This window comes from Triticum aestivum, chromosome 1A, assembly GCF_018294505.1.
Source record: "Triticum aestivum cultivar Chinese Spring chromosome 1A, IWGSC CS RefSeq v2.1, whole genome shotgun sequence".
Lineage (NCBI taxonomy): Eukaryota > Viridiplantae > Streptophyta > Magnoliopsida > Poales > Poaceae > Triticum > Triticum aestivum.
In genome coordinates this window covers 494,790,941-494,862,420 of record NC_057794.1, presented here as the reverse complement: position 1 = coordinate 494,862,420, position 71,480 = coordinate 494,790,941, and the positions used below count along the sequence as shown (strand labels likewise).

The 71,480-nt window shown below is 44.2% G+C and overlaps 4 protein-coding genes across 15 annotated transcripts; 2 read left to right on the top strand and 2 right to left on the bottom strand.

Annotated features, from left to right (window-relative positions):
• Nucleotides 1-34,360: 34,360 nt before the first annotated feature.
• LOC123059940 (uncharacterized) lies at nt 34,361-38,936 on the bottom strand. Of its 11 annotated transcripts, none has more exons than XR_006427663.1 (7): nt 38,642-38,936; nt 38,335-38,489; nt 38,004-38,058; nt 37,378-37,452; nt 36,027-36,554; nt 35,147-35,430; nt 34,361-34,948 (listed from the first exon to the last, which is right to left on the bottom strand). XR_006427663.1 is itself a non-coding variant. In XM_044482503.1 (4 exons), the coding sequence occupies exons 2-4, from the start codon at nt 38,432-38,434 to the stop codon at nt 36,475-36,477; spliced, it is 255 nt and encodes an 84-aa protein (XP_044338438.1). In that variant the 5' UTR covers nt 38,435-38,489; nt 38,642-38,936; the 3' UTR covers nt 36,256-36,474. The 11 variants fall into 11 exon arrangements, 2 of the variants coding, with proteins under 2 accessions (XP_044338438.1, XP_044338431.1); XR_006427672.1 differs by having other exon boundaries at nt 34,363-34,948; nt 36,027-36,537; XR_006427665.1 differs by lacking the exon at nt 38,004-38,058 and having other exon boundaries at nt 34,373-34,948; nt 36,027-36,225; nt 36,319-36,554.
• Nucleotides 38,937-43,150: 4,214 nt separating this feature from the next.
• Nucleotides 43,151-47,190, top strand: LOC123157934 (uncharacterized). Of its 2 annotated transcripts, XM_044576133.1 has the most exons (5): nt 43,156-43,463; nt 43,553-43,744; nt 44,745-44,972; nt 45,068-45,258; nt 46,338-47,190. In XM_044576133.1, the coding sequence occupies exons 1-5, from the start codon at nt 43,229-43,231 to the stop codon at nt 46,881-46,883; spliced, it is 1,392 nt and encodes a 463-aa protein (XP_044432068.1). In that variant the 5' UTR covers nt 43,156-43,228; the 3' UTR covers nt 46,884-47,190. The 2 variants fall into 2 exon arrangements, with proteins under 2 accessions (XP_044432114.1, XP_044432068.1); XM_044576179.1 differs by lacking the exon at nt 43,553-43,744 and having other exon boundaries at nt 43,151-43,463.
• Nucleotides 47,191-53,358: 6,168 nt separating this feature from the next.
• LOC123157869 (uncharacterized) lies at nt 53,359-56,131 on the top strand. The gene is made up of 4 exons (XM_044576069.1): nt 53,359-53,632; nt 53,730-53,957; nt 54,053-54,243; nt 55,643-56,131. The coding sequence occupies exons 1-4, from the start codon at nt 53,449-53,451 to the stop codon at nt 55,862-55,864; spliced, it is 825 nt and encodes a 274-aa protein (XP_044432004.1). The 5' UTR covers nt 53,359-53,448; the 3' UTR covers nt 55,865-56,131.
• Nucleotides 56,132-59,943: 3,812 nt separating this feature from the next.
• LOC123157772 (uncharacterized) lies at nt 59,944-60,859 on the bottom strand. Its single transcript, XM_044576002.1, has one exon. It carries the CDS (start codon nt 60,741-60,743, stop codon nt 60,210-60,212), a length of 534 nt encoding a protein of 177 aa, XP_044431937.1. The 5' UTR covers nt 60,744-60,859; the 3' UTR covers nt 59,944-60,209.
• Between the last annotated feature and the right edge of the window lie 10,621 nt (nt 60,860-71,480).

Here is a 71,480-nt window from a genome sequence, read left to right as displayed (position 1 = left end):
AACAACCGGCAAGTCATTCAAGAGCCGGCAAAGCCAATCTGCTTCAACCGTAGCTGTATCTAGTGCTGTGAGTTCTGCTTCCATTGTTGACCTCGTTAAGATGGTCTGCTTGCAAGACTTCCAAGAAACAGCGCCACCTCCATGAGTGAATACATAACCGCTCGTGGCCTTTATCTCATCAGCATCTGAGATCCAGTTTGAGTCACTATACCCTTCAAGCACCTTTGGATGCCCGGTGTAGTGAATTCCATAATTTGCAGTGCCTTTCAAATAACGCAAAACTCTTTCTAGAGCTTTCCAATGCACATCTCCTGGTTTTGAAACAAACCGACTCAGTTTGCTAACAGCAAAAGAGATGTCAGGTCTTGTAGCACTGGCTAAGTACATAAGCGAGCCAATAACCTGAGAATACTTCAATTGGTCTCTAGCAATTCTTCGATTCTTTCGAAGCAACACACTAGCATCATATGGTGTTGTAGAGGGCTTGCAATCACTATAGCCAAAGCGACTCAAGATCTTTTCCACATAGTGAGATTGAAGCAATGTAATCCCACCATCATCGTCTCTCAACAACTTGATGTTCAGAATGACATCAGCCACTCATAAATCCTTCATCTCAAAACAACGAGATAGGAAATCCTTGACCTCCTTAATAACATTCAGATTGGTTCCGAAAATCAGTATGTCATCAACATACAAGCACAGGATAACTCCCTCGCCCCCACCATGGCGATAGTACACACATTTGTCAGCTTCGTTCACAACAAAGCCTGCAGCTGTTAAAGTTCTTTCAAACTTCTCACGCCACTGTTTGGGTGCTTGCTTAAGTCCGTACAAAGACTTCAGCAACTTGCACACTTTCCCTTCCTGACCATCTAGTACAAACCCATCTGGTTGTTCCATATAAATTTCCTCGTCCAACTCTCCATTTAGGAAAGCAGTCTTAACATCCATTTGATGAACAAGAAGACCATGCGAGGCAGCTAGTGAAAGTAGAACTCGAATAGTGGTCAGTCGAGCCACGGGTGAGTAAGTATCGAAGAAGTCTTCACCTTCCTTTTGGGTATAACCCTTAGCCACGAGCCGAGTCTTGTACTTTTCAATAGTACCATCAGGCCTAAGCTTCTTCTTGAATACCCATTTGCATCCTATAGGTTTGCACCCATAAGGACAATCAGTTATCTCCCAAGTTTCATTTGCCAAGATGGAATCCATCTCGCTACGAACCGCTTCCTTCCAGTAGTCAGCATCTTCAAATGCATAGGCCTCTGAAATAGAACTGGGAGTGTCATCTATGAGGTACACAAGAAAATCATCACCAAAGGACTTTGCATTCCTCTGTCTCTTGCTCCTAATAGAAACTTCATTGTTCTCCTCCACAGGACATTCAAAGTGTTCCATCGAAATTGTAGGTTCGGTAATTGTAACTGGTTCCTGATTCGATGAACTAGGCATCTCCTGATTAGATGAGGTAGCCATATCCTTCATGGGAAAGATATCTTCAAAGAAAGTCGCATCATTCGACTCCATGATCGTACCGACATGCATGTCAGGTACCTCAGATTTTACAACCAAGAATCTATAGCCAATGCTATGAAAAGCATATCCCAGGAAAACACAATCCACAGTCTTTGGTCCAAGTTTCCGCTTCTTTGGAATTGGAATGTTGACTTTTGCCAAACAACCCCATGTTCGCAGATAAGAGAGTTTTAACCTTTTCTTCTCCCATTCCTCGAATGGAGTTATCTCTTTGTTCTTTGCGGGAACTCGGTTTAGGACATGACATGCAGTCAATATTGCCTCCCCCCACCATGCCTTGGAGAGACCCGAAGTGTCTAACATGGCGTTAACCAAATCTGTTAGAGTACGGTTCTTCCTTTCGGCCACCCCATTTGACTGAGGTGAATAGGGAGGCGTCCTCTCATGGATTATACCATGTTCCGCACAAAAAGCATCAAATTCATTGGAAAAATACTCTCCACCACGGTCGGACCTAAGCCTCTTGATTTTTCGATCAAGTTGGTTTTCCACTTCAGCTTTATAGATCTTGAAAAAGTTCAAAGCCTCATCCTTAGATTTCAGAAGATACATACGGCAGTATCTAGTGGAGTCATCAATTAATGTCATGAAATATTTCTTTCCACCTTTTGTCAAAACACCATTCATTTCACATAGATCTGAATGTATGAGCTCTAGCGGTGCAAGATTTCTCGTTTCCGCAGTCGTGTGAGACTTACGAGGTTGCTTAGCTTGCACACACACTTGACACTTAGATCCCTTGACAGTAGTGAAACTAGGGATTAAGTTCAACTTCGCTAGTCGCGACATGCAACCAAAGTTAACATTACAAAGTCGTGAATGCCACACATTGGATTCACTATTGTTGCAAATATGATTAACAACTTTATTGCAAATGTCTGATAAGGATAAACGAAACAGGCATCCTGACTCATAGCCTTTACCAACAAAGGTTCCATACTTGGATATTACAAATTTATTCGACTCAAAGACAAGCTTGTAGCCATCTCTACACAGAAGAGATCCGCTAACAAGATTTTTATTGACGGAGGGGACATAATGCACGTTCTTCAGCCGCACAATCTTCCCCGAAGTAAACTTCAGATCGACCGTGCCAACACCATGAACAGAAGCACTTGAACTGTTGCCCATTAGCACGGTTGAAGTTCCTGCGGTCTGATAAGACGAAAACATGAAAATATCACCGCATACATGCACATTAGCACCCGTGTCAATCAACCAGTCAGGAGAATGACATACTGAAAGAATAGTGGGAAATATACCATACCCAGCATCCTTCATGTCAGTGTCTCCAATGACAACATTAGTGGTCTTGCCGCCTTTCCCAGGATGACGCTTGTCAAAATGATTAGGGCAACTAGGAGCCCAATGATCAGGATCCCCACACACATGACAAGCACCTTTCTTCTTGCCATTCTTCTTCTTGAAGTTCGTGTGTTGCACAGCCTTGTTCTTCCCATCAAATTTTTCTTTACCATCAAACTTGCCCTTGTTCTTGAACTTGTGGGGCTGGAAGTTCTGCTTCTGTACCACGTTGGCACTAGATCCTCCCTCAATACCTTGACCACGTGTGTCCTTTGCTCTCGCCTTTTCTTCCACATCAAGAGTGCCAATGAGATCCGGGACGGAAAACTCCTGCCTCTTATGCTTCAGCACGGTAGCAAAGTTCCTCCATGAAGGAGGAAGCTTAGTGATGATACCTCCGGCAACAAACTTGTCCGGTAGCATACAACTGAAGTGTTCAAGTTCTCTAGCAAATGACTGTATCTCATGAGCTTGCTCAACCACGGAGCGCTCTTCAGTCATCCTGTAATCATAGAATTGCTCCATGATGTACAGCTCAGTGCTAGCATCCGAGACCCCAAACTTAGCCTCGAGTGCATCCCACATATCTTTTCCATTATCAATTGATGCATAAGCATCAACTATGTTCTCACCAAGAACACTCAAGAGAGCAGCCTTAAACAGAGTATCCATTTTCTGAAAAGCTTGTGCCTGTTGAGCATCAAGCTCTCCTTCAGGTTTGCCGAGAGTGGCGTCATAGCAACTCATGGTTTGAAACCATAAGACTGCTCTCATGCGCCACCTCTTATAGTGGATACCCTCAAACATAGGAGGTCTCATGGAAGCAGCAAAACCAATTGGGGTAAATTGCCTATAATAAGGTTTTTGGATTGTTGGAAATATGAGCAATTTACCAAATGATTTTATTAACAAAAATACTAGATAAAGCATGAGTAATATAATAGAGATAAAACAAGCCATGCTTTCTGACGGAGAGAAGGTAAATAGCTTCTGCATATAGGCAGAACCTTTAACAGGAAAGACAACAACACGTACGGGACAGCAGCGCGACCGGATCGTCCGTGATACGCCGCAAGACGGGATGGGGAAGAACGTAGCAGCAGCGCAGTGCTCAGGATCTTGTGGCGAGAGTTCTCATGCTCGTACAAGTGAGGAAAGAACCTTCCTTATAAGGAGGTCCAACTCCCACTAAACTAGCAATGTGGGACTAAACTTTAGTAGTATTCTTTGTCTTGCACAAATGGGCTAAGTGGGCCTCTAGAATTTATTAGGAATTTCTGAAATAGTTATTGGGCTGCCCAAAATAGACTAAATTCCAGCAAGGACTAGATGAAGATGTTGGCAGGGTCGCTGGACCTAGTGGTGGGGGGGGGGGGGGATGACAATGGCGTTGGAGAGGATGGTGGAGACGGCAGCGGAGGCGGCTGAGTATTAGTTTGGCTTGTTGGAGAATAAGACGGGGATGGTGGCGGTGAAGGTGAACCATTACCTTGATCTGGTGAAGGCCCAGATCCATCAGGCGATGGTGTCTCTTCATCATCACACTTTTCTGGTGGTCTGTGACCCTTGTTAGTAGGATCATCATCGTCCTTTGGATTCGGACCTCGACCAGGCTTGGAGCAATGTGGATTTTTCACTGGGCCTACACCTTTTGATTCATGATCACCACTGTCACCATTCCCGACCGGAGACCCCTTGTCATCGGCTTGGGATACATGGGCAACAAGGACAAGAATCAGGAGTGGAAGAACTAAAGAGAGCAGCGGTCTCATCGTAGGTAGGATGAAAACGCTAGACGTAAACACCAACGACTAAGAGAGATGTTTTTGTTGGCTTACGGGTCTGTGCAGAATGGACAGCATCGCTGGCCATTTATAGTGGTGGTAACCTTGGTAATGCGCCTACATTTCACTAGATCCGAGTCGCAGAAGCTTCTCACACTGCCATGCACCGACCTGTGTTTGTTAATTCGATCTTAGGTCAGCTCGTCGCCTGTTGTTTCCTGTCAAATATGAAAAAGGGAAAACGAATCTTCAGAAGTAAAAAAAACCACAGTACATACAATCCACTGCGTTTCTCTGCTAAATTTCGTTGACATTTTACACATAATACGTGCACGGCTCTCCGCGCACAGCATCTTCGCCTACTTAGATCAAAGGCCATGCATGCATGCGTGCATGGAATTGACAATTAATGACACATGGGTTGATCCGAAGAAGCAGACCTTGGCAGATTTCGACGTGGGCAGATTCCAAATTGAGCAGGCAAAAATGCCAGGTGCCCCAGCCGAGTTAAGTAGCATCAGATCACAGCACTGCTGGATGCGATCGAGTTGACCTTAGAATTAGTTAGCTTAGCCGTGTTAGATCTGCAGCAGCACACATCAAATGGACGACATATTTATCTAGTTATGAGCTTGCATGGGCACAGAAACAGAGGAAGGCTGTCCGGCCGATCGAGTCGCATCCCTACTGTGAAACTTCCAGGATCCAGTTGATCTGACGTTGTCAGCAACGATACCAAGATTCCCAGATCGTACGTGCGGGCAGTAGAATCAAAATAATGAACTCTGACATAAAAAATTATCTGAGACAGGTGCATATACATATATACGTATAATGTACCAGGAGGCAAGATGTATCTCAAGTTACATTTTTGGAAACTATGTTCTCATGTTCTAAAAAGGGAAGATTCCTGCCCCCGCGCGGCTCCTTCCCCGGGGCGACATGGGCGGTGACCCCCGCCCCTCCCGCAGCCTCCCCTCACCAGCCCCTCTCCCCCTCGCCGTCGCCGGTGACCTCCGGCAGGCAAAGGCTGCGCAGGGCCGGCGGCGGCGGGGTGCTCTCTGGCTGCTGCTTGCTCGGGAGGAGGGGATCTCGCGTGCGGGTGGCGGCTGTCCGGCGTTCGGCTCCGCGGCAGCGTCCTTGCTCGTGGCGGAGGCGGTCTTCGGCGTGCGGCGCGGCGTCTGGTCGCGGTGGTGGGCGCACCGTCGCGGTGCGCGAGGTCGCGGTCGTCGGGCCTGATCGGTCCTGATCCGATCTGGGATCCGCGAGCGGCGGCTGGCGTGGACGGTGGAGGGAGGCTCGGCTCCTCTGTTGCACGTCCTGGAGGCCTCCTGCAGCGTGCCAGCGTCTTCTCCGGCTAGGTGCCGTGGTGGTTCAGGCTAGGGCTTCGGCCGGTCGGCTGCCGATCTGGTAGCTCGTCCGGCGAGTTGGGGTGGGGTGGCGGCCCTCCCTCCCTGCTCGGGGCTCTTCTGTAGCGCTGCAATAGCAGTGGGTTGCTGGATCTGGCCTGTTTCAGTCGTGTTTGGCTCGTCGGTGTCTGGCTGGCGGCGAGGATTGTGGTGGCTCCTGCTTGGTTATGGAGCGATGGCTTCATGGGAGGTGAGAGGGTCAGCGGAGGTGCTATGCGTGGGGGTGTGGGTGGGGGTGTTGCTTCGGGCGAAAGCTTGCCGCGCTCTTGCTGGCCGACGGCGTCGGCGTCTATGGACGTCGTTTCACCTTCTTGGAGGCGCCGCCGTGGAATCCATCCTTCACGCACCCTTGGATCCAGTTCTTCGGGCAAAAGCCTAAGACCCAGTTGGGTCGGGCGACGGCGTTGGCATCGTCGCTTCCCTCTTTGGGGCGTTGCCTGGAAGAACTTTGGATCCCGTTTGCACGCTCCATGGGCTGGACGTTCGCGACATTGTGGTCGGCAGGTGTCCGTCCGGCGATGTGATTGCTCCGCGCGGCTTCTTGTGTGGCAATGATGGTGGCTTCGAGCGGAGCTGGCTTGCTGATGGGTCTTGGTAGTCGGTCTCTTCCGGCGTGTTCGAGGGGTCGCCGCTCTGGCGCTGGCTTGGCGCAAGCCCAACGCTCTTCTCCTGCAATGTTCATCGACAGAGTCGGAGCCGCCTGGTCGCCGGCGTGTGTGGCTGACTGTTTGGCATCGACCGGCGCAGGCCTCGACGCTTGTTTGTGGTGAGGGCTTCTTCGATGGTCGTCGATGGTGGAGTCGAAGTCGCCCTCGCAGAGGTGTGATGACGATGACGCTAGGTTGCAACCTCGACGACGCTTTTCTCCCAGGCGGTGTGTGCGCGTTCTTGTGTGGGTTGTCAGGTCACCCTGTGTGCCTTGTTTTTGCGGGCGTGTTGTAACGGTTTTCGCTTGGTTTTCCATTAATTAATCGTGCTATTCTCTTCTATCTTTTTTAATGAATCGGGCTCTAAGAGACCGCGTTTTAAAAAAACATTTTCGGAAACTGTTACTGCACCAGATCGGCTCGGTTGCTTTGTCAGCATCCCTAGCGAAACAACTCGATCCCCTTGGTTCTCATTCCAGTACCGATCCGCGTTTCTTCTCATCGGTGCAAAAGCTAGACCTAGGTACCTCCACATTCGACAGAGTGGAACCTCAATCATTCGAGATGCCTTTCGGCAAAGAATAGGTGTGAAGAGGGTCAGTCATATTCATAGGAGAAGCGGGCAGCACAGAGCAGGAAGAGACATGCATGCAGTTTACTTTTCTAGAATCACGGTACACAGGAGCGCCATACAAAAAGAAGCCAGCCGCCTAGAAAGTAGAAACTGCAGGCATCCCGCCCGCCAGTAAACCTAAACTGCCCTGGAACGGATAGTAGATGAATATGACTTCATTTGTATCGACAGACATTGATGATCGGGCTACTTCTCTGATGCTCTGCCTCAGTCTTGTGTGTACATTAGTACATATGTTCCTCCGCGATCGACTTGCAGCGTGTGACGACTACCCAATTTCTCTAGGCACTAAATTTAGTAAAGAGTTTTTCTTAAAAAAAAGTAAAGAGTTAATCACATTATTTATTTATTTTTGTGAAAATGATCAAATCTATTATCAAAGTTCACCAGAAGTACAAAGCATGTCACACATAATAAAAATTATATTGAGATTCTGAGACCACCGAACGACCACTTCCGTCGTCAGATTGAGCCGCTATCGCCGCCACCCTACCAAAGCCGGCTTGACCTTATCAATGACAGCGGGGAAGTCTTCGTGCACATGTCAGTAAGGACCAACGCCCTAGAGCCGTCGCCGTCGCTGTTAAACCCTCGAATTGATCAGAAGCTTTGATATCAAATCTTGCCACATGGCAAGAAACCCTAATCTATTATTGTGTACTCCGGTTCGATAATATTACTTTGAATTTAGCTTTTTCTACAAATCAAGCTTCGTAAACTTTGATTCAGTTAGTCGAAGTTTAACAAAAAAAATTCTATTAGAGCTTATTTTGTATAGAACACCTACTATTTTGTTGCATAACACAACATACTGGTGTAACCCATTGCAGTAAGTTCTAATCCACCATTTGACTATATTAACATGATTCCTCATGAGTGGACTACGCTTGTAGGTGCACAAACGGCAAAGAAAAACCTATGGCATTAGCCGGCCAAGAAAAAATATTAATATTCACAATTTTAGTTGTCTGTTACAATTTTTTGTTTAAAACTTAACATTTAAAAGAAATCAGTAAATCGTAAATGTAGCAAGTACTGATTTGAGAACATTTTGGCTTATTTTGACATGTTTCGAAGATATTGGCAGTTTACTGGCAGAATATTTTTTGTCAAAAATCAATACTTTAAGAAAATAAAAAAAACAGAAAATAATATATGAACGAAGTATTCATCAGGAAAAAGTCTGACTCATTACTAGATTTCTTTTAGTTCAAGCCGACTAACTTGGCATGTTAGAGACTATGTGAACATAATCAATTATGGATTAGATGTAGCTGCAACAGATTACACCAATATATGATGTTCTCTGCAGCAAACCCAAAAAGTAGGTGTTCTGTGCAAATTTGACCCTGGTTTGTGCAATTTCCTGAGGCCGCGAGGATAAAAAAACATTGGGCTCTCTCAATGCTGGCCTGCAGTTTATTGAGAAGATTGAGCAAATATTGATGATGTGGACTAAGGGAGAAAAAGGTCCCGATTGAAGCCCATCTTCTGCGCCAACTAAACCAGACTTGTCGATGCCCTTGAAAAAGATGGCTCCTGGCGAAAGTGCTCTGAATCTGAATCTGAATCTTTTTGGCAACAAACATTGATGTCTTTTTCACATGGGTGCAACATTTTTCGTGACAAAATGACATTCATGCAGGTCTCGGCAAAAAAAAAATTGATGCTCCAAAATGCTTCTTGAAACAGTTTTTTTGGATCATGATTTTGTCTTTTCTGTGGAGGCCTCCACAAATGTCATTTCATCATGAAAATTGGCACGCATATGAAACACACATCGATGTTTGTTGCCAAATAAATCATATCTTTTTTTATTTTTTAATATGTTTTGATTTTACTGTAGCAAAGAGTGCATGTGAACTCAAGTTCACATACTCCATGTCCGGCACCTGGCCTGTTTAGTGCGAATATATGTTTGGAAACCTCGTCCCTATATGAATCCACTGATATGTTTTAGTTGAGATATAACACATATTAGTTTAGTCAAATAGACAATCTAGAAGCTTGATGTCTACTACGCAACCTTTTTCTTGTAGACGTTGTTGGGCCTCCAAGCGCAGAGGTTTGTAGGACAGTAGCAAATTTTCCTCAAATGGATGACCTAAGGTTTATCAATCCGTGGGAGGCATAGGATGAAGATGGTCTCTCTCAAGCAACCCTGCAACCAAATAACAAAGAGTCTCTTGTGTCCTCAACACACCCAATACAATGGTAAATTGTATAGGTGCACTAGTTCGGCGAAGAGATGGTGATACAAGTGCAATATGGATGGTAGATAAAGGTAATTTTAATCTGAAAATATAAAAACAGCAAGGTAGTCAGTGGTAAAAGTGAGCGTAAACGGTATTGCAATGCTAGGAAACAAGGCCTAGGGTTCATACTTTCACTAATGCAAGTGCTCTCAACAATAATAACATAACTGGATCATATAACTATCCCTCAACATGCAACAAAGAGTCACTCCAAGGTCGCTAATAGCGGAGAACAAACGAAGAGATTATGGTAGGGTATGAAACCACCTCAAAGTTATCCTTTCTGATCGATCTATTCAAGAGTCAGTAGTAAAATAACATGAAGCTATTCTTTCCGTTCAATCTATCCTAGAGTTCGTACTAGAATAACACCTTAAGACACAAATCAACCAAAACCCTAATGTCACCTAGATACTTCAATGTCACCTCAAGTATCCGTGGGTATGATTATACGATATGCATCACACAATCCCAGATTCATCTATTCAACCAACACATAGAATCTCAAATAGTGCCCCAAAGTTTCTACCGGAGAGTTAAGACGAAAACGTGTGCCAACCCCTATGCATAGATTCCCAAGTTCAGGGAACCCGCAAGTTGATCACCAAAACATACATCAAGTAGATCACATGATATCCCATTGTCACCACAGATAAGCACATGCAAGACATACATCAAGTGTTCTCAAATCCTTAAAGACTCAATCTGATAAGATAACTTCAAAGGGAAAACTCAATCCATTACAAGAGAGGAGAGGGGGAGAAATACCATAAGATCCAACTATAATAACAAAGATCGTGATACATCAAGATCGTACCACCTCAAGAACACGAGAGAGAAAGATCAAACACATAGCTACTGGTACATGATATGTCTCCAACGTATCTATAATTTATGAAGTATTCATGCTATTATATTATCTGTTTTGGATGTTTATGGGCTTTATTAAAAACTTTTATATTATTTTTGGGACTAACCTATTAACCAAGAGCCTAGTGCCAGTTCATGTTTTTCCCTTGTTTCAGTGTTTTGTAGAAAAGGAATATCAAACGGAGTCCAAACGGAATGAAACCTTCGGGAGAGTTATTTTTGGAACGGAAGCAATCCAGGAGACTTGGAGTACACGTCAGGGAATCAATGACGAGAGCACGATGCAGGGGGGCGCGCCTACCCCCCCCCCCCAGGCGCACCCTCCACCATCGTGGGCCCCTCGTGGCTCTCCTGACCGACTTATTTCGCCTATATATATCTCCATGTACCCTAAAACCATCGAGGAGCAGAATAGATCGGGAGTTCCGCCGCCAGAAGCCTCCGTAGCGACAGAAAACCAATCGGGACCCTGTTCCGGCACCTTGCCGGAGGGGGGATCCATCACCGGTGGCCATCTTCATCATCCCGGCGCTCTCCATGACGAGGAGGGAGTAGTCCACCCTCGGGGCTGAGGGTATGTACCAGTAGCTATGTGTTTGATCTCTCTCTCTCATGTTCTTGAGGTGATACGATCTTGATGTATCGCGAGCTTTACTACTATAGTTGGATCTTATGATGTTTCTCCCCCTCTACTTTCTTGTAATGGATTGAGTTTTCTCTTTGAAGTTATCTTATCGGATTGAGTCTTTAAGGATTTGAGAACACTTGATGTATGTCTTGCGTGGGATACCCGTGGTGACAATGGGGTATTCTATTGATTCACTTGATTTATGTTTTGGTGATCAACTTGCGGGTTCCACCCATGAACCTATGCATAGGGATTGGCACACGTTTTCGTCTTGACTCTCTGGTAGAAACTTTGGGGCACTCTTTGGGGTTCTATGTGTTGGTTGAATAGACGAATCTGAGATTGTGTGATGCATATCGTATAATCATACCCATGGATACTTGAGGTGACATTAGAGTATCTAGGTGACATTAGGGTTTTGGTTGATTTGTATCTTAAGGTGTTATTCTAGTACGAACTCTTGAATAGATCGATCCGAAAGAATAACTTTGAGGTGGTTTCGTACCCTACCATAATCTCTTCATTTGTTCTCCGATATTAGTGACTTTGGAGTGACTCTTTGTTGCATGTTGAGGGATAGTTATATGATCTAATTGTGTTATTATTGTTGAGAGAACTTGCACTAGTGAAAGTATGAGCCCTAGGCCTTGTTTCCTAGCATTGTAATACCATTTTCGCTCACTTTTATCATTAGTTACCTTGCTATTTTTATATTTCCAGATTACAAAAACCTATATCTACCATCCATATTGCACTTGTATCACCATCTCTTCGCCGAACTAGTGCACCTATACAATTTACCATTGTATTGGGTGTTTTGGGGACACGAGAGACTCTTTCTTATTTGGTTGCAGGGTTGCTTGAGAGAGACCATCTTCATTGTACGCCTCCCACGGATTGAAAAACCTTAAGTCATCCACTTGAGGGAAATTTGCTACTATCCTACAAACCTCTGCACTTGGAGGCCCAACAACGTCTACAAGAAGAAGGTTGTGTAGTAGACATCAAGCTCTTTTCTGGCGCTGTTGCCGGGGATGTGAGTGCTTGAAGGTATATCTTTAGATCTTGCAATCGAATCTTTTTGTTTCTTGTTTTATCACTAGTTTAGTCTATAAAAGAAAACTACAAAAATGGAATTAAGGGTACCTCATATGCTTCATCTATTTAATATCTTTCATGAGAATAAGGATTCCAATAATTGTGCTCAATTTCTAGAGGAAGAATGCATTAGAATGTTTGGCACTAAATATTTGAATGATGAGCATGATTGCAATGTTGTTAGTACGAATTCCTTGAATATCCATGATGCTAATGATATGCAAAGCCACAAGCTTGGGGAAGCTATGTTTGATGAAAATGGTATTTTTTTGTCCCCCAAGTTTTGATGAGTAAATTTATTATGATGATAGCATGCCTCCTATCTATGATGATTATAATTATGAAAGTGGATTTAGAGAGGTCATGACTTTATTTAGTGATGAATCCACTATTTCGGAAGAGGTTCCAATTGATTATGAGAATAAAGTTGCTATCTATAATGATTATTGTGATGACATGTATGCTATAAATAATAATTATAACCATGAAACGTGTCATCATGATTTTAGTTTTCAATTGGATTATGCCTCACATGATAATTATTTTGTTGAGTTTGCTCCCACTATCATTCATGAGAAGAATTTTGCTTATGTGGAGAGTAGTAAATTTTCTATGCTTGTAGATCATGAAAAGAATGCTTTAGGTGCTGGTTATATAGTTGAATTCATTCATGATGCTACTGAAAATTATTATGAGGGAGGAACATATGCTTGTAGGAATTGCAATAATATCAAGTTTCCTCTTTATGTGCTTAAAATCTTGAAGTTATGCTTGTGTTTGCCCTCCTATGCTAGTTGATTATTGTTCCCATAAGTTGTTTGCTCACAAAATCCCTAAGCATAGGAAGTGGGTTAGACTTAAATGTGCTAGTCATATTATTCATGATGCTCTCTTTATGTTTCAATTCTTATGTCTTATGTGAGCATCATTGAAATCATCATGCCTAGCTAGGGGCGTTAAACGTTAGCGCTTGTTGGGAGGCAATCCAATTTTATTTTATTTCTTGCTTTTTGTTCCTGTTTAGTAATAAATAATTCATCTAGCCTCTGTTTAGATGTGGTTGTATGCTTTTAATTAGTGTTTGTGCCAAGTAGAACCTTTGGGAAGACTTGGGGAAAGTCTTTGTGATCATGCTGTAAAAAACAGAAACTTTAGCGCTCATGAGATTAGCTACAACTTTTTACTGGAGAGTGATATTTAGTTGATTCTTTTTGCAGATGATTAATAGATATATTCCTCAAGTCTAGAAATTTATTTTAGAATTTTTTGCGTTCCATAAGTATACATTTTATACAGATTACTACAGATTGTCCTGTTTTTGACAGATTCTGTTTTCTATGTGTTGTTTGCTTATTTTGATGAATCTATGAGTAGTATCGGAGGGTATGAACCATAGAGAAGTTGGAATACAGTAGATATTACACCAAGATAAATAAATAAATAATGAGTTCATTACAGTACGTTATGATGGTGATTTGCTTTCTTATACTAACGGAGCTTACGAGTTTTCTGTTAAGTTTTGTGTTGTGAAGTTTCATGTTTGGGGTAAAGATTCGATGGACTATGGAATAAGGAGTGGAAAGAGCCTAATATTGGGTATGCCCAAGGCACCCCAAGTTAATATTCAAGGATAACCAAGATCCTAAGTTTGGGGATGCCCTCGATGGCATCCCCTCTTTCGTCTTCGTTCATCGCTAACTTTACTTGGAGCTATATTTTTATTCACCACATGATATGTGTTTTGCTTGGAGCGTCAATTTATTTTGTTAGGATTTTCTTTCTGTTATTTAGAACAATTTTTTGCATCTCTTATTTCAATAAAAGTGGCATTGATAGCCTTTACTATGCCTATTTTACAAGTCTTCATGTTGCTGTTTGAAAACAGAAAGTTTACCGCTGTTGCAAAAATTCTCTAGAAAAGTCAGAATGTGATAAAATGTTTAAACCTTTTGCATAATAATCTCTGATAAATTTAATATAGTGGGAATTTTCTTTAATAATTTTTAGAGCTAGGGAAGTATGGATCTTGCTGCATTCTTCACAGACTGTCCTGTTTAGGCAGATTGTTGTTATGTTTGCTTGTTTAATGATTCTATTTGAGGATAGGACTATTAAATACGCAGAGGCATTTAGTATGCAATGTTGAATAATAATTTTAGTGATTTGCTACAGTAGAGTATGATAAGGTTTTTGCATTAGTTTATACTAACTTATCTCATGAGTCCTTGTTGAGTTTTGTGTGGATGAAGCTTTTGAGATTTAGGGAGACCGTGATATGAGAGGAATTAAGGAGACACAAAATATCAAGCTTGGGGATGCCCAAGGCAGCCCAAGATATTATTTCAAGAAGTCTCAAGCGTCTAAGCTTGGGGATGCCCTGGTTGGCATCCCACCTTTCTTCTTCAACAACTATCGGTTAGTATCGGTTAATCCTAAGTTTTTGCTTATTCACATGATGTTTGCTATTCTTAGATGCCATTTTATTTTGTTATGTTTGTTGTTTGAATAAAGTATCAAGATCTGAAATTATTAAATGGGAGAGTCTTCACATAGCCAAATAATTATTTAACTACTTATTGATCTTCACTTATATCTTTTTGGAGTAGTTTGTCATTTACTTGTGTGCTTCACTTATATCCTATGGGTAAATAGTTGAATGAGCGAATATCATAAATCTGAAATTATATATGTTTCATATGCTTATCCCATGGGAAGTAATGACTTCACATATAAGAAGTAGAGGTGGTAAATTTATTGAAGGTTAGCAAACATTATATTGGTCATTTGAACAATTCATGAAAGAATATTGAAGGAAGAGAGATTTCACATATAAATATACTATCTTGGACATCTTTTGTAATTGTGAGCACTCATTAAAATATGACATGCTAAAAGGTTGATGTTGGACAAGGAAGACAACATAATGGGTTATGTTTTCTTATATCCGAAATAAAGTATATTGTCATGGATCGCCCAACATGATGAGCTTGCCTTTCCCCCTCATGCTAGCCAAATTCTTTGCACCAAGTAGAGATACTACTTGTGCTTCCAAACATCCCTTAAACCAGTATTGCCATGAGAGTCCACCATACCTATCTATGGATTGAGTAAGATCTTTCAAGTAAGTTGTCATCGGTGCATGCAATAAAAATTGCTCTCTAAATATGTATGATCTTTTAGTGTGGAGAAAATAAGCTTTATACGATCTTGTGATCTGGAAGCAATGAAAGCGACAGACTACATAATAAAGGTCCCTATCACAAGTGGCAATATAAAGTGACGTTCCCTCGCATTAAGATTTTATGCATCCAATTATAAAAGCGCATGGCAACCTCTGCTTCCCTCTATGAAGGGCCTATCTTTTCTTTTACCTTATGCAGGAGTCATGGTGATCTTCACCTTTCCTTTTTACATTTTATCCTTTGGCAAGCACGTTGTGTTGGAAAGATTCTGATATATATATATATATATATATATATATATATATATATATATATATATATATATCCAATTGGATTTAAGGCATCATGAGCTATTATTGTTGACATTACCCTTGTGGTAAAAGGTTGGGAGGCGAATCTATAAGCCCCTATCTTTCTCTGTGTCTGATTAAAACTTTGAAACCATAAATATCGCGTGAGTGTTAGCAATTGTGAAAGACTAAATGATAGTTGAGTATGTGGAGTTTGCTAAATCAAAGCTCTGGCATAGACTCTTCCTGAAAATAAGATGAATTGTAATTGTTTGATGACTGATAACACGGTTTGTTAGTTTTCAAGAAAGTTTATGATCTATACTTTAACATGTGTGAAAGATCGTGGATGTCGCCTAGAGGGGGGGTGAATAGGCGTTTTAAAATAATTACGGTAGAGGCTTGAACAAATGCGGAATAAACCTAGCGGTTAATTTGTCAAGCACAAAACCTACAACAACTAGGCTCACCTATGTGCACCAACAACTTATGCTAAGCAAGGTAAGCAACAAAGTGATAGCAAGATATATGACAAATAACAATATGGCTATCACAAAGTAAAGTGCATAAGTAAAGGGCTCGGGTAAGAGATAACCGAGGCACGAGGAGACGATGATGTATCCCGAAGTTCACACCCTTGCGGATGCTAATCTCTGTTTGGAGCGGTGTGGAGGCACAATGCTCCCCAAGAAGCCACTAGGGCCACCGTAATCTCCTCACGCCCTCGCACAATGCAAGATGCCGTGATTCCACTAAGGGACCCTTGAGGGCGGTCACCGAACCCGTACAAATGGCGACCCCTGGGGGCGGTCACCGAACCCGTACACTTTGGCAACCCTTGGGGGCGGTCACCGGTACCCGTCAAATTGCTCGGGGCGATCTCCACAACCTAATTGGAGACCCTGACGCTTGCCCGGAGCTTTACACCACAATGATTGAGCTCCGAACACCACCAACCGACTAGGGGGCCCAAGCACCCAAGATAAACAAGCTCAAGGGCACCAAGCACCCAAGAGTAATAAGCTTCTCAACTTGTAACTTCCACGTATCACGTGGAGAACTCAAACCGATGCACCAAATGCAATGGCAAGGGCACACGGAGTGCCCAAGTCCTTCTCTCTCAAATCCCACCGAAGCAACTAATGCTAGGGAGGAAAATGAGAGGAAGAACAAGAAGGAGAACACCAAGAACTCCAAGAACTAGATCCAAGGGGCTCCCCTCACAAAGAGGAGAAAGTGATTGGTGGAAATGTGGATCTAGATCTCCTCTCTCTTTTCCCTCAAAAACTAGCAAGAATCCATGGAGGGATTGAGAGTTAGCAAGCTCAAAGAAGGTCAACAATGGGGGAAAAACACGAGCTCAAAGGATAGGACTCAATGGGGAAGAAGACCCCCTTTTAGAGGAGGGGAGAAAATCCAACCGTTATCCCCTCACTCAGCCCGCACCACGCGGTACTACCGCACCAGGGGCGCGGTACTACCGCGAGGCTGCGCGGTACTACCGTGGAGGACCACGGTACTACCGCGACAGCAGCACAGGCCGGAACTTGCCTGACTAGGGGGCAGTACTACCGCTTGCGCGGTACTACCGCTCCCCCTTGCGGTACTACCGCAAGGCAGGAAAGTCTCAGCCTGGGAAGGGCGCGGATGAAATAAATTACATCCGTGCCTACTTCCGCTGAGGGAGGACCTGCGCAAAAACTCCGGCACGGTACTACCGCACACGGAGAGCGGTACTACCGCGTAGGGCGCGGATGTAAAAAATTACATCCGCCCCTACGTCCGCTCATGCTGCTGAGCCTGGCCAGAGCCCACGGTACTACCGCGCCCACGGCGCGGTACTACCGCATAGGGCGCGGATGTAAAAAATTACATCCGCCCCTACTACCGCTCGAGCAGCTGCGCCTGGCCTGAGGCCACGGTAGTACTGCTCCAACAGAGCGGTACTACCGCAATGGCCTGCGGTACTACCGCTCCAAAGAGCAGTACTACCGCGTGCCCTAGATCAGCAACACTAGCAGTCCTTCATTTTGCAGAGAAGACAACGGGGGTAACAATAAAACCAGAACCGCCATAACTTCCGCAAATGAGCTCCGAATTGAGAAAACTCAAGCTTGTTGGACACAAGACAACGAGTAGCATCAAAACAGAGACTGGTTAGAAAGAAGAGGCAGAGGAGGTATGCCTTACAAGAGAGGAGAGAAACCTCCAACAGAGAAGAACCGGCATACCCTCCAACATCGAAAACATCATAGAAGACGCATGTGAACTCCGTTTTCGATGAACTCGAGCTTGTCATAAAGATGACCAGAAGCTCCAAAACTCACAAGGAGAAGAACCAATAAGGATGATGCAAGGATGCAATGGTTTGAGCTCTCTACGAACGATACGATCAAGCAACTCATCGAGAGCCCCCCTTGATAGTACGGCAATCGATCCTATAACCCGGTCTCCCACAACTACCATGAGACCGGTAAAATAGAAAACCTATCAAGGGCAAACCTTTGCCTTGCACAAAGTCCACTTGAGCTAGATGATGATGATCTACTCCTCCTCAAGATGGACCACCTTTCTTGATTGCGTTGGCTCGATGAAGACTAGTTGATTGCTCCCCCATAATCCACTATGGGTGAGCCACTCTTCCGCTCATCTTCACAACTCCATTGTCACCACAATGGACGGCAAGCTTCAAGCACTTGATCTCTTCATGATACATCACTTGAACTTGCACACCGCAACCTAACCCCATAAAGAACTCTCACGAAGACCATGGGTTAGCACACAAAGTGTAATGGACAATGCTTACCATACCATGGGACTTGATCCCTCGGTACATCTTGTGCGCTTTGTGTGTTGACTCTTTTCAACTCTCTTCATTTGGATGATGTCTTGAAGGTGGACATGAATGATCACACAATCTTATTCTTCAAGACATGCTTGCAATAAGCTCAACACTCACATGACCGATCTTTGGATAATTCCTTAAAAGGACGATGGTCATCACAAACTCTCCTTGAAACCAACACATGGACTCCAAGAAAAGCCTATGGACAAACCCTTCAAATACAACTCAAGGAAATCATTAGACCATAGAGATTGTCATCAATTACCAAAACCAAACATGGGGGCACCGCATGTTCTTTCAATCTCCCCCATTTTGGTAATTGGTGACAATCACTTTCAAGAGAGTTAATATAAGGAATTATGCATCACCAAGCAATGCAACAACTAATAGTGCATGCGAATGAGATGCAAATACTGAGGAACAAAACCAAAGCACGAGGAGATAACTCTCTAAACTTCTCCACAAAACTCTCTGAAACTTCTCCCCCATTGGCATCGATTGCCAAAATGGGTGAAAAGCTTAGAAGGCCAAAATAAAAGGTGTTCCTCCATAAATTGTGTATCTCTCAACAAGAGAGTGGAATGCAATACACATATCCAATTGCCGATACGTGGAGGAAGACAAACTATATTGAGGCCCAAAGATTGCAAAAGAATGATATGACACAAAGACATAACAGAGAGAGACACAAGCAATCATACCAATTGAAGCAAGCAATCAACGGATATCAATTGAACCTACTAGACCAATGATCCTACATGCAACAAGAATAAAGATATTATGATAAACGCAAAGGAGTGTTCTAAAGAAACTAGAGAAGCTCCCCATGATTTGTGCACACATAAGAATTTTTGTATTTGAATACAAAGTGCACAAAATAGGATCATAGCTCCCCCAAAATCAATAGAAACTCACATCCAGTGCAAGTGAGCATATAGGAGACAAAGCCTAGCGCTAGCAACAAGTACATGGTTGAGCAACATGTAAAAGAGGCAACTTAAGAATGGGCTCAACCAAAATGATGTGTGTGAGTCATGGCGAAGCAATTGAGAAGACTAAAAAATAGAATGAGCATTAAGCATCAACATAGTCTTGAAAGAATGAGGCACACGATGCAAGGCCTATCATTCCCACACACAACTAGCAAATGGGTTCACAAGCTTACTAATAAGCATATAAAGAACCTATGCTTGTGACAACCCGTGGTGAAGATAGAAGAAGAAAGCCTCATCAAGACGAGGGATACCAATAAGATGGCAAAAGCCTCGTAAAGACAAGCATAGGGAAAATAATCTTCACCACACACGAGTGCATCAAGATGCTACAATAGAGGACACGCACCCAAGGCAAAAGCTTTCACGGAGCCACCAAAGAAATAACATAAGAAAGACAAGGTGGACGTGAAAGAAAGGATATCAACTAGAGATGTAAGTTCTCTCAAGTGTATAAGGTTCTATGTAGACGAAATCATGATGATATATATATCTACAAAGAAGAATGTACACCCGAAATAGTTACAACACGAAGGAACAAGATATCCACAGGAAGTCATAAATATACCAATAAGATATTTGCTTGAAAGCATAGCACTTGGCTAGATATGGTCTTATTGTATATAAATGAAGTCCAAACACACATCCGTCAAGGGCATCACAACTAGCAACAAGAGATCATCGTTGGGATGCTTTGAGAAAGGAAACAAGTATCACAAGATATGAAATGAAAATCATGCCAAGATGCAACCTACACAAGGTTGAATGCAAGAGGAGAAAGCATGAATAGATACTTGTTACCGAGATATCATTGGAAGGATGTAGTAGATACCAATTGAAGGTAGATAGTAGTTCATTGATCATCCTAGCTTGATCCCAATATGCACATGGTGACAACACCTTCCTTGTGAGTGAGCCGAGCATCCAATGCATCTCCACTTGTTCCTAGAACAACAACACAAACAAAATGGTACCCAAACTCATTGGGACCAAAGAGTTAGAAACACCAATATACATAGGACAAACTCCACATAACTATGTGCATATAGATATGAAAATGAATTTCATGCACATCTCATCCAAATTGAGACTAGGTGGAGTTTCCCTTATATATTGAGTCAAAGAAAGAAAGCATGCCAAATGAAATACATGAAGTAAACATGCATGCTCAAGACTTTCAAAACTCGAAACCAAAGACAAAGAAATGCCAAGTGAAAGGATACCAAATGGAGAAATCATCACTTGGAAGATATCATTAAAGATACATCAAGGAATGAGATATCCATTGATACACACTAAACTAAAGATGTCAAACTCCCAAAGAGAGGATGGTTCCAAACAAACCAAGCTCTCGACAAAGTTTCATGATGGCACAAAGTACCAAAAGAAAAAGGCTTGCCTTCCACCAACACACTTGATAAGGATCACAAAAAAAGTGTTCTAAAGAAAATAGAATAGCTCCCCCACGAGTTGTGCATTATATAGGATTTGTATTTGAATACAAGAAGCACAAGGTGGGATCACCGCTTTCACTATATCTAGAAAACACTAGACAAGAACAAGAAATAAACAAGATCCACAAGTGGTATGGAAGACAACGGGAGTTGACACAAACCTTGGCAAGAGAAAAAGCAAGTAAAACAAAAGCCAATGTAAAGATGATCAACAAATTCTACCACACATAAGACTACCAATTGTCAGTATTTGGTAATAATTCCCGGTGGTAGATAGCAAGGATATCCGACATCATCTTCACTCCAAACAAAAAGCAAATTGCAACTTGTAGAGCTAACATGCCACCTAGGAACAAGATAATCTACAATATCAATTCTAGGTGACAATATCTCAAATGTACACATTTTCTAGGATTGTAATATGCACTTAGCATATTACTCCCCCATAATGTGATACCAATAAGAACTTAACAAGAGGCAATAAGAGGAACAAACAAGAGATAATTAATGGACTATTTAGAATTTGAATTTCTCATGAGAGATATACCACCTAGCGACTAGATAATATTGTAATATCAATACTAGATGGTATTCCTCATGTACACACATTTATAGGATTGTGAGGTGCACAAAGCACATCACTCCCCCAAAATGGGATGTTCCATCAATCTCTCACACGAGCCAACTAGGATACAAACAAGAAGCATAAAGGCTCAACGCATGACACACACGTACATGATGTGCAAACCAACACACATATACTTGATTGCTCAAGGTAAGCACGTTGGAATCACAACATATACAAACACATGCAAGGAACAAAACCAAAACATGCAAGGGGGCAAGTAACTTTCAAGGTAAACAATTTTAAGTACAAGTTACCGCAAGGAGGCACATTGGATATAAGATAGAAACTTGATAATCCAATTGACTTGGCTTGAGACAAAGAGAATGATGAAGTCCCCTTAGTTCTTCATAATTTAGCCAAGTCTCCAATGCCCTCCAACAACACCTATTGATCAAGTTTGAGCTTGTTGGTCCCCAACCAAGTTGGGTCCAAAGAGGTTAGTCACAATAGGTTTGGCTACCCAAATGGTTCTTTTCTTGACACCACTTTGAGTACCAACAAACTTGGCAAACACATTGCCAACCTTATCCTTCCCAAGAGAATAGATATCATCAATAATAATTGGGTTGGATAAGTTATCACTAGTGCATGAAGAAGCGACGTGACCTTTCTCACGACATAAGTAGCAACGTCTACTCTTCACTTTCTTCTCATTTGATTTCTCAACTTGAGAAGCATTAGCTTGAGTCTTCTTGGGAAGAGGCCTTTCTTCAACTTGAGGTTGAGCATGAGAATGCAATTGTAGCCGCTTCCCTTGTTGCTTGTCACTAATAGCCTTCTTCTTCAATGGGCAAGATCTAACATGATGCCCTTCAATTTTGCACTTGAAGCAAATAATCTTGGCCGAATCCTTGACTTGTTTTTGGCCCTTCTTCTTGTTGATCTTGGACTTATTCTTCTTGTTGGAGTTGAATCCAAGTCCACCTTTGTCATTGGGGGATTTTTGCACACTCAAGATATTGTTGAGTGTGGATTTCCCTTGATGACTCTTTTCCAAGTCTTTCTTCAAGGAAGTGACTTGGGCCTTGAGCTCTTTGATTTCCTCTACATGGTTAGTCTCAACACAAGTACTAGAGGAAGTATAAGCTTCATCATTAGAGCAACAAGGCAAGGAAAGCAATTCATCGCAAGATGTACCAACATTGTGAGTAGATGAATTACAAGGACTAGCACATGGCAATATACTATTTTGACTAGAAGTAGTGCTAGTATCCACATGAGGCTCACTAGATGTTACCTTGGCAATCATGGCCTCATGAGCTATGTTTAGCACACTATGGGATACTAGAAGATCATCATGAGAGCTTGAGAGCTTTTCATGACTTTCTTCCAATTTCCCATAATTGCTAGATAGCACCTCAAGTTGAGCCCGTAGCTCAACATTCTCCTTCAAAATGGATGCTTCACAAGTAATAGAATTAGTAGCACAAGCATCATCATTAACAACAAGAGGAGAAGGCAACTTGGCAAGCTCTTTGAGATAAGAAGCTTCAAGTTGGGCATGAGACTCGGTGAGTTTGATGAGCTCACCCTTGATGACCCTTGAGCCATTTTCGAGGTGCTCAAAATCCTCAAGGAGTCTAGCATGAGCAACTTCAAGCTTAGCATTTTTAGTTTTAAAAACATTGGCCACCTCAAGGGCTCTATCAATAGATTCCTTCACTCTAGACAATTCTAGAGCAAAAGTATCCTCAAGAGATTCCTTGGTGGTTTGTTCAAGTTCAAGGGCTTGAGATAGGTCCGCAATCTCATTTGCGTAATCACGCCCATGAGCTTCCATTTTCTCAATGGTGACCTCATGCTCCTCGAGATGAGATTCCAACTCCTCAATATATTTCTTGCCCTCAATGGCAATGGACATAATTTCCATGAAGTTGGAACGAGCAATTTTATTTTTATGAAGAGCTTTAAAAATCATCTCCCCCTTAGTTTTTAAGGAGGCAACATTATTATTCTCTTCATCATTATCCTCATCATCATTAGCATCAACATCATCATCAAGAGACATATTGGGGTTCAAAGTAGGAGATACCTTTGACGCCTTGGCCATAAGGCAAAAAGCAATAGATGATGATGTAGGATCCCTTGAGGCACCATTAAACACCACATCTTGTTCCATGAAGTGTTCGGTTTCCTCTACATTGTTAGCACAACAATTCGAGGAAATAGATGCATTTTTATCATGGCAACAAGACATAGCAAGCATATCATCATGAGATTTAGTCAAGCAATTTCTACATGATATGCAAGGACTATGAACACAAGCATGTGAAACATTTGGAGTGCTCGAAGTGTTAAAGCCCAAAGAGGGAGCATTGCAATAATATAGTGATGAAGAATCATCCACAATAAGCATACTATCATCATTGCAATGACCAACACTACTCACCATATCATTACCTTGTGGCAAACCACATGTAGGTGAAGTAGAAGAAGTTGAGAAGACTATATGACCGGAGGTGGAGGAAGAACAACCATCCCCATAAATCTTGGACACACCATATTTATCTTGAAGCTTTGTCCATAACTCATGAGCATCCCGGAACGGCATGAGTTGAAATATAACTACATTGCTCAAAGCATCGAAAAGCACATTAGAGGCTTGAGCATTGAGATAAGAGTTTTTCTCATCCTCTAAAGATAATCTTTGGGGATCCTTTGGAGGAGAAAAACCCATATCTACAATTCGCTCTAAATTTGGGTCCATGACCCTAAAGAGATTAAGCATGCGAATTACCCAAACATCAAAATTTGTGCCATCGAAACTAAGAGTGTCAGAGAATCCTAATCCTCTAGTCGACATCTTTACTCTCTAGGCGGTTAAGCCGAACAAAGAGAGACGAGGCTCTGATACCAATTGAAAGATCGTGGATGTCGCCTAGAAGGGGGGGGTGAATAGGCGTTTTAAAATAATTACGGTAGAGGCTCGAACAAATGCGGAATAAACCTAGCGGTTAATTTGTCAAGCACAAAACCTACAACAACTAGGCTCACCTATGTGCACCAACAACTTATGCTAAGCAAGGTAAGCAACAAAGTGATAGCAAGATATATGACAAATAACAATATGGCTATCACAAAGTAAAGTGCATAAGTAAAGGGCTCGGGTAAGAGATAACCGAGGCACGAGGAGACGATGATGTATCCCGAAGTTCACACCCTTGCGGATGCTAATCTCCGTTTGGAGCGGTGTGGAGGCACAATGCTCCCCAAGAAGCCACTAGGGCCACCGTAATCTCCTCACGCCCTCGCACAATGCAAGATGCCGTGATTCCACTAAGGGACCCTTGAGGGCGGTCACCGAACCCGTACAAATGGCGACCCTTGGGGGCGGTCACCGAACCCGTACACTTTGGCAACCCTTGGGGGCGGTCACCGGTACCCGTCAAATTGCTCGGGGCGATCTCCACAACCTAATTGGAGACCCCGACGCTTGCCCGGAGCTTTACACCACAATGATTGAGCTCCGAACACCACCAACCGACTAGGGGGCCCAAGCACCCAAGATAAACAAGCTCAAGGGCACCAAGCACCCAAGAGTAATAAGCTTCTCAACTTGTAACTTCCACGTATCACGTGGAGAACTCAAACCGATGCACCAAATGCAATGGCAAGGGCACACGGAGTGCCCAAGTCCTTCTCTCTCAAATCCCACCGAAGCAACTAATGCTAGGGAGGAAAATGAGAGGAAGAACAAGAAGGAGAACACCAAGAACTCCAAGAACTAGATCCAAGGGGCTCCCCTCACAAAGAGGAGAAAGTGATTGGTGGAAATGTGGATCTAGATCTCCTCTCTCTTTTCCCTCAAAAACTAGCAAGAATCCATGGAGGGATTGAGAGTTAGCAGCTCAAAGAAGGTCAACAATGGGGGAAGAACACGAGCTCAAAGGATAGGACTCAATGGGGAAGAAGACCCCCTTTTAGAGGAGGGGAGAAAATCCAACCGTTATCCCCTCACTCAGCCCGCACCACGCGGTACTACCGCACCAGGGGCGCGGTACTACCGCGAGGCTGCGCGGTACTACCGTGGAGGACCACGGTACTACCGCGACAGCAGCACAGGCCGGAACTTGCCTGACTAGGGGGCAGTACTACCGCTTGCGCGGTACTACCGCTCCCCCTTGCGGTACTACCGCAAGGCAGGAAAGTCTCAGCCTGGGAAGGGCGCGGATGAAATAAATTACATCTGTGCCTACTTCCGCTGAGGGAGGACCTGCGCAAAAACTCCGGCACGGTACTACCGCACACGGAGAGCGGTACTACCGCGTAGGGCGCGGATGTAAAAAATTACATCCGCCCCTACGTCCGCTCATGCTGCTGAGCCTGGCCAGAGCCCACGGTACTACCGCGCCCACGGCGCGGTACTACCGCGTAGGGCGCGGATGTAAAAAATTACATCCGCCCCTACTACCGCTCGAGCAGCTGCGCCTGGCCTGAGGCCACGGTAGTACTGCTCCAACAGAGCGGTACTACCGCAATGGCCTGCGGTACTACCGCTCCAAAGAGCAGTACTACCGCGTGCCCTAGATCAGCAACACTAGCAGTCCTTCATTTTGCAGAGAAGACAACGGGGGTAACAATAAAACCAGAACCGCCATAACTTCCGCAAATGAGCTCCGAATTGAGAAAACTCAAGCTTGTTGGACACAAGACAACGAGTAGCATCAAAACAGAGACTGGTTAGAAAGAAGAGGCAGAGGAGGTATGCCTTACAAGAGAGGAGAGAAACCTCCAACAGAGAAGAACCGGCATACCCTCCAACATCGAAAACATCATAGAAGACGCATGTGAACTCCGTTTTCGATGAACTCGAGCTTGTCATAAAGATGACCAGAAGCTCCAAAACTCACAAGGAGAAGAACCAATAAGGATGATGCAAGGATGCAATGGTTTGAGCTCTCTACGAACGATACGATCAAGCAACTCATCGAGAGCCCCCCTTGATAGTACGGCAATCGATCCTATAACCCGGTCTCCCACAACTACCATGAGACCGGTAAAATAGAAAACCTATCAAGGGCAAACCTTTGCCTTGCACAAAGTCCACTTGAGCTAGATGATGATGATCTACTCCTCCTCAAGATGGACCACCTTTCTTGATTGCGTTGGCTCGATGAAGACTAGTTGATTGCTCCCCCATACTCCACTATGGGTGAGCCACTCTTCCGCTCATCTTCACAACTCCATTGTCACCACAATGGACGGCAAGCTTCAAGCACTTGATCTCTTCATGATACATCACTTGAACTTGCACACCGCAACCTAACCCCATGAAGAACTCTCACGAAGACCATGGGTTAGCACACAAAGTGTAATGGACAATGCTTACCATACCATGGGACTTGATCCCTCGGTACATCTTGTGCGCTTTGTGTGTTGACTCTTTTCAACTCTCTTCATTTGGATGATGTCTTGAAGGTGGACATGAATGATCACACAATCTTATTCTTCAAGACATGCTTGCAATAAGCTCAACACTCACATGACCGATCTTTGGATAATTCCTTAAAAGGACGATGGTCATCACAAACTCTCCTTGAAACCAACACATGGACTCCAAGAAAAGCCTATGGACAAACCCTTCAAATACAACTCAAGGAAATCATTAGACCATAGAGATTGTCATCAATTACCAAAACCAAACATGGGGGCACCGCATGTTCTTTCAATGTGAATAGCTTGTTACTTGATCATGAGAAGCTTTATGAGATGAGCTACTGTTATGATATATAATGATGCTAGAAAAGGTGATTGAAATTATCATTGATCAAACTTGTGCACCTACTAGCATTCACACTTCATAAATTCTTTCTTTTATCATTTACCTACTCGAGGACGAGTAGGAATTAAGCTTGGGGATGTTGATACGTCTCCAACGTATCTATAATTTATGAAGTATTCATGCTATTATATTATCTGTTTTGGACGTTTATGGGCTTTATTAAACACTTTTATATTATTTTTGGGACTAACCTATTAACCCAGAGCCTAGTGTCAGTTCCTGTTTTTCCCTTGTTTCAGTGTTTCGCAGAAAAGGAATATCAAACGGAGTCCAAATGGAATGAAATCTTCGGGGGAGTTATTTTTGGAACGGAAGCAATCCAGGAGACTTGGAGTAAACGTCAGGGAATCAATGAGGAGAGCACGAGGCAGGGGGCGCGCCTACCCCCCCAGGCGCGCCCTCCACCCTCGTGGGCCCCTCGTGGCTCTCCTGGCCGACTTCTTTCGCCTATATGTCTCCATATACCCTAAAACCATCGAGGCAAAGAATAGATCGGGAGTTCCACCACCGGAAGCCTCTGTAGCCACAGAAAACCAATCGGGACCCTATTTCGGCACCCTGCCAGAGGGGGGGTCCATCACCGGTGGCCATCTTCATCATCCCGGCGCTCTCCATGATGAGCAGGGAGTATTTCACCCTCGGGGTTGAGGGTATGTACCAGTAGCTATGTGTTTGATCTCTCTCTCTCTCTCATGTTCTTGAGGTGATACGATCTTGATGTATCGCGAGCTTTGCTACTATAGTTGGATCTTATGATGTTTCTCCCCCTCTACTCTCTTGTAATGGATTGAGTTTTCTCTTTGAAGTTATCTTACCGGATTGAGTCTTTAAGGATTTGAGAACACTTGATGTATGTCTTGCATGGGATACCCATGGTGACAATGGGGTATTCTATTGATTCACTTGATGTATGTTTTGGTGATCAACTTGCGGGTTCCGCCCATGAACCTATGCATAGGGGTTGGCACACGTTTTCGTCTCGACTCTCCGGTAGAAACTTTGGGGCACTCTTTGAGGTTCTATGTGTTCGTTGAATAGATGAATCTGAGATTGTGTGATGCATATCGTATAATCATACCCATGGATACTTGAGGTGACATTGGAGTATCTAGGTGACATTAGGGTTTTGGTTGATTTGTATCTTAAGGTGTTATTCTAGTACGAACTCTTGAATAGATCGATCCGAAAGAATAACTTTGAGGTGGTTTCGTACCCTACCATAATCTCTTCATTTGTTCTCTGATATTAGTGACTTTTGAGTGACTCTTTGTTGCATGTTGAGGGATAGTTATATGATCTAATTGTGTTATTATTGTTGAGAGAACTTGCACTAGTGAAAGTATGAACCCTAGGCCTTGTTTCCTAGCATTGCAATACCGTTTTCGCTCACTTTTATCATTAGTTACCTTGTTGTTTTTATATTTTCAGATTACAAAAACCTATATCTACCATCCATATTGCACTTGTATCACCATCTCTTCGCCGAACTAGTGCACCTATACAATTTACCATTGTATTGGTGTGTTGGGGACACAAGAGACTCTTTGTTATTTGGTTGCAGGGTTGCTTGAGAGAGACCATCTTCATCCTACGCCTCCCATGGATTGATAAACCTTAGGTCATCCACTTGAGGGAAATTTGCTACTGTCCTACAAACCTCTGCACTTGGAGGCCCAACAACGTCTACAAGAAGAAGGTTGTGTAGTAGACATCAGTACATACCCTCAGCCTCGAGGGTGGACTACTCCCTCCTCGTCATGGAGAGCGTCGGGATGATGAAGATGGCCACCGGAGAGGGATTCCCCCCTCTGGCAGGGTGCCGGAACGGGTCTAGATTGGTTTTCGGTGGCTACGGAGGCTTCTGGCAGCGGAACTCCCAATCTATTATGTTCTCCAATATTTTTAGGGTATATGGATATATATAGGTGAAAGAAGTTGGTAAGGGGAGCCACGAGGGGCCCATGAGTTTGGGGGGCACGCCCAGGGGGGCAGGCGTGCCTCCCTGCCTCGTGGCCACCTCGAAGCTTCCCTGACTTCAACTCCAAGTCTCCTGGATCACGTTCGTTCCAAAAATCACGCTCCCGAAGGTTTCATTCCGTTTGGACTCTGTTTGATATTCCTTTTCTGTGAAACACTGAAACAAGGGGAAAAACAGAAACCGGCACTGGCACTGGGTTCTTGGTTAATAGGTTAGTCCGAAAAATAATATAAAAGTATAAAATAAAGCCCATAAACATCAAAAACAGATAATATAATAGCATGGAACAATCAAAAATTATAGATACGTTGGAGACGTATCAAAGCAGCACACTTTATATGCATCTGTCCAGTCAAAGTATAAAAAATTGTCCCAAGAACAACGGAATGCGTGTAATGTTTAGGGAAAAAACTTTGATCTATTAATTAAACATCATGACAGTACAAAAAATACCAGAAGTAACAAAAAAATATCTATGTCAGTAAACCATCTAGCGATGACTACAAAAATTAGAGTGAGCCAAAGGCGTGTCGCCGTTATCGGCCCTGTCTCATTGGAGCTGGACAAACCTTGTTGTAGACTTGTAGACACATGAATATAGACGAACAAAGATCGAATACACGCATATTCATTGAAGTCAAACACCGACCAAAGACCGTGGGATTCCCTGAAGACACCCCTCTACACGTACTCCAACGATGCGAGACACCACCGAGAAAGGGGATAGACGGGGAGAACTTTATTCAATCTTCAGGGAGCTGCCGCCACATCGCCTTCCTGAGCAAGACACAAACACTAAACAAACTAAAAAAACACCCGGCAAGGGTCGGGATCCTCCACGCCTTTATGGCCCTAAGGCCACAGAAGACGAGCCATGTAGGTGACGGTGCCGGCCGGTTGCGGGGAAACCCAAGACGGCTAGGAGCATTTCTTTCTTTCTAGGGAAGAAACAAAACAAGTGTGTCTCTCTCTATTTTATTTTAGCTCACCTGAATGTGTGTTGACTATCAGTCATAAAAAATACATGGCCTTTGCTTTTTACAAAGAGAAAATAAACCAGTAAGCAGAGGAGCCCTGGCTTTTTACAAAACAAAAAATGAAGGAGAAGGGTGAACCAACCTGTGGTTGGATGGTTAGAGAGACTATGGTATCCCCAGCCCACCAGGGTTCAAATCCTAATGCTCGTATTTATTCCTAGATTTATTTCAGGATTTCCGGCAATGCGCATTCAGTGGGGAGGAGACGTTCCCGTCAACGGCGAGGCGCCTATGGTGACTTCGTAAATCTCAAGATGATATGCCGGCTCAGTCTTTCGGAGGTGCTCATAGAGGTAGGATATGCGTGTGTGCATTTATAGGGTTGAATGTATGTGCATGTATATGAGCGCTTGTGTATGTACTGATGTTCAAAAAAATGAAAGAGGAGGTTGTGAGCGCTGAGCACACGTCCAAACGTGCAAATCTCGCCCACAGGGGCGGAGCCTCTTGGGACCATGCTGGGCCATGGCCCGGTCTTCCCAAAATGCAGAGCAGGATATGTATGCTGCCCAAAAAATAAATCATGTCGAACCAATGTATCCATTCCGTCACACTATTTTACCAGCGCTGCTATACACACAAGGCGTGTTTGGTTGCCCGCATCGAGCCCAACCAGGCCCGCGCGGGATGAGTGTGGGCTGTTTGGTTGCCTAGTTTTACTATTAGGCCTGCATAGCACAATATTTAAATCAGCTCTGGGCCTGCCTCGTTGGAAACGCACGAATCGGCAGTTTCTCCAGGGCCAGGCCCGAGCGGTGCATGTGGGCGGGCGCGGCTGCACGCGCGTGGCCACCCTTAAGAAGCCGCGTTGCTTCCCGAAGCACCGGCAGTTATTAGCCCCACCGCCCCTCACCGCTCCCTCTCCCCACTCTTCCCCACTCTCCCAACTCTCACCGGCGGCGGCGGATCGGAGCAGAGGAAGAAGACCACCGGACTCCATCACCGGCGGGGCGGATCGGAGCAGAGGTAGAGGACCGGACTCCATCAATGGCGGTAAGCACTTCTCTCTCTTCGACATGCACGCTAGATTCGATCCACGGCGGAGGGGAATGGGGAATAGAGGTAGATAAGCATAGGGGTACTTCATACTAGTTCTTAGCAGTTCATACGAGTTCATACATGCAAGATCGGAATGCATAAGGTAGATTTCGGGATTTGGGGATAGGGGAATAGGGGGTACACAACGGACACCGGCTGACCGCGGCGGCCGTCACCGGCGTGCGGAGCGGCTGGTCGAGCCGCTGGCCTTCATCTTCTTCTTCATCGCCGTGCAGGCCTGCGGGTCGTCCTCGGCGGAGTCGAGGTCGATCTGCCAGGTAGGATGGACTGGCTCCAGCGCCCTAGCTGGCATGTGCACCGCCTCTTCTTCCTCCTCCTTAGGCTCCCCGCCGATGACCACCGGCGGCGCCATAACCGTCTTCGAGTACACTGCGGCAAGGCGGTCATTAGGAGCCCAGTAGGTCTTATACTTGCGCCACTTCTTCCTCCGTTTAGGGTCGTCGGAGACGGCCTGATTCATGGCCCAGCGAATGATGTCAACTGCCATCACGCCCTTCGCTGGGTCAAGAATCAGCGTCTTCAGCTCTTCTTTAGTGGCCTTCATGACCATGGCATTCGATTCGTTCTGCATGTCAGCCATGGAGCCGAAGTTCGAGCACACCTCCATGGTGTTCTCGAACTTGGTCCAGTCACCAGCCGTCCACCCGAGGAAGAAGGCCCTCCAGCCAATACCCCAAGGGAAGGGGTTGGCATTGGAGCTGGAGCTAGAGCTCATGGCGATGGGGAGGAGGAAGGTTGACAATGAGAGAAGAGAGGGGGTGGGTAAATAGTGGTGGGCAGGGTGAGTAAATATAGGTGGGATGGAGAGGAGGAGAACAGTGACAGTCATGCCATTTTAGCTACAAGCTCTTGAATTAGCCATGAACTCTGTGCAATGCCTGACTCCATGACTTGTGTGCAGATCGAGGACACGGAGGTGCTCCCGACCGTTGACAGCAAGGGCAAGCAGCCCCTTCACCCAATGCCCGACGAGGTTGAGCTGCCGCCCACCGCCGAGGAAGACCTGAAGACGCCTGAGGGTGGCGACAACGAGGGCATGGAGGAGCCCCCCAGCAACAAGCACCGCAACTACGACCACTACCATCAGGAGGATGGCCCAACTCACTTCTGCAGGGTCATCCTTGCACCGAAGCTTGAGTGCATCCCCATGGCCCTGGACTTCACCAAGCACTTCGTCGCGGTGCCGATGGAGTTCAAGCTCAGGAATAACACCGGCTGCTCCTGGAAGGTGACGGTCAAGCTGATGAACAACAGGGTGACCCTGAATCAGGGTTGGGCCACCTACGCAGCCGTTCATCAGATCAAGATCGGCTACATGGTCACGTTCAAGCTCCTCACTCCCGACACCCTCAAGGTCATCATCTTCGACGACGATGGCATTGAGGTCGTCAACAAGTGCGGGAAGCACGACGACGCCTTCGCCGCCAAGGAGTAGGGCCGGGCCACCTCTTTCGAGTGTACTATCGAATTATGCTAGTTGATGGTTTATGCGTTGAACTGTTATATCTGTGGTACTGCTTATATCTGAATTATGCTAGTTGATACTCTGTTTATAGTCTGTTGTGCTTATGATGTGTGTTGTCGAAGTGTGGTGGTAACCTCACCAACTAGCCAAAGAGGTTACCACACATCAGGCCTTGCATACAACCAAACACCATGTCTTGGGTTTGTGGACTAATATGCAGGCAACCAAACACCAGGCAGTGTGGTTCAGCCCATGCAGGTAAGAGGGCATGCAGGCAACCAAACAACATGCATATGGTGCATTTGAGGCTGCATTTGCATAGCCAGGCTGAGTAGATAAGTGTATGCGATGCAGGCACTGTTGCACACGGCAACCAAACACGCCCACAATGGTCTGAGGACGATTCGTGAACGACAACCCAGATCAGCTCGTCCATGCAGAATACTAGAGTGAAATAGATGGCTGGATTTGGCTGTCGTTCCCTTGTCGTGCATGGAGTTCCGTCTGCATAGTAGTTTCACTGTTTTATTTGGTCCAGGTCTACGAGTCGGCTACCAGTTTTGCTAGAGAGCAATTAGCTGGAGGTTATCCCTTACGAGGGACCTTCAGAGGCAGTGGCGAATTTAGAAAAAAATGAAGGGTGGGCTGGGCTGCCTGGGTCATGCAAATATGTGTTGGATTGGACTTGCAAGTAGCTGGACTGGGCCTTAAAATTAGTAGTAGAAACAAATTTTACGGTGCTGGAGGGGGGGGGGGGGTTTGAGCCTGTTAAAGCCCCCCCAGTAGAATCGCCCCTGTTCAGAGGTCACTTTTGGTGTCTTGGGAGTATGTCAAGTGATGTGTCCCGCTGCCGTCACATGTCTCGTGCCAGTTGTTTTGTTTGGATTTTTTGAATAATTGCACATGTTTCCGTGTTTACGATGAGTTTTTTTTTTCTTTTTTTGGTTTTTGACTGGTTTTCCCTAGGTTTCCGAGGAAAAAAACAAGAATAATTTTTTTTTGTGGAAAAAATAATTGTGCTTCCATGAGAAGCGAAGATTTGCTTCTTAAGGAAACATAGATTTGCTACTCAAAAATGGAAACACTTTGTGCTTCCACGAGAAACACATATTTGATTCTCGCGGAGGCATAGATTTGCTTTCGTGAGATGTGCTTCTCAAAAAAAAAGAAAAATATGTGCCTACAGGAGAAGCACATATTTGCTTCCCGTGTCTGTGCTTCTTGAAAAAAAATGTGCTTTCACAAGAGGCTTAGATTTGCTTATCATGAAAGCACATATTTAAAAAGAGAAAAAAATTAAAGCACGTTTTTACTTCTCGTGGAGGCATCGGTTACTTCCGCATGAAGCATAGTCATGCTTCCGAGAAAGGAAAAAAAATGTGCTTCCACAAGAATCATAGATTTGCTTCTGGTGGAGGCACGGATTTGGTAGAGGAAAATAAGTGAAGAAAAATCATACTTTTGGCTGTGGGTTTTTCCTTTCATTTTTGTCATTTTATTGAAAAAATGATTCTAGGAAAAAAATAAGGAAAGCTTCTAGGTTACGACAAATGGTGCACATAGAGTACACTATTTGTCAGTGACTGAGAAGGTAGGAGTGATCTTTACAAGAGCTAACCCTTAACTTTTACTAGTGGTTGGGGCGCCCCTCGCGGCGCCTCCTGAGCGGAAACTCTGCGGTGCCAGGTAGGTCACCGCACTTTTCAGATCTTTTTTATGCCCTGGACGCGCATGTGAATGCAAGCATTGCTCATGGAATTATAACAGAAATCCCTTGGTGCTGACCAGAGCCTGCCCTGGCGCACATGTGACAGGATCAATAGGTTGGAAAAAATAAGATACAGCAGCAGCACATATTCATAAAATAGATCAAAGCTACAAGCACGCAAATATAGGAGAATCATACTCCCTCCGTTTCAAATGTCTAAAGGCCATGAAAAAGCTCTGCTGGGTCCTGGAGTGAGTAAGACGTGCTGCTCTCCTTGAGGCACTTGGCCACCAGGATCCTGTCGATGCGGTCGTCGCCAATATACACCGGCAGACGTCATCGCTTCAGTTGGGTATATACTGGAGAGGCACAACAACAGGCAGAATGTCATTGCCATAATTATTTACGACAGATTTTTACGACAGTGGTCTGAGACGCAAGTGAATACTCCCTCCGTTCCAAAATAGATGACCCAACTTTATTTATACTAAAGTTAGTATAAAGTTGGGTCATCTATTTTGGAACGGAGGGAGTATATATGAATGTTGCCTGCGTACCTAACGATTCATTCAGAAAATCCAGAGCCTTGCCCTTGTCCCATGTAATGTTTGTTCTTTGGTTATCAGCAAGAAACCCAACAACTCCATTCCAATTGGATATTACCGTTGATAGTATTAATATATCATCCTCTTCTCCTTGAAAACCATCAATAGACTTGATGCGCACATGAAAGCCATCACATGTGTTGTATTTTTTATCAAGTCTATCTTTAATAGCATCAAATTGAGACTATAGGAAGAGACCACACCGATGCTAAGCGCTTTGCCTGTACTTTTCCAACCTGCAGAAAAATTTAAACTGCTAAGTCTATACTGATCTTTTGGGGTCAATTCTCCACAAGGCTAGCAAGAGAACTTTCTTTAGCAAACTGAAGTTGATTTTGTATCAGCTTACAATTAACACAACATTATTTTCAGCTCTGAAGGTAAAAACAAACACTATCAAAAAGTGAGTACATGTAGTGGCCAACAACTCTCATAGAGCTATGTTTCATCTTTCATGTCATCTACTTAATGTTCACAGTTTTGCAAATAAAAATGTAACATTATCTATTAAACAAGGAAGTAGATGACAGTGGACTTGCTGACAAATAGGGAACTGAATTTTCATAAACCCAGATTGACGGAATTAAAAAACACAAGGTATACAGAGGTAACAAACTGGATTGTTGAACATAAAGTATTGCGCGATCACTTTTTTTATCAACGAAGATTATGCAACATTAAAATACAAGAAAGGAGGACACTATAAGCTTCTAAAGATGCCATGTTATATCAGCGAAGTCGCTTAATATAAAAACAAATCAATAACTACCAAGGACATCGAGGCAGGATATACTAAGGATGCAAGAAAAGAGAGGGCTCAGCTTAGACATACATCTAAAGATGGTTTGGATGAGGTGCAGAACAACAGCAACTTCAACCATGTTTCGTCGACTGTTTCCTGTGCCCTCCTTGTCTTCCCTCCCGTCCGTGACATTCATAAGAGTGTAGCTGCCATACAGGAGGCATGTATAATCCTTGTCATAGCTAGGAGACAGGATATTTGAACCATGTAAAATCTTCCTGTCATAAAACTGAGCATTTGGAAAGAGGCTAATACAAGGAATCATGCAATACTGTATATTCAGCAAATGTTTATCAAATTTCAGTCTATCTCGCTTTTGTACCTAGAGGACAAAGTCATGGCCGAGGCCGAGGGTGTGCATCTTCATTCCCTTCGCCAGGCCCTGCAGACGGAAGGGTTGGATCGAACAAACAACACACACGAATCAGCTGCGGTTGTAGTACGCCCACTAGTTGTCCTCGCACATCCTCCTTTCTTCTCAGCCCCACGTTGCCGGCACCCAAATCCTTCCTATCCGCTCCCAGGTAGGAGAACAATGGCTCTGTAGGTTTGTAGGAGCTTCAGCAAGTGAATGAAACAATAAGAATTTTAAAAAATAGGCGTGCAAATTATAGTAGATAAAACAGAGCAACCCAACATTGTTGTATTTATGGATTTAGATCTGTCGGAGCACGGAGCAAGCATATAGAAAAAACAAGAACAGCAGCTGAGTTGTGTTGTTTGATACATGTGAATTATCGAATTTGATCATTTCATGGCACTGAAAATATTTAAAAAAATACCAGCTAGAGACCTGACTATAGAGAAATGAAGCTCACTTTGAAAGAATACTCATGCCTGATCATTGTAGAAAGAATAACAAAATACGAATACAGTGATAATAGCACTCATTTCATGTGATAAAAGGAAAAAAGAGAAGCTTCCCTGATTTTCATGGCTACATCACTAACTTTCAGGATTTGAACCTCAACCTGTTCTAGAAAGCCCACATCCCGGTTTCTATTACACGATTCGCAAATCCAAATACTTTCTTTGGTATGTATGCAGTACATTTTACAGATCACACGACTACTCCACAATCTAAAACAGAGAAACATCTCATAACTCATAAGTACAAAGTAGATGAACCAAGAGCAACCTATATATCATTCCTGTGAGAAATAACTAAGCAGGGATTTATCGGAAGAAACAATAAATGACAGCTGATAAGAGTGCTGCCTTTCAATTTCTTTGGCAAATGCTTTCCAGAAAGAAATAAGAAAAGGCTATATTTATTGTGCCCTACATAGCTCAATTAACAGAATCAATATAGATCAAATTCGTTTGGCCGTTTCATCCAAGTTTCAAACTAAATTAATTTAGACAACACAGAAGCTAATACCTGTGTATGAGTAGCAGCTCATATCTCTGAATGCTCTTGCAACGGTTAGCTGCCCATCAACTGATGGCACATCTTCTGCAAATGATACATGTTTGGAATTGAATTAAATTAATTGTACAAACATGGCAAGACTGGAGTTATGTCTATTACCACCAAGTAATAAAGTGCCATTACAATATTCTCCTATGAGCGATGTAGAAGGAATGATGATGTGGGGTAGAATATATAGTCATGACATATTAATTCAGATCAGACAAAAGAGGAAACATCAAAGAAAATCAAAGAGAGCTGTAATGTTCATTCCTTGCTGCTGTTTAAATAACCTGATAGAACTAATCAATCTTTGTAATGGCTGTAACCAACAACTATTGCTATAGTAAATCAAGACTAATTTTTAACAGCCACTAATTTCCAGTATAGATTAACAATCTTAGTAATCCAAAGTAACATCACACAAACCCATATATGTGGAATAATATAGCAACCTATTGATCTGCTTATCCGCGCTCACCCTTCGTTCTGATTATATGTACTTACAACAACAGCTTAGTTGCTTCCACTAATCAAAGTGATTGATTAATGTAATGTTGGCACAAAAAATGCACTAAAGAGTTATCAAGTAATACATTGAGATTCGCTTCAACTGTTGACCTTCTCAACTTACTGACTTGCCTCATCATCCTATTATGCCAGACATAGTAGAGTTAGATAAAAAATTGATGCAAGGAGAGTGCAAAAGCTCTGGCACAAACACATATCAGTATATCACCGACCATCGGCTGCAGCTCGTCCATCAACTTTTGTTTATAATTTTTTAAGTTGTTTCACGGCAGGAGCAACCTTCATTTTCTTAATAGTACTAACTAACAAGGTGTAGAGACACATTAATCTGTTCAATCACCGGTTGGTAGAGAAAGAGGGATCCAAGTACTGCAGAGAGGAAAAGTGTGAGCGCACCTGAGGGGGTGAAGATCCAGTCGATGGTGGCCGCGCCGGTGATTACAAACAGGAGATGGAAGATCGGCGCCCTTGCCCTCGCTCGGTAGCCGATCCCCATCGCTACCTCCTCGCAGCCTCCACGAACAACACGAGACTCCTCCGCCGGAAGCCGCCTGCCGATTTAGCTGGATCAATACGCCGCCATCGGCGAGGGTGCGTACGGCCTCCGTCCCAGCTGCCGCGCCGATCCGAGCCAGCGTGGGAGGAAAGGGAAAGGTGGGGAAGGGAGGGGGGGAGGAGCTGGCGGACGGACGGACGGACGGACCTGCAGGGTGTGGGCCGGGAGCTGCCAGCCGTGCTTCCGCGCCATGGCGCCCTCTCCTCCGGTCGCCGGGTCGCCTCCCCGGCGGCGGCGGCAGGCCAGCTCCCCGCTGCTGTTGGGGTGGGCTGCGTGCTCTCCCGCTGGCGATGCTCATGCCGGCCGGTTACATGGGAGAGAGGCCGCGTGTGTGGGCTTCAAACCCGAGGGGTGTGGCGGCGGAGGCGGAAGGAGAGGGTTGGAAACGAGAAAGGTCAAACCCCGAGCCGTTTTCGCAGGGAAGGAAAGGATCCATCGCAAATTTAGCTAGGCAGGCGTTATCTGCGGGAGAGATATCCAGTGAAGCCGTTTGCTCTCGCGTGAGTGCGCGGTCCAGCGCCGACGTGGCTAGCGCGGGCGTTCGCCCTTGATGCGCAGTTGAATGTGTTTAATTTGAGAAGCTAATCCTTAACTAGTGACTTCGCTTTGCGGCGTGGGGTAAGCAAAATCGTGCTGTTTGGGCCGGTCCAGTGCGGGGCACATGCGCCCTGATTTTTTTTTCCTGTTGCTTCTTTTCTCATTTATGATAAATGTACATAAAATTGAAAAATGCTTGGAATTTTTAAAAATGGTCACCTGTTTGGAAATAATTTTCCTTAATTCAATTCTTTTTGGGGATTTCAAAAAATGATTGTGAATTTTAAGAAATGCCCAAAAACAATTATGAATTATGAAAAGACTAGATGATGCCCCGTGTGTTGCTGCTGCAACCTTGATAAAACATATGCGTAAACTGATGCTAGAAAAACTAAAACTATTGAAAAAAAATAAAAAATGCTCTCAAGATATATTTTGAAAACAATAAAGTATATGAAGCATAAAACAAAATGTTGTATAAAAGGAGAAATATATTTAATTGAAGTCAAATGGGATGCCATGTTAACAAAAATGTATAACATGACCTACCTATATTTGCTCCAAACGTACAACATATAAATATATTTAGGTCATGCTACAAAAATGTATAACATGGCCTTTTATGCCCGCACAAAAAAAGTGAATCAAATTGATATGCATGCTTGATGAGGTAGCATGATTGCATTAATAGATTAGTGCACAAATTGTAGCTTACGACCACATGCATGACTTGATGATGTCGCATGGTTGCGTGAAGGGAAAAATAGATAGTGGGTTGCAACTGTTTAAGAATAGAGGATTCATGGGTTTAAAAAAAGGTTATTTAAAAAAGCATTCATCAATTTGAAAATTGTTCCTGAATTTCAAAAAAGATTCCAAACATCAAATTGTTCTCAGATTTTAGAAAATCATTCAAAAATTTGAAAATATCCTCAGATCTCAAATACTATTCATGAATATCCTACTACTGAGTGTAGTTACTCCCACTTTTGTTCCATACGTTCTAGATAGTATCTATCATATTGAAGAGTATGTACGCATAGTAGTATATAAGAATGTTTAGGTAATATATATACTACTTTTTTTGATAGCATGTACCATATTTTGTACATACTCATTTCACGTACAAATGTGTACGTATTTCACAAATACAATAAAACTATGAGCTCACTTGCAATTTTTTCATATGACTCACTTTAGAGTATCTTAAATATAGTATATGAACATATTAAAAATAACAAAGTAGAGTATATAGTACCACATGGTAGTATATGAGAAATAGGTGTAACTACACCCAGTAGTAGTATCTTAAATATAGTTCAAGAATTTGGAAAATGTCGCCAAATTAAAAAAAATTCAAACATTCTCAGATTTCTAAAATCGGTACGATCTTCTAAAAATACAAAATTTTGATATGTTCCAATTTTCTAAAAATATAAGGATTTTGAAAAAAAAAACATAAAATTTTAAATAGAATAAAAACAAGAAAAGGTAAAAAAAATCGAACAGAAAATGAACAAACAGAAAATCCTAAAATAAATCATAAACTAAACAAAACAAGAAACCAGTTGAAGAAGGTTCTAGAACCTTTCCAAAACTGATTGGATCACGGTAAATGTACCGACCAATTGTAGCAACGCCTTGTAGGACAGGGTGCGCCATTGGGTGGTATTCCTCGTGTAACACAAAGAATAGGATTTACATCGCCACCGCACCAACCGCCCACCGGATCTACGTCGCCTCGGTCACCTCCCGACCGGATCCGTTGTCGGCCGCCCACATTGCTTGCCCGTGTCGCCACTGCCCTCTGCTTCCTCCCGTGTCACCTTTCCCTGCACATCTGCATCAAGCGCTGGGGTGGAGCAACTTATGACTTATAATTTGGGGTGATTTATAAGTTGGATCCGTTTGGCAAAATAAGTCACCTTTTTCACTTTTCGACTTATAAGTTGGTGACTTATTTGAAATCAAACAGGGCTTAAAACAGGTCATCGACCAGTGAAGCATGAACCAGTTCTTGTTATGAATGGTGGAACTCCTTAATACCAAACAGACAAAGAGGTACATCTATCTATGAGGATACCATTCTTGCTATGAGACACATACCCAAACAATTTGCTGCAGAAATCATCATTCTTGGAAGCTGGAACAACCATCAATACGAGCATGGAGATATTATCTTAAACAAGACATGATTCTTCTCAAGCACGGGATAAAGAATAAGCATGCATACAATTTCTCACAGTGGATAGACAATAACTTATAAACTGATGATCTTTATGCCTAAAACAGGCACCGAGTAGTCTTTTTCTTGTTTCTTCAGACCCTTCTGGGGGTCTTTTTGTAAATTTGTATTATTATTATATTAATAGAAAAATACTGTAGAACTATTGTCCTGCGGTCAGGGTTTAAAAAAAAAGCGTGAACCGGTCCGGTCCATGTCAACCAGTCCAAGCCGCCTCCATCGTAATTCGATATGCCTTTCGGCTCAAGGCGAGCCTCACCTCAACTATGTGTTGAACTTTTTGACCCATGTGCACTAACATTTTCTTGCGCCTTAGGGGAATGATAACAGAACACCGTCGTCGTGTGTTAAATGGGCTCAGCCCGTAGTCTCTCTTTTACTTTGTGCGATGGGGATTTGTTCTAGGCAGTCCTCAGTTTTTTTTTTTTTTGCGAATAAGGCAGTCCTCAGTTGTTGTTTGGCTCATTTTTAGTTTCATCATGTTGTTGTTTGGAATATCTCCATGCTTTTATTATTTTCAGAAAAAACAATTAAACATGCATAAATCATGTAAATTCAATCGTTGCTCAGATCGCAAAGAATTCTACATGAAATTTGGTTAGAAAAATGTCTAGATCATGATTATGTTGTTTGCATCCATCTTTGACCTGCTAACATGGTGTTTTCATTTAATTTTCATTAGTTCTTTAAATAACTTGCCTAATGTTCATTTTAAGTACGAGTGGTGGGTCCTTGAGTCAGACCGCTTGTAGTCCGCCACGCCGAGGTTGTAGCATCTTCTCATGGTGGTTGCCCTCTCCTGCGAGCGGAGCGTGCAGATCGTCACCGACGGTGAGCCATCTGGTGGGGAAGGGCCGCGGCGAGTATATGCTGCCCTCGCCATAGCTGCATGTTGCGTGTTGTTGTGGCAGAGCACGAGCTGTGTGTGTCTGCGGCAAGAAGAGGCTGCTCTCACCGGAGCTGCAAGCTGCGCATGATTATTTTGCCATGGATTTGTGTCATTTGGAAAGAAGCACAAAAAAGAGGAAGATAGATTGTGTTTGGAACTTTGGGTAGAAAAATTGAGTGGAGGAGGACGTCCCGTGAAAAAGATAAGTTAAATGCCAGAGCAGTGCGTGGGCTATCAGCCGCGAGCCCACTGCGCGGGGCAATCGGCGCTGGCTTCGGCCGGTGGGCCGGTTGTTGAACCTTTCTATACATACCCTCCCAGAGCATTTATGTAGGGAATCGGCCAGCCATTATATTTTTCTTCTCGCTCGCACCGTGTATATTTGGATTGCTTACCATATGTGTCATGTAGTTGTTTACACCCAGTACATACTGCATGTGCAAGATTCAAGTGCCGCAGGTGTATCATGATTTTGGAAGCTTCTAGATGCTTTCCAGGCTGGTTTTCTTCTGTTTTCCTTCTAGTGTTTCTTTTCTCTTCTTCTTTTGTGAATTCTCTGTCAAATTCATGATTTTTTAAATCAATGAAATTTTTTTAGTCTTTATTTTTAAAAATCATGAACTTTTTCAACTCAATGATTTAAAAAAACTAATACTTTTCAAATTCATGGACTTGTACTAATGCATGAACTTTTTTTTTGAATTCGTGAACTTTTTCAAACGGATGAGATTTTCTAAAAAAAATGTGAAGTTATTCAAATTAATGAACATTTATTCAAATTCCTAAAAAAAATCTAATGCATGCTTTTTTGAATTAGTGAACTCATTATTTATTCACGAATTTCTTCAAATTCAATTTTTGAAAAGTCAACGGTCAGTGGTCAAAGCCAAAGAGACGATCCCGAGCGAAACAACAACTATCGAGCGAGCTGAACTATCGAGCTGTCCCAGGTGCTTGATGGACAGGCCCAACAGACCAGGCGCGTGAGCGCCCGCTGGCCAAGTGGCGCATAAGGCGTTGTATAGGACCTCCCAAAAAACGAGTCTCACGCTCGAACGCTCCCATGACGTCCTCCGAACCCGATCCCCACGACGCCAACAGAACCCTCGCGTGGCGAATACCTCATCGGAGGACCTCCGGCCTGGATCGGTGGGAACCGAGGGGCTCCGCCCCGCCAATCCCGGCGGGGGCTTACCTCGACAGCGTCTGCGCGGACCTGCTCGACGTGGGATTGCCGTCGGACATGGGCCATGATCTGCTGGAGGAGGAGAAGACGGAGTCCTGCGTCAAGAATGGCGGTGAGTATATCGTTCGTTCTGTATGCTACTTGATCGATTTGCGCCAACTAGTCAAGATCACGTACCAATTACTAGTACTCACTGCGCAGATTCACATCCGTGTCCAATTGGGCGTGACGACGTCTGTCTAGACGACATGTTCCATGATATCTTCGGGGACTGGCCGCTCACGGGCGATCCAATTCTGTGGGATGACATCCGCTCAGAGAACAGCGACGATTACGTTGTCCCGGAGTCCGATGAATGCGATAGGTTTGCAGACGTGAGAACAAATTGCCCAGGTAAATTTCTTTGGGGGACGCTAGGCAGCCGTTCGATCTAATGTCAACCTATGACTCAGACGCGTTCTTACAATTGCAACAACGACGGTGTTGCGGAAACTTTCGCATCAGATGACATGTTATGCAATAGATGTCATGTTATGAAAACTTTTGCAACAAAGCTCATGTTGCAGAAATTTTTCAACGGAGGTCCTGTTGCGGAATTATTTTTTCAAAACTTTTTTTTGCACAATTTTTTGCAACATAGATCCTGTTGCAGTACCTCATTGCAACACAACTTGTGTTGCAAAAGCACCTCAGGTGATAATTCGGCTGCTACGGCACCTCACAAGCCATTGGGTCCAACGAATTGAGTGAGCGTCATCTTTTATCACTGCAACACAGATCGTGTTGCGGGAAATTTGTGTAACATAGATTGTTTTGGCAGAATTTTTTGCAACGGAGACGATGTTACGACGATGTTACGGAAACACCGCCGCGGCCGTTGTTTTGCAACACCGCTGTGGCCGCCGTTGGTGCGAAAGCTCGCGGCACCTGGCATCCCGCATGGGGTGCTAAAAGGGGCGATGTGCGCAGCCGTGACCACAGTTGAGAAAGAAAGAGACTATGGCTGGCTTGCAGTAGCGGCAGCTTGCCCCGTAGCAATTAGAGCGGCAGCAAGGTACGGTAAAGCAACAGGCACGGTGGCGAGGCTACATAATTGCAGCGCCATGACTGAGTGCTCGAGGGAGAAGCGGTGGAGAATTGTGGACGTTGACTCACAAAATGATAGGGATGCTCTAGTTGGAGCTGGATACTATAGGTGGAACCAGAGGAGCACAAGACCGTTCGATCCACGTATGATCCGACGGTTGTGAGCCAGGCGGATGCATTGGTTGGATCAGCCGGTTGGAGGGAAGCTTTTTCCAGTTTGTTTTCCCACTACTACCAAAATTATAACAACATAAACTCATTAGCAGTACAGTTAATTGACTGCACGTCGACGCTACAAATTCTTCAGGGAGAAACATTCCCAGGCAGCAAGCAAAGAAAATAGACAACGCATGGCTAAGGAGCATCGCGGAACAGAACGAAAAATACGACGCGCGGTGCCAGGAGATTCTGCGCCAGAACGAGGATGCCGATCTCCCTCCTGTTCCACTAGATGTGTTCCCTGAGGCAACAGGTTTATGCGTGGAAAGGGGTTCCTACTACCACATTGAATACATGACCCATGACACTTCCACCAGTAAGGCTGAGTCCAAGTTTGTATTTATCTCAACTTATCCACACTTGATGTATGTATTTCGTTTACCAACTTACTCTTGTTCTCTACATTTGCAGCTAATTCGGATCTCGGATATAGCGGACCGGAACTGATGCTACAGATATTTTCTCTGCGTTTATCAAGCTTCTCTGCATCCTATTCTTGCCCCATCAGTGTGTATGGAGTATTCGCTGTTCGGGATGTACTGGAGCCTCTGCGGAACCATGTCTTCAACCGTTCCAGAGATGATCCTGTCACTGTTGACCAGGTAATTAAGGCTTATTTGTTTTCAAAATGGAACAATTATGTTCCAGGCTCTTAGTGCCTATTTGGCTTGCAGTAATTCTAAAAACACGGGAATATGAAGAACATACCATCGATATGTCATAGTATATTGAATCGAAAACAAAGAATCTGTAAACAAAGAATCTGTAATAGAAGCTGTTTGGTTACGCCACATGAAAAACACAGGAATTTTTCATAAGGTTGGAGTCAATGTAAATTTTCCTATATACCCTGCGCAAGCGAGAGCTACATGCACCGGGCTGCCCTTTTCATTGCATGCAAAATAGGCCATAGGAAAAGTCCCTATGATTACTCCCACAAACCAAAAATGCTACATAGGAAAAAGTTCATAAGGACTGGAATCCTTCAAAATTTTCTATGAAATTCCTATGAACCAAGCAGGCTCGTGTGCATGCTAGGATCCATTAAAAGTTTTCTCTATGGTCAGGTCCATGCATTCAGTCCTGTGTTTTCAAGGGTCACCCCATTATATTCATATATGTTGTTAGGCATTCCTAGATCAGATGGACATGCTATTAGGTCCTCAAAAATTTATCTGACTGTAGCATTAACAAAATACAAAGTTTACTTTTATCAGTATGCAAGCATAATGCATTTTTTCCGCTTCTTTTTGTAAGGAATATATTTTACGAGTAGTATGCAAAGGCTATACATCCAATAGTGTGGTAGGGGAAGATGATTTGGTTTCCCTAGTGTTAATATCTCAGGAATAAGAGAGATAGTAATAGATGCGAATCTCAGGAATAAGATAGTAATATATGTGAATCTCAGGAATAAGAGAGGTAGTGATATATGTGATATTTACCTGTAAGTATATTTCAAAGCCGTTGGCAAGATAACCAACGATAAAAGGGAGTGATGATGCAGTTAAAGCTCGTCATGAGCATGCCTTGCATTTTGAATATATTTCAAACAGAATTCTTTTTTATGTAAACATGAGCTTTCATGTTTTGTTGAGTTTATTCCGTTGATACATATACCAATTTACTTACTTGAAAGTTGATTTTGCCCGTTGAGTTGTGACACTTTGTTAAATTGCAGGATCCTTTTACCTTGCCACTCTGTAGCCCTTGTCGAGGAATGTACATACCATATGACCAAGTATTGCTAGAAGTTGATCTCTGGATAAAAAAGGAAGGGGATGGGTCAGCCGACCAAAAATTACTTTCCAAATACCTTGAGCTCGATGTCCGAACAGAAGGCGACGGGTTTATATATGGTTGTATCCCTGGGGACACTGTCAGCTTGGAAATAGACTGTGCGTACCTCACAAAGAGTGTTGAGGCAGTGATCGAGGTCTCTGCAGAGGTTAGCCGTCCTTGCCATGTGAGATTCGTCGCTTTCAGCAGTGGCTATGACGATGAGATTGTGCTCTTCAACGGAAAATTCACTGGGGAGAAGGTTTTCAAGCACGTTGTTGCTGTGAAGGCAGAGAGAGAACTGAAGGTTCAGTTAGAGGTGGAGGAATCAGTTTTCCAGTGGACTTTTCAGGGTGGAAATGCCGGACCTCTTAGCTCCCCCGATGACTCGACGTTGAAGTATGGCCAGTTTGATGTGGGGGTGTGTTTTTATCCATCGACGGGCTAAGTCAAACGTACCATAATCGGCTGAAAACAAGTGATGTGCTCTAATGTTTGTGTTTTAGGAGTTGAATTTAAGTAGCTGTTGGATTTCCTTTTGTGCCCTTGTGACAAAGAGGTCTGAAGTTTGGGTTTTAGCTTTTGTTTATGATCCAGATATGTTAAAACTGTAGCAGAAGTCTGAGATATGCATGACTCTGGCGTGGTCCTGAACTCCAGATATGTTAAGCTGAGGGAGATGTTTAAGGTCTGACTCGTGTGTTAAACTGCGAGGAGCCTGAAAATGTTGTATATCCTGTGTTGCTTGCCATTATTATCTTTCGAATCCTGCTATTTTCCCTTTAGTTCCGGTGCATCATCTCGTGATCATTCTGAAGTCAAGTCCACATCGAGCACAGCCAAAGCCGTACCTGATCATCCATCCATGACACCGCTTCCTTTGTGTCTTATGGCGCTCATCAGCCATCACCACTCTTCAGGTGGGAACCAAACCTCTGGAGACGAAGGCAACTATTCAAGATCAGTGATTTATGGTGTGGTTGTGTACCTCTCTGGTCGATCTATGGACGGCGATGAATTGAGGAAATGTGAGGACTTTTTATTGCGGGGAAGAGGACATCTGAGGACTTGAATCTTATCTCTGATGATGTCTGTGAGTAGTCTTCTTTTTTGGAAAAAAAAATCACGTTTTTCTTCTTATTTTTGTTTATACTTCCAAATATTCAAAATAATTATGTTACAATAAACACATAGCGTAAAACATTTCCAAAAAAATGTTAACCAAAGATTTAAATATGTTAAATGTGTATAAAGCAAATGTTAGATATAGCCAAAAATAAGTATAGAAAACAGTGAAACAAAGAGAAAACAAAAAAACCGATGAAATGAGAAAGAAGGAAACAGAACTAAAGAAAAAATATCTCAAAAATGTAGAAAAATGGGATTTCAAAGAAAACCGAAAAAAATCCATGAGTAAGCAAAGAAACCGCAGATCATGGCCCACGTCCTCCGAACCCGATCCCCACGACGCCAACAGAACCCTCGCGTGGCGAATACCTCGTCGGAGGACCTCCGACTTGGATCGGTGGAAATCAAGGGGCTCCCGGCGGGGCCTACCTCGACAGCGTCTGCGCGGACCTGTCCGACTTGGGATTGCCGTCGGACATGGGCCATGATCTGCGGGAGGAGGAGAAGACGGAGACCTGTGTCAAGAACGGCGGTGAGTATATCGTTCGTTCTAGTATATGCTACTTGTTAGATAATAACGAGAATAAACGAGACACAAGAGACACGGATTTTTACGTGGAAACCCTTGCGGGAGAAAACTACGGACGCACGAAGGCGCAACCACTATGAGGAGTATTACAAGCACGAGACGACAGGTCGTCTGAGGTGCGACTACATGGGGTATATAAGAGGGCAATACATGAGAGTCCTTGGAGGACAAGTAAACGAGTTATACTCGTACGCGTCGACGTCAACGCAAAGACCCACACCGGTTGTACTACGTCTAGTTCAACACGGTATAATTTGGATCACAATTTAACAATCTCCACCTTGATCCAAATTTCCTCAGTAGTCGAAGAAAGTGAATAACTCCATCCAAATCAGTATAAACACCTTGTGCGTCAAAATCCATAGGACTAGTGAGAAATACCAACTAAGCTTGAGCAAAGCTCAAACTTATTGGTCGAAACTGGCTTTGTCATCGTATCAGCTGGATTATCATGAGTACTTATCTTGCATACCTTCAAATCGCCTTCTGCAACAACATCTCGAATATAATGAAATCTAACATCAACGTGCTTTGTCCTCTCATGATACATTGGATTTTTTGTAATATATATGGCACTTTGACTGTCACTAAATGCGGTAGGGCAAGATGAATCTCCACAAAGCTCAGCGTACAAACCTCTCAACCAGATAGCTTCTTTGCATGCCTTAGAAATAGCCATATACTCGGCATCAGTAGTGGAACAAACCACAATAGACTGTACAGTTGCTCTCCGACTCACAGCACAACCACCAATGATGAAAACATAACCTGTGAGTGATCTTCTCTTATCCAAATCACCAGCAAAATCAGAATCAACAAAACCAACAAGTCCATCTCCAGTTTTCCCAAACTGTAAATAAGCATTAGAAGTACCACGCAGGTATCTGAAAATCCACTGAACTGCTTTCCAATGCTCTTTTCCAGGATTAGCCATGTATCTACTGACAACACTCAATGCATATGATAAGTCAGGACGAGAACAAACCATGGCATACATAAGTGAACCAACTGCACTCGAATAAGGAACTCTAAACATGTACTCAATATTTGCATCTGACTTAGGACATAAAGCTGATGATAATTTGAAGTGTGCAGCTAACAAAGTACTCATCGGCTTGGCATTATGCATATTAAAACGATGAAGAATTTTATCAATATATCCCTTCTGACTTAGATACACTTTTCCAGACGGTCTATCTCTGGATATTTCCATGCCAAGTATTTTCTTTGCTGCACCCAAATCCTTCATCTCAAATTCATTACTCAATTGTTTCTTTAGTTCATTAATCTCTGACATACTCTTTGCAGCAATAAGCATATCATCAACATAAAGGAGCAAATAAATAGTTGAACCTTTGACAGTTTTCAAATAAACACAACTATCATAATTAGACCTTTTGAAACCTTGAGAGAGCATAAAGGTGTCAAATCTCTTGTACCACTGTCTAGGGGATTGCTTCAATCCATAAAGAGATTTCTTTAACTTACAGACAAGCTTTTCTTTTCCAGGAATAACAAAACCTTCAGGTTGTTCCATATAAATATCCTCTTCTAATTCTCCATGTAAAAATGCAGTTTTAACATCCAATTGTTCAAGCTCAAGATCATGCATGGCAACAATACTAAGTAAAGTGCGAATAGACCTATGCTTCACAACAGGAGAAAAGACTTCGTTATAGTCAATACCTGGAATCTGACTGTAACCTTTAGCAACTAACCTTGCTTTATATCTTGTCTCATCATTTGGAGAAACACCTTCTTTCCTTTTAAAAACCCACTTGCAACGAATATGTTTCTTCTCTCTAGGTAATTTTACTAAATCCCAAGTGCCATTCTTTCCAAGTGATTCCATCTCATCATGCATAGCGGTCATCCACTTATTACTATCACCAGAAATAATAGTCTCGAAATATGAAGAAGGCTCAGCATTACCTTCAATTTCTTCTGCAACAGATAAAGCAAAAGAAACAATATTGTACTCTTCAATTAACCTGTCAGGTTTATTAATACCCCGTCTAACTTTGTCACGTGCAAGATTCCAACTGAGTGGAACAATAGGCTGATTTGGAGTGAGAGTGACATGATCATCATTAACGACGGGTTCATCATGTGCATCAACAATTTTATTACGAGATGTATCACCTGAATCAATAACATGCTCCACCTGAACAGTAGGCTGCTGAATAGTAGGCTGTTGTTCACTCTCAACGGGAACATTAGTAGATGAAACATCATGTAACATAGTAGATTCGTTAAAGATAACATTTCTGCTAATAACAACCTTCTGGGTTTCAGGATTCCATAATTTAAAACCTTTAACACCAGACTTATAACCAAGAAAGATGCACTTAACAGCCCTAGGCTCCAATTTTCCATTATCAACATGAGCATAAGCAGTGCAACCAAAAACTCTCAACTGTGAATGGTCAGCAGGTGAACCAGACCATACCTCAATTGGAGTTTTCTTATTAAGAGCAACAGATGGTGAACGATTAATGAGATAACAAGCAGTGGAAGCGGCATCAGCCCAAAAACGCCTATGCAAACCTGCATTGGACAACATGCAACGAGCTCTGGAAATAATGGTCCTGTTCATGCGCTCAACAACACCGTTTTGTTGAGGAGTATAAGGAACGGTGTAATGTCTGACAATGCCTTCAGACTTGCAATAATTTTTAAATTGCTTAGAACAGAATTCCATACCATTATCAGTGCGAAGTATTTTTATCTTCTTTTCAGTTTGTCTCTCAATCATAATCTTCCACTCCTTAAAAGCTGAGAATGCTTCATATTTATGCTTCAAGAAATAAGGCTATACTTTTCTCGAATAATCATCAATAATAGTCAGCATGTAACTAGCACCACCTAGTGACTTTTTGCGAGATGATCCCCATAAATCAGAATGCACATAATCAAGAATACCTTCAGTTGTATGAGTCGAAGTGTTGAACTTCACCCTCTTGTGTTTGCCGAAGATACAATGCTCACAAAATTTCAATTTACCAGGTTCATATCCATCAAGAAGACCTCTCTTATTTAACTCTGCCAAACCAAGTTCATTCATATGTCCAAGACGCATATGCCAAAGGTTAGCAACATCACAATCAGAATTCTTTGAAATAACTGGAGTAGCGTTACCTGAAACGGTAGAACCTCGAAGGTAATAAAGACCATTGGTCGAACTTAAATCACCTTTCATCACAACAAGGGAACCTTTGGTGACTTTCAAAACACTATCTCCACCTGAATACTTGTATCCCTTTGCATCAAGGGCACTCATAGAAATAAGATTTCTCTTCATCTTCGGAATATACCGAACATCTGTCAAAGTTCTGATTATGCCATCAAACATCTTGATTCGAATAGAACATATGCCTTCAATCTTGCATGATGAATTATCAAAACCCAAAACGGAACCAGCAGCAGCAGTGGAATCAAAAGTATTAAACCAATCTCTATGTGGACACATATGAAAAGTGCATGCAGTGTCAAGTACCCACTCATCATTGGTCTCAGCACATCCAGCAATAACGACAAGAGCATCATCGGAACTATCATCACGAGCAACGTTAGCAGAATTTTCACCTTGTTTGTTACCTTTCCTTTTTTCCTTGTTCTGCAACTTGAAACACTCACAGATGTCATGCTCGTCTCTCTTGCAATACCTGCAATACTTCTTGTCTCTGGATTGCGACTGGCCCCTGTAGCCGTTCTTACTTTTGCCTCTGTTTCCATTATGTGAGTTCTTCTCTTTTGTCCTGCCATGAACAGATAATCCCTCGGCTTGGGATGAACTTGAATCATCATGAGGCACCATTAATTTCATCTTCTCCTTAGAGTTTAAAACTTCATAAACTTCATTAAGTGCGAGAGTATCACGACTATATAATATGGTGTCTCTAAAATTGGTATAAGAACTTGGCAGTGAACAAAGTAACATTAAAGCAGTATCTTCCTCTTCATACTTAACCTCCTTTGCAGCTAGATCAGATATGATCTCTTTAAATTCAGAAATATGATTCAAAACATTACCTCTCTCGGGTAACTTGTGCAGGAATAATTTTTGCTTCAGGTGCATCTTGCTGGTGAGATCTTTAATCATGCAAATCCCTTCCAGCTTTAACTATAGAGCGGCGGCAGTTTTCTCGCTCAAAACTTCCTGTAAAATATTATTATGCAAATGGAGTTGAATTTGTGACAAAGCCTTACAATCAATTCTTTTCTCCTCAACAGTTCAGTCCTCAATTCGGTTCTTCCCAAAATTATCCAATGCTACATCATAGTCGGCCTATGCCAACAACGCCCGCATCTTGACTTGCCATAGGGTAAACCTTGTGTCACAATCCAGCAGCGGAAAATCGTACTTCATGGATGCCATGAGTCGAACAAATCTGTGCACAAAGTAGTACAAGTCGGAGTAGAATAATTCTTGACAGAATTTAATATGCGGAGCAAACGGAGCAAGGAACAGTAGCACCTGGTGGCTTGTTCGATGGACGTAGCAGCCGGATGTTAGTACTTGATGGATCAAAACGTGTTCTGATTAGAGCTCACGTACTAGAAGTAGTACTAACGATGGATTGGTCTTCACGTGCGCAGCAAGATGACTGGATGGATTTGACTTGTGTGGGGTTGTATCTTTGCTTCTGTGGCCTTGAGACTCGGGAGCAGAGGCGGCCAAAATAAATCCCACAATACGCCAGCTGCCGGATTCGTCTCGATCTCGGCCTAGAGAAAAAAAAAGTCAGTCTCCGAACCTGACCTGGACACGGATGATAAGCCGTCGAATCCTGTCGAACTCGGCGGATCGCACGACGCTACGGCGGCGCACACGCTGCAACTCTAATCTGTCGATCTCAAATCTCGTCTCTGCAACCTCAGCTCTGTATACCACTTGTTAGATAATAACAAGAATAAACGAGACACGAATTTTTACATGAAAATTCTTGCGGGAGAAAACCACGGACGCACGAAGGCGCAACCACTATGAAAAGGAGTATTACAAGCACGAGACGACAAGTCCTCTGAGGTGCGACTACATAGGGTATATAAGAGGGCAATACACGAGAGTCCTTGAAGGACAAGTAAACGAGTTGTACTCGTACGCGTCGACGTCAACGCAAAGGCCCACACCGGTTGTACTACGTCTAGTCCAACACGGTATAATTTGGATCACAATTTAACACTACTTGATCAATTTGCGCCAGCTAGTCAAGATCACGTACCAATTACTAGTACTTACTGTGCAGGATCACAACCGTGTGGAACTGGGCGTGACGACGTCTATCTAGACGACATGTTCGCAGATCATTGTGCCGTCAGCTGCCACTATGAATCTGAATATGACATCTTTGGTGCCCGCCCGCTCACGGGCGATCCACTTCTGTGGGATGACATCCGCTCAGAGAACAGCGACGATTATGTTGTGCAGGAGGATGAAGAATTCGCTAAGCTTGCAGAGGTGGAGGCAAATTGCCCAGGTGATCCTTTCTCTTCCCACCACTACCAAAAATATACTATATACAAACAGTAATAGTACAGTTAATTCACTGCCATTGATGCTCCAAAATTCTTCAGGGAGGAACATCCCCTTGCAGCAAGCAAGGAAAATCGACAAGGCATGGATAAGGAGCATCGTGGAGCAGAACGAGAAATACGACGCGCGGTGCCAGGAGATTCTGCGCCAGGACGAGGGTGCTGATCTGCCTCCTGTTCCACTAGATGTGTTCCCTGAGGCAACAGGTTTATGCGTCCAAAGGGGTCGCTGCTACCACATTGAATACAGGACCCATGATACTTCCACCAGTAAGGCTGATTCCAGGCTAGCTAGTAGTGGTATTAATCTGCTCTTGATGCACGTACTTTGCTTACCAACTTACTCTTATTCTTAACATCTGCAGCTGATCCAGATCTTGGATATGCCGAACCAGAAATGATGCTACAGATATTCTTTTTGCGCTTATCAAGCTTCTCTGTGTCCTATTCCTGCCCCATCAGTGTATATGGAGTGTTCGCTGTTCGGGATGTGGTGGAGCCACTGCAGAACCATGTCTTCAACCGTTCCAGAGATGACCCTGTCACGGTTGACCAGGTAATCAAGGCTTGTTTGTTTTTAAAATGGAACAATCATGTTCAAGGGTCTTAAAGCCTATTTGCCATGGTTTCTAAACCGGTAAAGCTTTGGGTTCTTGCGGGTGCTAAAAAACTGGGGTCCATTATTGTACGCGAGTAGTTGTCATGCCGTGTGTGTGGTCACTTGTAACACCCTAAAACTCTTCTCTCTTATTTAATGAATGAGGCAAATTTTTTGCCTCCGTTTCGAAAAAAAAACCCCGGTAAAGCGACCTAAAGGGAGCACCACCCGCTCTAGCGATTAAGCGCCTAAAGCGGGCAAATTTCTAAGGCGCTGCCAGGGTGCCTTGTCGTTTAAGCAAGCGTCTGAAGCGGGACGCTTTATAAACAATGCTATTTGGTTCGCAGGATTTTAAAAACACGGGAATAGAAAAAAAATACTATAGGATTGATATATGTCATGGCATGTTGAATCATACATGAACCAAAAGCAAATAATCTGCAATACAAGCTGTTTGGCTGCGCCACATGAAAAACACAAGAATTTTTCATGAGGTTGGAGCCAATGGAAATTTTTCCTATAGTATTGCAAGCAATAGGCCACAGGAAAAATTCCTATGATTTCTATTCCCACAAACCAAAGATGCCACGTAGGGAAAATATCATAAGCAATGGAATCCTTCAGGTTTTGTATGAAATTCCTTTGAACCAAGCAGGCTCATGTGTTAAAGGTTTTCTCTATGGTCAGGTCCATGCAGTCAATCCTATGTTTTCAAGGGTCGACCCGTTATATACAATATTCTGTTAAGCATTCCTTTATCAGATGAACATGCTATTGAATATGGCTGTAATGGTTTGAAGATTTTGTGATACTTTGAGACTTTTCATAATATGGCTGCATGCATCGTTCCGATGCAGAGGCCCGGGGCAGACCTCCTTTACCAAAAAAAAAAGCATTCCTTTATCAGATGAACATGCTATTGAATCCCCAACATTTTATCTGACTAAGTGCGCATTTATTAATATGCAAATATAGAGCATTTTTTCTGTTTCTTTTTGTAATGCCTACTATATTTTAGTACACAAAGGCGTTACAAAGGCTATACATCCAATCGTGTGGTAGGGGAAAATGATTTGGTGCCCTACTGTTAATATCTCAGGAATAAGAGAGATAGTAATATATGTGAATCATTGCCGGCAAGATAAGCAACGGCAAAAGAAAGATAATGCGGTTAAGCTGATCATGAGCATGCCTTAAATTTTGAAATAAATGGGATATATATTTCAAACATAACTCCTTTTTTATGTAAACATGAGCCTGCATGTTTTGTTGAGTTTATTCCGTTGGTGCATATACTAATTTACATGCTTGAAAGTGGATTTTGCCTGTTGAGTTCCAACAAGTAGTTAAATTGCAGGATCCGTTTACCTTGCCACTCTGTAGCCCTCGTCGAGGAATGTACATACCATATGACCTAGTATTGCTAGAAGTTGATCTTTGGATAAAAAAGGAAGGGGATGGGTCAGCCGACCAAAAATTACTTTCTGCATACCTTGAGCTGGATGTCCGCACAGAAGGCGATGGGTTCATATATGGTTGTGTCCCTGCCTCCCTGGGGACAATGTCAGCTTGGAAATAGACTTTGCGTAGCTCACAAAGAGTGTTGAGGCAGTGATCGAGGTCTCTGCAGAGGTTAGTCATCATTGCCATGTGAGATTCGTTGCTTTCAGGAGTGCTATGCTAGAATGTTTGTGTTTTAGGAGTTGAATTTAAGTAGCAGTTGGATTTCCTTTTGTCCCTCGTGACAAAACAGGCTGAACTTTGGGTTTTAGCTTTTGTTTATGGCCCAGATATGCTGAACTGTGGCAGAAGTTTGAGATATGCATGACTCTGGAGTGGTCCAGAACTCCGGATAGGTCTGACTCGTACGTTAAACAGCTAGGAACCTGAAAATGTTGTATACTTTGTGTTTCTTGGAATTATTAATTTATTATTATATTTCGCTATTTAGGCTCTGTTTGGATCCTCGTTTTCCTTCCACTTGCCCCCGTAAAAATTACAGATCTCCGTCCGTCGTTTTGCTTTCCAGCCCGAAATAACTCTTGGCTGGTAAATTACACCCGGAAATTTAATACACGTGTATTAAATTACATCCATACCAAGCGCAGCCTTAGTTCGAGTGCATCATCTCGTGATAATTCTGAAGTCAACTCCACTTGGAGCACAGCGAAAAGCCTTACCTGATCATCCATCCACGACACTACTTCCTTCTGTGTCTTCTGACGCTCATCAGCCATCACCACTACGCAGCTGGAAACCAAACCTCTGGAGACGGAGGCAATTGTTCTAGATCAGTGTTGTTTGACGTGGTTGTGTACCTCTCTGGTCAATGTCGATCTATGGATGCTGATGAATTGAGGACACGCGAGGCCTTGAATCTTGATGGCTCCTTTGGTCTCTAATGATGTCTCTGAGTAGTCGGTTTTTTTTTTTCAAACTCGCAAATTATGAAGTGAAAACAGACAACCTTTCGCTTTACAAGCGTTGTGGTGGAGTGAGCGACGATATCGACGATCTTCAGGGACCGGGCTAATGGGCTATCCATAGAGCACCCCTGACAACGTCCTTGAACACTGCCAATGAATATCGCTCAACCGTGATGCCCCCACAAGCTTCCATACATAGTTGGTCTTCTTCGTCTTCCAACTTATCACTCATTAGCAGTCAACAAAAAGGTGGTTGATCGTGTATGTTGATCAAGCGTTTTAACCTTCGTCTGGGCCGCATTGAGTTTATTTATTGTTGTTGTTTTTGGTGATGAAAGGACTGAAGTCCCCTGTTTGTTTTGTTTTCCTTACCCGTTTTTCTTTGGGTGTTACTAGGTATGTGCCTGTGCGTTGTCACATGGGCCAAATTTTTTTAATGTATAAAGGCTAGGATTAGTTTGATTTTGGCGTCGTTATAATTTGGTAGTCTGCATGACTGGGTCATTCATGACAAATAAATTAATTTGATCGAGGAGCGTATGGGAAGGTTTGGTTGAAACTGGCGTGGAAATGAGTGGCGTAATTCCACGTCATTGCAAAAGATAAGTTAATTAAGGTGAAGTTGATGTAGTGCGGCAAAAGGTAATAAGTAAATTAATGTGATTGAGCAGCGTACAAGGAAGATGCGGTCAAATATAATGTGGTGGAAAAAATCGACTGAATGGAAAAAAGTCGATGGAGGGACGTGGTGCCAGGGGGAGAACCGGTTGCCAATGAATTCTGCCTGGCAAGAGAAGAAACACTACTTATTTTTTAAGCAGTAGAGATTATGAACCTAAATGGTTATGCAATGTGATTATGTTATAATATTTGGATATAACATTTCATGCATTTCAAGCATGCGGACCATACAATCACACCTTATAAGATCATATCCAATAATTCCTCGCTCTTGTTCGTTTGTTTGCATGGTGCCCCCCAAACCATCACTATAGACTCAATTCATGTTGAAGGTGAGTGAGGCAACAACACTTACCAAAGAGGAAATGTTGCAATTCTTAGATGGCTTCGAGCATTTGTAGTCGTAGGTGGACAACACCAACACCGCACAGAATTAAACAACTTAGCTCTCGTCGGTTCCTACATGGATATATCAGCTCGCTTTTATTCCTCCACCAGTCCCCCAGTGGTGACGTTGCCAAAGGAAAAATGGTGCTCAATGCCCTTCCGACACCCTATAAGGCCAACGCCGAGCCTAAGGAAGTGTTGCGCTGGATGCATCCTAAGCCAGGTTGGACGAAGCTAAATACGGACAGAAGCTTCATTCCGTCCACAGATATGGCAGGAGGTGGTATGATCCTACGGGATGCACATGGTGATATCATCTATAGCGCTTGTCGGGAAACCCGTACATGTGATAACGCGCTGGACGCCGAGCTAGCGGCGTGTCGGGAGGGGCTCGAGCTGGCCCTCCATCGAACGGTACTGCCCATTGTGGTCGAGCTGGATAGCGCGCACTGATCACAACACACTCCAAGTATCGATCAATACATCGCATGTTGCTTAAGGAGATTCAGAATTTGGCCTCAACTAAGGATAGGGAGATTTCTTTTACTCGTTGTTGCCAGTCGCGGAATAAAGTTAGTCATGAACTTGTCCCCGTACTGGATGGTTGCATTCGGGATTAGATTTTGTTGTAAACTTGGCATTGGCTGAGAAGCCTCCGTGAGTAATGAGAATCTTCTTTTCTCCTGCAAAAATAAAGTACTCCATCCGTCTCAAAATAATTGTCGTGGTTTTAGTTAAAAAAAACAATAATGTGAAACATTCGTGTATTGCAGTGAAAATGGATTGGAATTGCGTGTGAAATATAAGTGAAACGTCTCTGCAATGTTTCTAAAATTGCGTGAACTGAACGTGGGATACACCGAAACGGTGTGAAAATATATCCGAAATATATGTGGAATATAATGTTTTAGAGAAAAGGCATCAACCAAGCCTGGGACGGGGCTCTAGCCTAACCGGCTTTGAATTGGAATATTATATCGGGTTGAGTGAATTGCATCTCACGTTGTAAGTGTAATATATACAATGTGAGATCCCGGTGAAATCAAATCTCAGCTAATTCTTCAGAGTAAATCTGTTTTATACCCTGTTGGGTGGGTCACCAGGCCAGCACCCAAAACAAACAAGTCTAGTACTACTAGTACAACAATATGGAACAACTGTGTGGGGCTCAGGTCTCCCCGGCGCCACCTGTGTTGCAAACTGCTTATGTGTCGTGCCCTTTGGTTGTGCGTGATGTCAGCTTTGAGCTTGAGAGGGGAGCCGGGCTTCATGGTTGTTTCTCCTCTCGTGCAAGCACCAGCTCGCCGTTGCCAGGCTTTGAGGGACCGGACGCTAATGTGGTTGTTACTCCGGTGCTGCAGATCATGCCTGAGCTTCGGGACCTGTGTGGGGCTCCGGTTTTGCCTCTGTCCGTCGAACAACTGAAGGTCCCCCCCAGCGATCTCGATTGCGGATTTAGTGCCTGCATCACCTCGGGAGTCTAGCCAAATACTTGATGCCGAGGAGTGTGGTGATTTGGATGTTGTTGTCTCTCGCTCGTCTAAGTTCATTGGGTGTCAGGCGTCAGGCAACCTACCTCTCGGTGTCATAGAGCGTGGTGTTTCAGATGTTGCTGCCCTTCCCTCGTCTGCGACCATCGAGCAGGTGATGTCTGTGAGTGACACGACCACTGAGCCAAGTGTATTGCCACCTACTTCAGACCCAGATGCTTTCTTCGCGAAGGAACCTTGTGACTTGCTCGCCAGTGTGGAGACTGTTAGACCTGATTTGGGTAGGTCGATTGCTTGCCTCTTGACTGGGACGTCAATAAGAGGCAAACAAAAGAAGGTGGGCAAAGGAAAGAGTGGCGCCACAGGCAAGGCGTCTCTGACTGCTTGATGGATGACTTTCGATCTCTCGGCCCGTCCTTATGCCTTGTGTCTAGGTGTTTTTGTCGGCGGTCTCTTGGTGTAGTAGCAATGTCGGGTTATGTGGATGTTGTGTATTCGAAGAGACTGGCGGGGTCTCATGTACCGTTATGGGGTTTCTTGCAGTGTGAGCAGATAGTATGTGCTTCGTTTGTATTAGTTTTCGCCTGATTTTCTGTAAATTAATTGAGCAATTCTCTTCTTGTTAATTAATCGAGGAGGCAAAACTCCGTTTCGAGAAACAATATGGAACAGCTCGGGAATAAACAAATCAACGAGCCCAGTCCACAGTCTGTTTGTACAAACTTTAGATCTTGCGATCTTTTCATTTTTTTCAATTTCCCAATCGACTTCCGAGCCAAAATGAATGAGCATCCTCACACTTTCCATAAGGATTAAGGAGATTAAGCTTGACGGAGAGTCAAAATGGCTCCTCAGCAATCGATCAATCATATTCACAGCGGAAGATCGAAAACGAAGGCGGAAGAAGAGAGGCAAAAGAAGTGGAAAATCAGTCTAGTTGCTAGTCGGAGGGCTCCTCCGCTATGCTCTCGAGCCGCGGCCGCCACACGCCGGCGCGGGCGCTGCTGCTGCGCCGCCGCCGGTGGTCCGACTCCCGCTTCTCCGACAGGAGCTCCCGCAGGTAGTTGTCCTGCTCCGCCGTGCTCGCCGCGGCGGCCACCGCCGCGCCGCCCTTGCGGTGGCCGTGGCCGTGGCGCCTCTTCGTCTTGGACTGGCACTCGCCGTGGCCCTGCTGCTGCTGCTGCTGCTTGGGCCGCTTCAGCTCGGCCGCCGGCGCGGAGCACGCCGTGGGGATGAGGAAGTAGATGCGGCCGCGCCTGAGCTCGGAGTCGGGCGACACGATGACGATCCTCCTGGCGGCGCCGGCGGAGCCCGCGGCGGTGAGCGCGTGGCTGGGGTGCGCGGCCAGCACGTCGGAGGCGATGAGCGGGCAGGTGAACTCGTCGACGTGGCCGCTGAGGTGCACCACGCGGACGACGTCCAGCGCGCCGCAGGGGAGCATGCACGCCAGGCAGCACCGCAGGCTGTTCCCCATCGCCGCCTTCCTCTGCTCTTCGCCGGCGGCTGCTCTGCTCTGCTTGGTGCGTGCGTGCCGGGAGGGGAGGCGCGTGGTGGCTCTGTCTTGTTTGGCTCTGAGACAGCTATGATGATGAAGGGTGTGGCTTGGGTCGGCCCGGCATGCCTTGGGTATATATAGAGCTGTTTTGGAGTGGGGGGCATCTGCTTTGGTGCATGGTGTGCCCAAATGAGTAGGCAACGGGTACATGCATGGTTGCACATTCATCCTTCTTTTCTCTTGACAACTCACTGATCCTTCTTTTGACATGGAGATTATTTTTGTGGGGGTGGTTCTCTTTTTTAAATAATAAGAAATCCAGTAAAATGATACTACGCCTTCATATGTGTGTGATAATGATATCAGCAACATATGGTGCACCCGGGTTGAATGGAGGGGCAATAATATCAAAGAAAATTTTGTCATGTTTGAAAAGATATGCTCCATTTTTGCCATCATGGCACTCTCAATGCATTACTATATTAAAATATAGTATCTAAATACATGTTTAATTCCTACGGCATACTGCATTAATGGCCGCAAAAAAGGATATACCACACTAAGATATATTAATTCACTAGTTCAGGTGCATCGTATACATCATTTCAATTTAAAAAATATCAAAGAAATCCAAACAATTATGAAACCCTTTCGTGATGATCATGGTTGGGTGTTCTACTTATGTGTGAAGTTTTGTCAAGAAATAATTTGGGTGTTCTTCTAGGTAGATAAAAAGTTGCAGTTTCGACAAACATGAATTGTAACTTTCATATAGAACCGATTTTTTGTGCGCTGCGCACTGAAGGCCACAAGAAGTCATTTGTTCACAATATTTTACACTTGAGTACAACACTGTATCATATTCATTAAAAAAAATTTGGAATTGCTTGACATTTTGTCATTTTCTATATTTCTAAAATATTTTGTTCAGTTAGGGTGAGCCTAGACCTAAGGTTTCATTGTGTATTTTTGCTATATTTAAATACCTGTTTGGTTGTTTAATCCATATAATATAGTACAATAGTAAGGTATAATTCATTGTAGGAGCTATATATAAAATTATAAATACATATTCATTGGAGCAGAGCTATATCAAATGCATCAAAATATTTAGAATTTAGATATAGTCCTCCAAATAATTTTATCGTATTAAAAATATCTCATTTAATTTGTGTTTGTGAGAGGAAAAGTATGGGGTTGTCTTGGTTTTGGTGCTGTGATTATGAGATATATCTAGATTAAAATATGATAACTCTGCAAGATGAAGCACCGAGACTGCCCACGTCTCAACGTCCTGCATATCCAAAGTTTGTTGAAGCTTGCTCGCTCTTACAAAACTGCGCTATAACTTAACATTCATGAATGCTAAATGCTTTTACACAGAGACTAATCAACGTTTAGAAATTAGTGAGCAGACAGACAACTCTGGGTAGCCTTAGTTGGGCCGAAGTTACTCCACTTGAGTAGCTAATTAACCAAGCATGACGCAGGGTTTAACAAATGGAGATCATTGTGTCTTCCAATCGAGTAGTACATGTAGCAACATTTGGCCTCAGCCATATCCAGCACAAGCAGAGACAAAAAGGGACACCACGCAGCATGTTCATTGCACTTGCAGGTTTGCTCTTTGTTTAATCCTCTGCCTCAATGGCAGCATTTTCCTTATTGCACTTTCTAAGATGCCTTTTGGGGAATCTCTCACTGGTTTTCTTTTTCTTCAGGGTGATCCAGGAACCAAGACGGAAGGCAAAAGAATTATAATCTGCCTGAACTGAAATGATGCGAATTCGTTCGTGGGGGTCTCGCGAACCAGCTGCTGCTGCTACTCAAAACCTGGTTTCTCAAGCCCGGAAGGGAAGCTGCTGGGCAGCCTGCTGCCGCCTCCGGCCATCCGTCCGTTCGTCCAATGATGATGGGGAATAAATCTCGTGCTCATTATCTGTTATACGATTCTCGTGGCGAACATTCCCAGCGGCAGGAGGATGGCGCCGCATGAAGTCCGTGGCGTTCCTCCCTTTTGACGTACGATCCGCTCGGAAACTCGGTTGGAACTTCCCTTGATTTGTTGTCCGTCTAGAACGTGGCGAATTTGGCCCGTTTTTTGTGTCGTTTTCCGGTGTATAATATACTAGTATACTCCTCAAGAGGTTGCCTGAAATCCTTGAATTTCCCGGTCCAGAAAAACGTGTGGTCTTTCGGATGAAACGGAGTACTTGTAGTACGTACACTAGCTGCTAGTAGTACTCCAGACTGCTATACGCTATACGATACGATCGAATATACAGAGGTTGAAGAAGCTGAGCTTGTGCAGGCAGGCAGCAGCCATCATGTCATGTCATACCCCAGACCAGACTTCAAAAGCGGCAGCGAGCCAGGTAGGCCGCCCGCCCCAGGATCGGCGACCCGTCAAAAAGCCGAGTCAGGAAGCTGCCCGCCTGCGAGGAGACACCCGAACCGAAAGGCTGCAGGTGCCGCTGTGCCAGGCACACCGGCGCCGCCCACAGCCCGGAGCCCCCTCCCAGAGCACGACGCGTGCGCGCACGGCGACCACCCACCGGCTACGTACGGTGTATGTACACTACCGAACGAATACTGCTCCGATCCACTGATGGCGCGCACGCCTTCGTACGCTGCGGCATCATCGGCCCGCAGGCATCGCGACGCGACCGTCCAATTAAGCCTGGGACGTGCGCCGTACCTGAACTGAACTACAGTATCATCGGCAGCGGGTCGCGCGGTGTGCCGATGGACAGGAATTCGCGGTCGCGGACCGGCCAGCTCGGGATCGGGGGCGTGGGCGGCGCTTTTGGGCGCAGGCGCTTGGGGCGTCGGGTGGGAAAGGCTGGCGGTGCGCCCCGCGGACGGGACCCGTCACCGGCACCCATGCGCTGCATGCGACGACATGCACTCCGCGGGGAGATCGCATGCCGTTGCGGCTGTCGGCTTGGGCTCGCTGGCTATGCTACGCCTACGCTAACCCGTGACCAATCTATGCTTCTTGAAGCGGGACAGGATAGGCGCCTGCTGTGGCGTCCTTCTTCCTGTCCCCTCTCCATTTTTCGCTATGTGACCGACTGAGCGAACGCGCGCACTCACCGTTGCGTTTAGCACATTCCAGTGCGCAGCCACAAGTTTTCACCCCACGCCTCAACAAGGGGTATGTTGCAAAGCAAGCGAGCAACAACGTGCTTGTTGCAAACGTTGCGGCTGACTGGGTGGTAGAATGGACTTCGTTCATTTGCAATAAGGGACTGTTGCTAAGCAAGTAAGCATAACAGGGTGCTTGTTGCAAACGTTGCGGTTCACTCCGCGATTGATTGGACTTCAATCAATTGCAACAAGGGGTCTGTTGCAAAGAAAGCAAGCACAACATGATGGGTCAGACGGACGACTGTCTCACACACAATCCAATGGTTGCCGAGGTGGCCGATCCAATCTAGTCTTCATCCGACCGAGTGTAGTGCGGCCCATCTCGAAAAAGGTTAATGCTACATTAAATTCTTCAATAGAATTATTTCCTCTTTGGGATAAAATACAAATAATAGTATATTAGAGCATCTACAATCGGGCGCCTCACCCCCCCCCCTCCCTCCCAAAAAATGCCTGCGCAGACGCTCTGGTCATTGGTCGGTCAAAAAAACCGACACGCCTTAAACGGGTCTCAAACATCCGGGCTGACCGGCACCCCTCATGTCCAGCCCAAATGTACGGCAAATATGGGGATTGAAAGTGCTCGTGATCGACTAGAGGGGGGATGAATAGGCGATTTTTATGAAAGTCTTCAAAACATGTAAGTTTCGAAGACAAACAATAGAAATAAACCTATTACCATGCAGCGGAAGGTATTACTACACTAGGCAAACCATAGTCAAGTATTCAATGAAGTGAAAGCACAATGACTAATAGCAGCTAGGCAGTAAGGATCAGGTAGGAAGATATTGTGAAGCCAATCAGAACAAGTAATCACTCAATGAAACCGAATGGTGATGCAATCGCACAATGACTTCACAAGGACCAACAGTAAGTAAAGGGAAGGGAAGGATGAAACCAGTGACTCGTTGAAGACAATGATTTGTTGGACCAGTTCTAGTTGTTGTGACAACTGTACGTCTGGTTAGGGCGGCTAGATATTTAAACCTGAGGACACACAGTCCCGGACACCCAGTCCTGAACACGCAGTTCAGAACCCTTAGTCCTCACCGTATTCCCCTTGAGCTAAGATCACGCAGACCTCGCCCAATCACTCTGGTAAGTCTTCAAGGTAGACTCCCAAACCTTCACAGACTTCGTTCACCGGCGATCCACAATGACTCTTGAATGCTCAGAACGCGACGCCTAACCGGTTGGAGGATTCACAGTCCTCAAGTGTAATAAGTCTTCAGATCACACAGACAAGAAGACTTAAGTGATGCCTAACACTCTTTGGCTCTAGGTGGTTAGGACTTTATCCTCGCAAGGAATTCTCTCTCAAATGCTTCGAGGTGGGTTGCTCTCAAACGACAACAGCCATACTTTAACTCTGAGCAGCCAACCGTTTATGGTTGTAGGGGTGGGCTATTTATAGCCACTAGGCAACCCGACCTGATTTGTCCGAAATGACCCTGGGTCACTAAGGAACTAACACGTGTTCCAACGGTCAGATTTTAAACACACACGGCAACTTTACTTGGGCTACAAGCAAAGCTGACTTGTCCAACTCTGGACAAGATTCGCTCTCATAGTCTTCACTCGAAGACATAGGATTTTGGTTAAGCATCACTTCAGTCATTCTGACTGGTTCTCTTGGACCCCACTTAATAGTACGGTGGTTCCTATGACTTACCAAAGAAGAAAAAGAACTACGAAAGATCTAAGTCTTCGAGCTCCATAGTCTTCATGCGATGTCTTCTCTTGTCATAGTCTTCAATGTGAATATCTTCACATACCACCTTTGACTTCAATGTATTCATACATTTTTAGGGGTCATCTCTGGTAGGAAAACCGAATCAATGAGGGACTTCTACCTGTGTTATCCTGCAATTCTCACAAACACATTAGTCCCTCAACTAGGTTTGTCGTCAATACTCCAGAACCAACTAGGGGTGGCACTAGATGCACTTACAATCTCCCCATTTTTGGTGATTGATGACAAACTGGTTGAAGTTTTCAAAGGGGAATATAGTATGTGAAATTGTAAAGGATAAGGAATTGTCTTCATAAGTTGTAAGGGCTCCCCCTGAAGATGTGCATATAAGTAATTTGCTTTTGGAATGCAAATGCACATGGCAGGTTGTACTTGTGGAGATCCTCTTCAACTTATGATGACAATTCATCATGCATGAAAAGTATGTGAAGATAATGACATGCATAATGGAAAATGGACGTCTGCAAAATGATATAAGTGCGGAATTTATCGTCGCACATGCGGAATTTATCATCGCATCACAAAGTAGCAAACGAGTAGCAGACGACCATCGAGTTTAAGTGTTACAACTCAAAGAACCAAATGTATCAAAACGAGAGTTGCAAACACTAGACAAAACATAAAGTAACCGCCCACATGGACCCGCTTGAAGACTATCACACTCATATGCTTCTCCCCCTTTTGTCAGTAAGGACCAAAAAGGTTTGAAGACATAGAGCATCTACTTGTTCCCATGAGGAGTAGGTGAAGTAGCAAGGTCTTCGGTGTTGTTAGGCGGTGCAGACGAGCTCGGGGCAATGTCGACGCGTGCTGAAGGAGGGGGCGGTGAAGTAGCATCGTCTTCGTCCTCGATCACTCTGGCATTCACAGTTGCCGCAAAGGAAGAGAACTCAGAGTCTTCAAGTGAGGGAGTTCGTCGCAGCACAGCCCTTCGGGGAGGTGTGGAGTCAAACTTGAAACGTCCAGAGAAGCCATCCTCTTGAAGATCATCCTCAGAGCACATAAGCGTCAGCCCTTTCCATGTACGCCGACAAGTTTCATGGGCAACAAAGGCATTCTTGGTGGCAAGGTTGCGAATGCGGTTGACATCCACCAAGAGGCTGTGCATTTGGCGCTTCAGCCAGTCATGATGCCTATCCTGTTTCTGATGAAGAGCAACCAGAATCTCTCGGTCATTGAGAACACGAGATCGCTTCTTGGGTCGTTGGGCAATAGTGCTTTCAGTGGCTTCAGTAAGGGCACGGTGAGGTGCACGTGTAGTACCAGCCAGAGGATAAACACGAATGACTGCTTCAACTCCTTCAATGTTCTAAGTGAAACTTTGATGCTCCGCAGTCTGAAGACTAAGAGGCTCCTTGGCAGGCTCTGGATAGAGGGCTTCAACGGACATATCCACGTCAGGCATAAAGATCCGATGATTGCGAGCAGAGGGCTGATATGAGATAGCTGAGTGGAGTTAGATCAGCCTCATTATCCATGGAGCGTAGAACTTCAAGTCAAAGAGATCAGATCCTGAAGCAGCAAGTTGACAGATGAAGAAGTCTTGTGCATTGAAGCATTTGCCGTGAAGAATATAGAAGACCAAAGTCTTCATTGCACCTTCCAGCTTTGCATATGGGGAATGTCCTTTGATGGGCCAGAGAGTTCGCCTTAAAATGTGATAGATGGTCCTTGGCAGATACTCCAGGTCTTCAACAAGGAACTCCGTAGGATATGCAACGTCTTGTGGCAAAGGCTTCATCATACTGAGCATCTGACTCATGTTCGGTTCAGGCTTCTGAAAGATGCTCTCCATAGCTTCATGTGAAGTTGACATCCGGGTTCATAGAGATCTCCAGGAGTGGGCAGACCAGTGAGCTCAATGATATCAAAGGCTTTGGCTTTGTGATGAACATTTCCTGTCATCCACTCAAGGACCCAAGTCTTCGGATCTCTGTTGTAACCACGTATGTGAAGTGTGGCAAAAATTGGAGCAGCAACTCTTCGTTCCAGTGCTGTTGGTCAGTGACGAAAGGCAACAATCCAACCTCTTTGAAGCAGTCTAGAGCTTCTTCCAAGCAGGGCAGACCAGCTATTGCTTTGGTGTCAAGACGCATATGTGGGAAGATACGACCTTGATTGTACAGAATGCAGGAGTAATAGCTTCGCTGCGTATAGCTCCAGAACCGATCAGAAGATATTCGTTCCCTTGAGTAGGGGTTCTTGGAGCTATTGAAGAAGGTGTTGTCTGCTTTGAAGTTGTTGACATTGAAGGATCCAGGTGCTGATGCAGGACCTGGAAACCTGGGCAACCTTGGCATTGGCTTCTGTACCCGAGGCCTATGCTCAATGTGATAGTCAAACTGAGGACCAGCAGCAGGCGCAGGAATAGAAGCAGTAGCATCATTGGCTTCGCTGACTTCTGGTTCTTGGGTTGGTGTAGGCTCCACATTTGCTTCAGCCATGACAGCGTCAGTGGCTTCACTGGTGTTGGTGGTGGCAGCCTCAAGATTTTCTACCTCCACTTGATAAGCTGGAGGGTCGGGCACAGACACGTTCTCCTCGAGAACAGCTTCGTCAGTAGTTGGGGGAGTGGGGACACATTCTTCTTCTTGGGTGTCATCGGCTGATACAGCCGGAATGTCTTCAGCGGCTTTAGCTTCAGATTCGGAGACTGGAGGCCTTGGTCCTTTGCGAAGCCTGCGTAACGCTGGCAACGCCTTTGGAGATGGAGTTGGCTGGGCCTCAAAGTCATCTTCTTCTTCTTGCCGGGGTGGTGTGACTTGTTGTTGTGGGTGATCAGCCCATGATGCATCCTGAGCAATTGGCGTGAGAGGACGACCAATACTGATGAGTTCGCCGTGCATAAGCACATGCGATGATACCTGTTGGTGCTCGATCTGAGGAAGAACTGCATCATCTTCAACATGGTCATGGTGACCAATGTCTTCAACAGCGGTGGGATCAACTGCTGGAATGTCTTCAGCTTCATGAGCCTCTGTGAAAGCAGGCTCATGGACAGTCAGTTGGCGCTCTTGATGTTCAGCGGCAGGGCGAACCATGGAGATAGGTTCAACAATTAAGGGCTCTCTGGGAGCAGCCCGTTCCTTCTTGGTCTTCCGCTTCTTCTTGGAGGGAGCAGAAGCAGAGGCTTCAGGATGTTTCCTCTTTTTGGCTTCAGCCTCAGCAGTCCTCGTCTTCTTCAGTTCTGAAGCGGTAGACCTGGCTTTTGGCTTCGAGCCAGTCATGCTGGTTGGGAAGACAATGAGATGTGCTTCCTGCCTTGGTGTGTCGGGTTCGGCCATAGCGGGCTTCTTCTTCTGCTGCTTTGCAGCCATCCTGGGGTTGATGCCAGGACGCCCAAGGGCCTTGCGCTTCTCAGCCTCATTGTAGGCTTGCACACACTTGTCAGCCAGGCTCTTCATGCGCTCACGAGAACCTTGACCTTCTTCACGCTTCTTGAGAAAGGCTTCTTTGAGCTCGTGCAACATGATCTTGAAGTTCTTGACCTCTTGCACACTGAGTTTGGCCATATGCTTCTTGAACTGAGCTTTCTCAAAGTTAATCTTCTGCTTCAGTTCAACGATGCGCTGGGCTATAGCTAACTCTGAAGCAATGGCGCCATGGAAGGCAACACTAAGGCCAATGGGAAGTTGCAGATCTTCAAAGCTGAGGTTGGGCGTGTCAAACCACTCATCGATGAAGTCGTGGATGATTGCCACATCAAAGAGAGGCAAATTGTTGAAGATTTCTGCTTCTACTTTTCTCTTGATCAGTTGCTCAAGAGCGTCATCTGCAAGATCTTCATCACTGGACAGATCAATGGCATTGTTGCGCAGAATAGCAGCAGCAGTCAGTTCTTGGCTGGTGTGTGGCAGAGGCATCTTGACTTTCTGGGGCTTGGAGATGCGTGACAGATCTTCACACTGCACACTGTCTTCAGGAGATGCAGTAGCCAGTGGCTTCGCCCATGAGATTTTTGGTGCTGAGGCAGGCTTTGAAGCTTTAGGCTGCTTCAGTTTCTTTGGCTTCGCCGCTGCAGGCGCTTCATCTGATTCAGCGTCATCTGCAGGCTCATCCACGGTTGTCCCTTGAACCACAATATGAGTGATGAGACCTTCCAGGTTGTAGAAGGGCCCAACAAGATTGGGTTCTGAAAGTGCGTTATATCTACTAGAGGGGGGTGAATAGGCGATTTTTATGAAAGTCTTCAAAATGTGGAAGTTATGAAGACAAACGACCGAAATAAACCTATTACCCTGCAGCGGAAGGTAGACTACACTAGGCAAGCCATAGTCAAGTATTCAATAGAGTGAAAGCACAATGACTAAGAGCAGCAATGTAGTAAGGATCAAGTAGGAAGAAATTATGAAGCCAAACAGAACACGCAGTCACTCAGTGAAGATAAAAGATAATGCACTCATACAATGTCTTCACAAGGAGTAACAGTACGTAAAGAGAAGAGAAGGATGAAACCAGTGACTTGTTGAAGACAATGATGTGTTGGACCAGTTCTAGTTGCTGTGACAACTGTACGTTTGGTTAGGGCGGCTAGGTATTTAAACCTGAGGATACACAGTCCCGGACACCCAGTCCTGAACACGCAGCTCAGGACACCCAATCCTCACCGTATTCCCCTTGAGCTAAGGTCACACAGACCTCGCCCAATCACTCTGGTAAGTCTTCAAGGTAGACTCCCAAACCTTCACAGACTTCGTTCACCGGCGATCCATAATGTCTCTTGGATGCTCAGAACGCGATGCCTAACCGGCTGGAGGATGCACAGTCCTCAAGTGTAATAAGTCTTCAGATCACACAGACAAGAAGACTTAAGTGATGCCTAATTCTCTTTGGCTCTGGGTGGTTAGGGCTTTATCCTCGCAAGGAATTCTCTCTCAAATGCTTCGAGGTGGGTTGCTCTCAAACGACAGAAGTCGTACACTAACTCTGAGCAGCCAACCGTTTATGGTTGTAGGGGGTGGGCTATTTATAGCCACAAGGCAACCCGACCTGATTTGTCCGAAATGACCCTGGGTCACTAAGGAACTGACACATGTTCCAACGGTCAGATTTCAAACTCACACGGCAACTTTACTTGGGCTGCAAGCAAAGCTGACTTGTCCGACTCTGGACAAGATTCGCTCTCATAGTCTTCACTCGAAGACATAGGTTTTGGTTAGGCATCACTTCAGTCATTCTGACTGGTTCTCTTGGACCCCACTTAACAGTACGGTGGTTCCTATGACTCAACAAAGAAGAAAAAGAACTACGAAAGATCTAAGTCTTCGAGCTCCATAGGCTTCATGCGATGTCTTCTCTTGTCATAGTCTTCAATGTGAATATCTTCATATACCACCTTTGACTTCAATGTCTTCATACATTTTTAGGGGTCATCTCTGGTAGGAAAACCGAATCAATGAGGGACTTCTACCTGTGTTATCCTGCAATTCTCACAAACACATTAGTCCCTCAACTAGGTTTGTCGTCAATACTCCAAAACCAACTAGGGGTGGCACTAGATGCACTTACAATCTCCCCCTTTTTGGTGATTGATGACAAACTAGTTGAAGTTTTCAACGGGGAATATAATATGTGAAATTGTAAAGGATAAGGAATTGTCTTCATAAGTTGCAAGGGCTCCCCCTGAAGATGTGCATATAAGTAATTTGCTTTTGGAATGCAAATGCACATGGCAGGTTGTGCTTGTGGAGATCCTCTTCAACTTATGATGACAATCCACTATGCATGTGAAGGTATGTGAAGATAATGATATGCATAATGGAAAATGGACGTCTTCAAAATGATCTAAGTGCGGAATTTATCGTCGCATCACA

What these genes read in the sequence shown, in the direction of transcription:
- LOC123059940 (XM_044482496.1), bottom strand. Translation starts at nt 38,434, where the DNA reads ATGGGGATCGGCTACCGAGCGAGGGCAAGGGCGCCGATCTTCCATCTC. An exon ending in CTGGATCTTCACCCCCTCAG is followed by an intron (nt 37,453 to 38,334) that starts GTGCGCTCACAC and finishes TATCATTTGCAG; the next exon opens with AAGATGTGCCATCAGTTGAT. An exon ending in GAGCTGCTACTCATACACAG is followed by an intron (nt 36,538 to 37,377) that starts GTATTAGCTTCT and finishes ACAAACCTACAG; the next exon opens with AGCCATTGTTCTCCTACCTG.
- LOC123157934 (XM_044576133.1), top strand. Translation starts at nt 43,229, where the DNA reads ATGACGTCCTCCGAACCCGATCCCCACGACGCCAACAGAACCCTCGCG. An exon ending in GTCCTGCGTCAAGAATGGCG is followed by an intron (nt 43,464 to 43,552) that starts GTGAGTATATCG and finishes CTCACTGCGCAG; the next exon opens with ATTCACATCCGTGTCCAATT. An exon ending in CGTGAGAACAAATTGCCCAG is followed by an intron (nt 43,745 to 44,744) that starts GTAAATTTCTTT and finishes CAAATTCTTCAG; the next exon opens with GGAGAAACATTCCCAGGCAG.
- LOC123157869 (XM_044576069.1), top strand. Translation starts at nt 53,449, where the DNA reads ATGTTCGCAGATCATTGTGCCGTCAGCTGCCACTATGAATCTGAATAT. An exon ending in GGTGGAGGCAAATTGCCCAG is followed by an intron (nt 53,633 to 53,729) that starts GTGATCCTTTCT and finishes AAAATTCTTCAG; the next exon opens with GGAGGAACATCCCCTTGCAG. An exon ending in GACCCATGATACTTCCACCA is followed by an intron (nt 53,958 to 54,052) that starts GTAAGGCTGATT and finishes TAACATCTGCAG; the next exon opens with CTGATCCAGATCTTGGATAT.
- LOC123157772 (XM_044576002.1), bottom strand. Translation starts at nt 60,743, where the DNA reads ATGGGGAACAGCCTGCGGTGCTGCCTGGCGTGCATGCTCCCCTGCGGC.